This window comes from Bombina bombina, chromosome 9, assembly GCF_027579735.1.
Source record: "Bombina bombina isolate aBomBom1 chromosome 9, aBomBom1.pri, whole genome shotgun sequence".
In the NCBI taxonomy this organism is placed as follows: Eukaryota; Metazoa; Chordata; class Amphibia; order Anura; family Bombinatoridae; genus Bombina; species Bombina bombina.
The window spans coordinates 259,760,494-259,823,548 of NC_069507.1; the positions used below are offsets into that span (position 1 = coordinate 259,760,494).

At 38.1% G+C, this 63,055-nt stretch overlaps 2 protein-coding genes and 1 pseudogene across 2 annotated transcripts; all 3 read left to right on the forward strand.

Moving 5' to 3' along the window:
* Positions 1 to 12,726: 12,726 nt before the first annotated feature.
* On the forward strand, positions 12,727 to 15,842 carry LOC128640551 (trypsin-like). Its single transcript, XM_053693020.1, has 5 exons — positions 12,727 to 12,766; positions 14,372 to 14,525; positions 14,774 to 15,027; positions 15,299 to 15,435; positions 15,693 to 15,842. The coding sequence occupies exons 1-5, from the start codon at positions 12,727 to 12,729 to the stop codon at positions 15,840 to 15,842; spliced, it is 735 nt and encodes a 244-aa protein (XP_053548995.1).
* A 19,348-nt stretch (positions 15,843 to 35,190) lies between these two features.
* LOC128639683 (trypsin-like) lies at positions 35,191 to 38,598 on the forward strand (annotated as a pseudogene).
* A 10,426-nt stretch (positions 38,599 to 49,024) lies between these two features.
* Positions 49,025 to 52,556, forward strand: LOC128639684 (trypsin). The gene is made up of 5 exons (XM_053691806.1): positions 49,025 to 49,077; positions 51,151 to 51,304; positions 51,448 to 51,701; positions 51,796 to 51,932; positions 52,275 to 52,556. The coding sequence occupies exons 1-5, from the start codon at positions 49,038 to 49,040 to the stop codon at positions 52,422 to 52,424; spliced, it is 735 nt and encodes a 244-aa protein (XP_053547781.1). The 5' UTR covers positions 49,025 to 49,037; the 3' UTR covers positions 52,425 to 52,556.
* Positions 52,557 to 63,055: the final 10,499 nt, after the last annotated feature.

Consider the following 63,055-nt stretch of genomic DNA (forward strand, 5'->3'; position numbering starts at 1 on the left):
TAAATATCCCTCCCCTGAAGAGGTACATCACAAATAAGTCCAGGAGCAGCACGGAAGGAGGATTTTGCCCGCCCACCCTCCCCTAAATTAGGGCTTGAAGAGGTTGGTTGTCGCAGCTATGGCGGGGTGCTTGCTATGGTCTATTGAGGCATACGCCTGATGGATAATGGCTGGTATGGTTGTTGGTAACAGGAAGAAAAGTGATGGTGTACGCCCCGCCCCAAAAAGAGGGTGGGAGCTTAGAGAGAGGACAATAAGCAAGCACTGTGTGTATTTTAAGATAAAGAAAGGTTATAAATGTTTATAATAAAAGTTTAACTTGTTGATTGTTTATAAATAAATAAGCTGCTGCCTTTTCTTCCCCATAAACTGGTGGTCTTGTTTTCTTTGGGTTGTCATGGAATGGATGACTTAGAAATGTGGGGTCATGCACTAAAATTAGGTCACAAATTGATTTTACAATTCCATGGTAAAACAAATTTACCAGAGAAGGTTTAGTGCATCCTTTTCTTTCTTTGAAGATTGAGACCACGCTAAATATTGCTGATATTAACAGTTAAAAATTAGGGGTTGCACTAGAGCAAAAGACAAAATAGTGCTGAATTAAAGTGTTAATGTTAAAATAAAGTTTCACAAAAGACATGCAAAACATTTTCAAATAAAGTATTACACTCATATATACACATTTTATAATAAAAATTATCTTTTATATTGATTTTTTTTTTTTTTAAAAAAGGGTTTAACATGGTGTTTCACTGGGAAGGGATCAAAGATGTATATACAGTAAATATATATGTCTTAATATGTGTATGTGTGTATGTATACATGTGTATATATGTGTATATATGTGTATTTATGTGTTTATAAAAGTAAATACATACATACATATATACACAAATATAAACCTATATTGACATGTATACACACATATTTATATATAAATTAAATATATATATATACACAAACTTCCCAAACCTTGAATTATACAATATAATTTTAAATCAATTTTATTATGTTGTTATGTGTTTTTAATACTTGAAATGTCTATGTTTTTAAGATAGGAATTTAAAGTATTTCATTGTCACATAGACACATTTTGTCTAGTGCCGCTTCGGGTTTGCACACGAGCGATAAAGAGAAAAGGCTTTTTCCGCATGCCCCATAGAATTGGAAAGGGAGTCCTGATATAAAAACTCCAGAAGTTAACGTGCCTGAGTCTATCTCTGTCGCTCTACATTTTTTATTTCAACTTGTAATACCAGTTCAGACATGTGCAGTGAGCCCTTAATAGAGAGAACAATCTCTACTTGTCATTTAGCCCTTGGAATATTTCACTTACTGGGTGACTTTCAGTCACTGCAAACATTTAACACATTTTGTATTTATGTATTGATTTATTGAATTCCAAGTTTATGGTATTCCTGTGAATGTTTTATTTAAATGTAGCTTTCCTCCTGGCTATGTTTTTATGCCATGTTTGATTAGATGAGTTTCCCCTGACACCATAGAGTTATTCTTTCTATTTCCCTTTTCATAACCGCTGCTGAAAAACACAGATAACATTTCACATAGATTCACAATTTTTGTGCATTTTTGTGCATTTTTGTGCATTTTTGTGCATTTTAAAACAACTATGTGTAATGTCTTTAACCGTCTCAGTCAATCTCTTGAACATATTTTCTATTTTTGGGAACTTGAATTACATTTTTAACCACAAATCACTCTGTATAATTATTAAAGCAGTCCTTCTGTGTGCCGTAGTCTTTGCTTATGATCTCCCCGAATAGTAGCTTACTATAAAACCATAAATCTATGCTACATGCATGAGATATTGTCACCTGATCCAAACTTTCTTTAGAAATATCTAGGGATCTCCATATAATAATAAAAAAAACCTGTAGTTTCTTCTTTAAAACCTCTTCCCGATGTTGGGTCATTGCATGCCGTCCTATTTGCGCTGGGCTTTAGCGCCGTTAGGACGGCATGCAACGTCCTAGCCATTTGGCTGTACTAAAGCGAACAGCGATTCTTGAATGGGATCGGGTCATGGTGGGCGTGCCAAGTGTTGTAGGCCTGCCCCCTGACCCAATCCCATCATTGAAATCTCCCAATCGCAATCACGATCGCATGATTTCAATTTGTTTACATCAGAACATTGTTTCGATGTAGACAAATTTAACCTAGCATGAAAGGGTTATTGGAGAATATTAAATAAGCAAAATAAACAAGACATACCGGTAGTTTTCCAAATCTCTATTAATCACATTTTCATGGCATAGTTTTTATTGAATCTCTGCACTAAAAGCAAAGTTACATAGGTATTGTAAAGTGATGGTAAACTCTGTGTAACATAAATCTATCAGTCTCATCTGTGTGTTATCCTTAAAATATACTCACATTTCCATCTGACCATATATATAAAAAATATTTACAATGAATGAATTTATATTACATTCTAATGCGATCCCCCTCCTGCCCCCCGCGGTCCTCTAATCAGGCTTTCTGAACATCATCCATTCAGTAAGCATGTCGTTCAACAGGCTTACTTCTATGATGGAGAATACATCATTTAGAGCCGTGCGCATGCGGTATTTAATATTCGTGTTGGTAGCTGGCAAAGGCTTTGTTGTGTTGAGCTGGTGGGATCACAAGGAATGTCATATTGTTTGTAGAAGTGAAGTTATGGGGGTGGAGAGGTGCTAGAGCATTATTATAAACAATATATAAGTATGTACTAAAAATAAAATGTTTACCATCACTTTAAGGTACATCCGCTGTATTGACCTGCAGAATTATTTTGTGAATCTGGACTTAAAAGGGGCCTATTTACCTATTTGGATAACACATTTTTATTTAGTGGATCCTATAAGAAAATAATAATGAAATAAGATAAATACATAAATTCATATAAACACCCTAGCGCCTGCATGCATACATCATTTCTTTTTAATACCATATGTAAATATATAGAACTTAAATTATCATTTTCTACAACAATTATCAACTTGAAGATATCCCACTTTTTATAATTAAAATGTATCAACAGTTTAGGCAGCTCTGAACAGTGGGACATCAGATATATATATTATATCCTATACAAAAATACTATACAATCTTACAATTGTAATATTTTGTTTTTTAATTGGTAGACATGTGCATTCACGTTCGGACAATTGCACATTCGTCACAAAAATCTGAATGAATGCACAAAACAAAAATGAAAGAAAATAAAAAAATACTGATGAAAATCGTCAGTATTTGTTTGTTTACTTTCATATTTTCAAGGGGTTAATACTTACCTTAGCACACTCTCCATATTCTACAGAGAACACTAAGGTGAGTATTGTAGCTGCAGGTGATACTTACATTAGCGCTCTCTCCATGCTCTCCAGAGAACACTAAGGTAAGTTTCATAGTTGTGGCTGGACTGTTATTCGACGGACACTTGTCTGATGGACATTTGTCTGACGGATAATAATCCGAAAGACATTTATCCGGCTGCTGGGTGGGAATGAGGCTTAAAAAACATAATTTATGCTTACCTGATAAATTTATTTCTCTTGTAGTGTGTTCAGTCCACGGGTCATCCATTACTTATGGGATATATTCTCCTTCCCAACAGGAAGTTGCAAGAGGATCACCCAAGCAGAGCTGCTATATAGCCCCTCCCCTCACATGTCATATCCAGTCATTCGACCGAAACAAGACGAGAAAGGAGAAACTATAGGGTGCAGTGGTCACTGGAGTTATAATTTAAAATTTAGAACCTGCCTCAAAAAGACAGGGCGGGCCGTGGACTGAACACACTACAAGAGAAATAAATTTATCAGGTAAGTTATGTTTTCTCTTGTTAAGTGTGTTCAGTCCACGGGTCATCCATTACTTATGGGATACCAATACCAAAGCTAAAGTACACGGATGATGGGAGGGACAAGGCAGGAACATTTAAACAGAAGGAACCACTGCCTGTAGAACCTTTCTCCCAAAAACAGCCTCCGAAGAAGCAAAAGTGTCAAATTTGTCAAATTTGGAAAAAGTATGAAGTGAAGACCAAGTTGCAGCGTTGCAAATCTGTTCAACTGAGGCCTCATTTTTAAAGGCCCAAGAGGAAGCCACAGCTCTAGTGGAATGAGCTGTAATTCTTTCAGGAGGCTGCTGTCCAGCAGTCTCATAGGCTAAACGTATTATGCTACGAAGCCAAAAAGAGAGAGAGGTAGCCGAAGCCTTTTGACCTCTCCTCTGTCCAGAGTAAACGACAAACAGGGAAGAAGTTTGTCAAAAATCTTTAGTTGCCTGTAAGTAGAACTTCAGGGCACGGACCACGTCTAGATTATGCAAAAGACGTTCCTTCTTTGAAGAAAGATTAGGACACAATGATGGAACAACAATCTCTTGATTGATATTCCTGTTAGAAATAACCTTAGGAAAAAACCCAGGTTTAGTACGCAGGACTACCTTGTCTGAATGAAAGATCAGATAAGGAGAATCACAATGTAAGGCAGATAACTCAGAGACTCTTCGAGCCGAGGAAATAGCCATCAAAATCAGAACTTTCCAAGATAAAAGCTTAATATCAATGGAATGAAGGGGTTCAAACGGAACACCCTGAAGAACTTTAAGAACCAAGTTTAAGCTCCACGGAGGAGCAACAGCCTTAAACACAGGCTTAATCCTAGCCAAAGCCTGACAAAAAGCCTGGACGTCTGGATTCCCTGCCAGACGCTTGTGTAAAAGAATAGACAGAGCAGAAATCTGTCCCTTTAGTGAACTAGCGGATAAGCCCTTTTCTAAACCCTCTTGTAGAAAAGCCAATATCTTAGGAATCCTAACCTTACTCCATGAGTAACTCTTGGATTCACACCAATATAAATATTTACGCCATATCTTATGGTAAATTTTTCTGGTAACAGGTTTCCGAGCCTGTATCAATGTATCAATAACCGAATCCGAAAACCCACGCTTTGATAGAATCAAGCGTTCAATCTCCAAGCAGTCAGCCTCAGAGAAATTAGGTTTGGATGGTTGAAAGGACCCTGAATTAGAAGGTCCTGCCTCAGAGGTAGAGACCATGGTGGACAGGACGACATGTCCACTAGGTCTGCATACCAGGTCCTGCGTGGCCACGCAGGCGCTATCAGAATCACCGATGCTCTCTCCTGTTTGATCCTGGCAATCAGTCGAGGTAGCAACGGAAAAGGTGGAAACACATAAGCTATGTTGAAAACCCAAGGGGCTGCAAGTGCATCTACCAGCACCGCTCCTGGGTCCCTGGACCTGGATCCGTAACGAGGAAACTTGGCGTTCTGGCGAGATGCCATAAGATCCAGATCCGGTTTGCCCCAACAACAAATCAGTTGAGCAAATACCTCCGGGTGTAGTTCCCACTCCCCCGGATGAAAAGTCTTGCGACTCAGAAAATCCGCTTCCCAGTTCTCCACACCTGGGATGTAGATCGCTGACAGGTGGCAAGAGTGTGACTCTGCCCAGCGAATTATCTTCGAGACTTCCAACATCGCTAGGGAACTCCTGGTTCCCCCTTGATGATTGATGTAAGCCACAGTCGTGATGTTGTCCGACTGAAACCTGATGAACCTCAGTGTTGCTAACTGAGGCCAAGCTAGAAGAGCATTGAGTATTGCTCTTAATTCTAGAATGTTGATTGGTAGGAGTTTCTCCTCCTGAGTCCACAATCCCTGAGCCTTCAGGGAGTTCCAGACTGCTCCCCAGCCTAGAAGGTTGGTATCTGTTGTTACAATCGTCCAATCTGGTCTGCGAAAGGTCATTCCTTCGGACAGATGAACCCGTGACAACCACCAGAGAAGAGAATCTCTGGTCTCCTGGTCCAGATTTAGCAAAGGGGACAGATCTGAGTAATCCCCGTTCCACTGACTTAGCATGCATAGTTGCAGCGGTCTGAGATGCAGGCGAGCAAATGGCACTATGTCCATTGCCGCGACCATCAAGCCGATTACTTCCATACACTGAGCTACTGATGGGCTTGGAATGGAGTGAAGGGCACGGCAAGCATTGAGAATCTTTGATAACCTGGACTCCGTCAGGTAAATCTTCATCTCTACAGAATCTATAAGAGTCCCTAGAAAAGGAACCCTTGTGAGTGGTAACAGAGAACTCTTTTCCACGTTCACTTTCCACCCATGCGACCTCAGAAATTCTAGAACTATCTCTGTATGAGACTTTGCATTTTGAAAACTTAACGCTTGAATCAGAATGTCATCTAGGTACGGAGCCACCGCTATGCCTCGTGGTCTTAGTACCGCAAGAAGTGAGCCCAGAACTTTTGTAAAAATTCTCGGGGCCGTAGCTAACCCGAAGGGAAGAGCTACAAACTGGTAATGCCTGTCTAGAAAGGCAAATCTTAGGTACTGATAATGATCTTTGTGAATCGGTATGTGAAGGTAGGCATCCTTTAAGTCCACTGTGGTCATATATTGACCCTCTTGGATCATGGGCAGGATGGTCCGAATGGTTTCCATCTTGAACGATGGAACCCTTCGGAATTTGTTTAAGATCTTTAAGTCTAAGATTGGTCTGAAGGTTCCCTCTTTTTTGGGAACCACAAATAGATTTGAGTAAAACCCTTGTCCTCATTCCGTTCGCGGAACTGGGTGGATCACTCCCATCACTAAGAGGTCTTGTACACATTGTAGAAATGCCTCTTTCTTTACTAGGTTTGTTGATAACCTTGACAGATGAAACCTCCCTTGTGGAGGAGAAGTTTTGAAATCCAGAAGGTATCCCTGAGATATAATTTCCAACATCCAGAGATCCTGTACATCTCTTGCCCAGGCCTGGGCGAAGAGAGAAAGTCTGCCCCCCACTAGATCCGTCTCCGGAGAGGGGGCCCTGTCTTCATGCTGTCTTAGGGGCGGAAGTAGGCTTTCTGGCCTGCTTGCCCTTGTTCCATGACTGGTTGCCTTTCCAACCCTGTCTGTAACGAGCAGTAGTTCCTTCCTGTTTTGGAGCGGAGGAAGTTGATGCTGCTCCTGCCTTGAAGTTACGAAAGGCACAAAAATTAGACTGTTTGGCCTTTGATTTGGCCCTGTCCTGAGGAAGGGTGTGGCCCTTACCTCCCGTAATGTCAGCAATAATTTCCTTCAAGCCGGGCCCGAATAAGGTCTGCCCTTTGAAAGGAATGTTAAGTAGTTTAGACTTAGAAGTTACCTCTGCTGACCAGGATTTAAGCCATAGCGCCCTGCGCGCCTGTATGGCGAATCCGGAATTTTTAGCCGTAAGTTTGGTTAAATGCACTACAGCATCCGAAACAAACGCATTAGCCAGTTTAAGCGTTCTAACTTTGCTCAAAGTCTCATCCAATGGTGCTGTGCGAATCGCCTCTTCCAGAGACTCAAACCAGAATGCCGCTGCAGCCGTGACAGGCGCAATGCATGCAAGAGGCTGCAATATAAAACCTTGTTGAACAAACATTTTCTTAAGGTAACCCTCTAATTTTGTATCCATTGGATCTGAGAAAGCACAGCTATCCTCCACCGGGATAGTGGTACGCTTGGCTAAAGTAGAAACTGCTCCCTCCACCTTAGGGACCGTCTGCCATAAGTCTCGTGTGGTGGCGTCTATAGGGAACATTTTTCTAAATATCGGAGGAGGGGAAAAGGGCACACCGGGTCTATCTATGGTATAGGAAAAACGTCAGTACACACCGGTACCGCATAGTATCTATCCAACCTACATAATTTCTCTGGGATTGCCACCGTGTCGCAATCATTCAGAGCCGCTAACACCTCCCCTAGTAACACGCGGAGGTTCTCAAGCTTAAATTTAAAATTTGAAATTTCTGAATCCGGTCTCCCCGGATCAGAACCGTCACCGACAGAATGAAGCTCACCGTCCTCATGTTCTGCAAATTGTGACGCAGTATCGGACATGGCTCTCGTGTCATCAGCGCGCTCTGTCCTTAACCCAGAGCTATCGCGCTTGCCTCTTAATTCGGGCATATTGTATAATACTTCTTTCATAACATTAGCCATATCATGTAAAGTGATTTGTAAGGGCCTTAATGTACTTGGCGCCTCAATCTTACGCACCTCCCGAGCGGGAGACGCAGGTACTGACACGTGAGGAGAGTTAGACGGCATAACTTCCCCCTCATTGTCTGGTGATAATTTCTTTATCGGTACAGATTGACTTTTATTCAAAGTAATATCAATACAATTGGTACACATATTTCTATTGGGCTCCACATCAGCTTTTGAACATAATGAACAAGCAGATTCCTCTGTATCAGACATGTTTAAACAGACTAGCAATGAAGCTAACAAGCTTGGAAATCACTTTCAATAAGTTTACAAGCAATAAAAAAAAAAAAAAAACGCTGCAGCGCTTTTAAAAACACAATTGAATAACAAAGAAAACTAATTCAGTTATAGTGAACAATTCTTAACGAGAAATGTATTAATTAGCAGAGGATTGCACCCATTAGCAAAAGGATGATTAACCCCTCAATACCCAAAAACGGATATCAAATTAAGATTTAACACTTTTATCACAGTCAAACACACTGTCACAGATCTGCTGTGACTGATTACCTCCCTCAAAAACGAATTTTGAAGACCCCTGAGCTCTCTAGAGACGTCCTGGATCAAGGAGGAAGAAACAGGAAGACTGTGCTAGAATTTTAACTGCGCAACAAGGCGCTAAAACAAGGTCCCTCCCACTCATATTACAACAGTGGGAGACCTGATATAACGGTTTCTATGCAGAAAATACGTTAGCCATGTGGAAAAAAATCATGCCCAAAAAGATTTATCACCAAAGTACCTCACAAAACGAATAACATGCCAGTAAACGTTTTAAAAACAACATTTTGAATGTCATGCAAAGTTATCACTAAGCCTGCTACCAGTCGCTTCCACTGCAGATAAGGCTTAAACATTATTTCAGTATTAACAGTATTTTCTCAGTCAAATTCTAGTCCCTAGAAAATAACTCAACTGCGCATACATTTATCAGCCTGATACCAGTCGCTACTACTGCATTTAAGGCTGTACTTACATCATATGGGTAACAGCAGTATTTTCTTAGTCAATTCCATTCCCAGAAAATAATGTACTGCACATACCTCATTTGCGGGGGACCCCGCATGCTATTCCCCTCTTTCTGAAGTTACCCTACTCCTCAGAATGTCGAAAACAGCCAGCGGACCTTAGTTACGTCTGCTAAGATCATAGAAAAACGCAGGCAGATTCTTCTCCAAATACTGCCTGAGATACAAAAAACGTCACACTCCGGTGTCATTTTAAAATAACAAACTTTTGATTGAAGAATAATTAAGTAAAAACTCCAACTCCTCTCGCGACCTCCTTCCTGTTGAGGGTTGCAAGAGAATGACTGGATATGACATGTGAGGGGAGGAGCTATATAGCAGCTCTGCTTGGGTGATCCTCTTGCAACTTCCTGTTGGGAAGGAGAATATATCCCATAAGTAATGGATGACCCGTGGACTGAACACACTTAACAAGAGAAATTATGGTTTTAGCTAAAACATTTTTAATAGTGGACTGGGTATAAAATATTAATAAACTTGATGACATTTATTAAAAATAATGTTTTATTTTATTAACAACAAGAACATAAATATTAAAAGATTGTCCTCTATTGCAATTTTTGGGAATCAAGAAAAGAAAAGACAATTAACCCCTTAATGACCGGACCATTTTTCAATTTTCTTACCCTTAATGACAATGGCTATTTTTACATTTTTGCAGTGTTTGTGTTTAGCTGTAATTTTCCTCTTACTCATTTACTGTACCCACACATATTATATACCGTTTTTCTCGCCGTTAAATGGACTTTCTAAAGATTTCATTATTTTCATCATATCTTATAATTTACTAAAAAAATTTATAAAATATGATGAAAAAATGGAAAAAAACACACTTTTTCTAACTTTGACCCCCAAAATCTGTTACACAACTACACAACTACAATCACCAAAAAACTCCCATGCTAAATAGTTTCTATATTTTGTCCTGAGTTTAGAAATACCCAATGTTTACACGTTCTTTGCTTTTTTTGCAATTTATAGGGCAATAAATACAAGTAGCACTTTTTTTTCAAAATTAGCGCTAGTTACATTGGAACCCTGATATCTGTCAGGAATACCTGAATATCCCTTGACATGTATATATTTTTTTTTTAGAAGACAACCCAAAGTATTGATCTAGGCCCATTTTTGTATATTTCATGCCACCATTTCACCGCCAAATGCGATAAAAAAAAAAGTTCACTTTTTCACAAATTTTGGCACAAACTTTAGGTTTCCCACTGAAATTATTTACAAACAGCTTCTGCAATTATGGCACAAATGGTTGTAAATGCTTCTCTGGGATCCCCTTTTTTCAGAAACAACAGACTTATATGGCTTTGGGGTTGCTTTTTGGTAATTAAAAGGCCGCTAAATGCCGCTGCGCACCACACGTGTTTTATGCCCAGGAGTAAAGGGGTTAAAATAGGGAGCTTGTAGGGTAAATTTTAGCTTTAGTGTAGTGTAGTAGACAACCCCAAGTATTGATCTAGGCCCATTTTGGTATATTTTATGCCACCATTTCACCGCCAAATGCGAGCAAATGAAATTTTTTTTTTACATTTTTCACAATTTTAGGTTTCTCACTGAAATTATTTACAAACAGCTTGTGAAATTATGGCACAAATAGTTGTAAATACTTCTCTGGGATCCAGAACCCAGTTTGCTAAAAAAAATGCCTTGCTTTATAAAACAAAATAAAAAAAAACATTTTTCTGTAGTGTAGCTACCCCCCCACACTCAATACCCTCCCCCTCCCAGATCCCTTTTGCAACATTTATTCCCCCCTCCCTCCTTCCCATACATAGCATTAGCACTTAATGTAGCGTGCGCACTCGTTCCCCCGCCCCCTCATGCAGACTGCAGGAACAGGATCGGGAACTTCACCAGCGATGGGCCGCCCACCCGCCTCCCTCATATCCCTCCCACGCCACCAACGAATCTGCACCATCGCTGGCTCTCTCTGCATCAGTTTGCCTAAAAAAGGGTATTGCACGATGCCTCAATATTGATGCATCACTGCAATGCCCTGAAAGCGTCTGGAAGTGATCGAGATCACTTCCACCGCTTGAGACCCCTGAGGCCGTACCAGGTATGTTCCTTGGTCGTTTATGACCACTTTTTGTAGGACGTGCCTGGTACGTCCTTGGCAGCTAAGGGGTTAAATGGACATGAAACACACAAAAAAAATGAGAGCGTGACATTTTAAACAACTTTCCCATTTACTTCTATTATGAACTTTTCTTTGTTCTAATGTAAGTCTTTGTTGAAGAGATATGCACATGTTTTGAACACTACATGAAGTGCAGTTAAGAAGAAAGATCCCAGTTATTCCATTTGATATTGTTGTAATAACATTTATCTTAAAGGGACAATCAACACCAAATTTGTTATTTTTAAAAAAGAAAGCTAATCCCTTTATTTACCATTCCCCAGTTTTGCATAACCAACACAGTTATAGAAATATACTTTTTACCTCTGTGATTACCTTGTATCTAAGCTTTTGCAGACTGACTCCTCAGATTTTTTGACAGACTTGCATTCCCGTTAGTTAGAGTGACTCTTAAATAACTCCACTAGAATGAGCACAATGTTATCTATAATGCACACATAAACAAACAGTGCATGCTATTAGCTATTCACAGCCCCAGAGTTAGAAATCAGCCTAGAAGCCTACATAGCTTTAGCTTTTAACAAAAAATACCAAGATAAAAGTAAATTGGAATGTTGTTTAATATTACATGCTCTAGTTTAAATGGGACTTTACTGTCCCTTTAATAAACTAATTTAATTAAACTCTCTATGAAATCCACAAAGAACTTGAGTTTCTGTTTTATTTGTTTGTTGGCTAGTTATTAAATATCAGTATTATGATGTATTGCATATTATAATATCTTTATACATCAGGAGAAATAAATAATAGAGATGATGAACGGCATCTTTGAAAATTAACCATTGTAATATTCATAGGTGTTGAGCAAAAGTCCAGCACAGTAAATTGACTTGAAATAATTGCATTGGTTTATAGTATAATTTTCCAATTTCTCTATATTTTATTATTATGGGTTTAGTGCTTTAAAGTTTGTTTGTTTATTTGTTCTTTTATTTCAGAAAATAAATGTCTTTATAGATGAGTGTCTATACTTAAAATTGTCCTGGTGGTCATAAAAGCTGATGAATGTGCGTTAACGTGTAGCTTTCTTCTGTACTTTACTATAGTTATCGGTCTCAAACAGTGGTGTAGAACATGTACTTAGACTATTGGGTGAAAATCTGTGACATATTTGGAGAGACTTGTTATTGAGTTATAAAATAATTTTATGAATTCTTCAAAAGGCGTAATTCTGTACTCAGTGGGTTTTTTTTCTTAGAATAACTGTGAAATGAGTGTCTGTTATATTTATTTACAAATATCTTTAGCTAGCTTATCTCTTCCTTGTGTACCTTCTATAACCTTCTTTGCGTACCTTCTATAACTAAAATAGCAAGTTTGTTGATAAACTTCCTCGTCACCTCTATACATTGTGTATAGATTAACTAGATCATGTTTCCATACTGTGATATGGTAATGGAAAAAAGTATTGGGTGTAGAATGATTAACATTAACAAATAGTATAAATACCAAGCTGGTCTACAACAAAATTATTCCTTAACAAATATCCATGATGAAGATTATTCTGCTCTGTGTGCTCCTGGGAGTAGCTGGTAAGTTTTGAAATAGAAAACATTATTTCCAGAAGAATATAACAGGAACTCAATCCAGGCAGCAACCAATCTCTCTATCAATCAAATTATTATTTACATATAACCCAGTGCAGATTTTTTATATTATTTTGTTTTAAGTAGAATGCAAATTAATTGCACAATACGATTAATAAATAATATGTTAAGCAAAATGAGTAAAAATTTGCATTGGAATATATAGAAAAGCAAAGTAGATGTGGTGTTTCATTTTGGTAAAGGATAATATATCAAATATGAGTTGAAAGACAACAGTACGCATTAAACGTTTGTTGGAATGTAACAAACCATATTTCCTCCAAGCCTCTCTGTGTAATATAGAAATGGGTGATACAACTGAAAAATGTAGCTACATAGTCATTTTTATATTTTGATTTCTGCAAATTGTATAAATAACAAAACAGACACCCCATTATTTTTTCATACAAGCAAATACTCTCACTGAGAAATCTTAATAATAATAATCTTAAGTCAATAAGTCCAAAAATAAAAACAAAACTAATCTGTTTTTTCAATAATATCCGTATTCAATAATTTTCCATTTTATTTTTAAATATTCAATGACTTGTTTCCCTCTCAAATATACCAAATTGTGAGTTTAAAAAGTTTCTCAAAATAAACTAAAACTTTTGTTATTGCCCAAAATTTAAAAGACTTGCTCTACTTTGCAAAATAGTTAAAAAAAATTACATTCAATCAGTAGATAATAAATTAATCCAGGTATTTATCTGATAAGAAGTTAAATGTGTCAATTAAAATAATCAGCTATGTCAATGCCTTTAGCAGAACAATCTGTACTGAAGTTCTGACAACTGGGTAGATATAATCATATTAACTCTTTGTAACTAATACATAAATAAATATATTCATGCCTTTTACTTTCAGATTAGTGGGATATGATATGTGTTGTGTATGAAATTTAAGTTATAAATTGAAAATGTATAATTTATTTTATGTATCTAAAACCTTTCTTTTGAAACACTAAAACCACTTTGTATTTAAAATATTTAAAAATGTCAAGTATTTTATTAGGGATTGTTGAATGTTATTGAAAATTCATTACAAATTACATAAGCTAACCATTTGTCTGTACTAAATGAATATTGAATGAATAAATCAAGTTTACCTGTATTGATGTATTGATTGTATGTCACACATTAAATACATCATACTTTAATTTTTATATTTTTGAATTGTTATTTTTTTAATTAAAACACTTATTCAGCATTAATTTTAATAGACATTTTTTTAATTAAAACTATTAACAATTATTGTAAAGAAACATATAAATAGTAATTTTAGAAATTGTAAATAGCATTGATATACAAACCATATATCAGAAATAAATATGTATAGCATTATTTATGGCACGTTCTCTCAAACATTCAAAATATTTTTCTTAATAAATGAATTAGGAAACTATGTTTAATATTGTTCTGTATAATTTTATTACAATATAATACTGTGATTACATTCCATGCTGGCACCTATTTTAAAACCATCCCTTAGTTAGAAAGCATCCTTTAGTAACTCCTATAAAAATATCTATTTAAATGTCTTACTCTACAGCTGCATTTGATGATGATGATAAGATTGTAGGAGGTTACACCTGTGGCAAAAATGCTCTCCCGTATCAGGTGTCTCTGAACTCCGGTTACCATTTCTGTGGTGGGTCCTTGATTAACAACCTGTGGGTTGTGTCTGCTGCTCACTGCTACCAAAAGTAAGTTACATGAATTGTTTTCGTTATGTTATAAGTTATATTGTTTGTTTTTTGTGTACTTTTCAAAGGTATTTTAATTTCTTTATTTAATTCTAAAGAGTTAACTTTAGTTCATTAGGCTTTACAACTTTTCTCATGACTGGATTCTTTAAATATGCCTTTTATATTTATTGCTTTTATAAAATGCATTTTTATTTAAGACTGTGTTATACATTCCTTTCTGATTTTCCATCTCATTACACCTGCAGGAGCATCCAGGTCAGACTGGGAGAGCACAACATCGTTACCAGTGAGGGCACAGAGCAGTTCATCAACTCTGCCAAGGTCATCAGACATGCCAGCTACAACTCCAGGACCCTGGACAATGACATCATGCTCATCAAGCTCGCCTCTGCCGCCACCCTGAACTCCTATGTGAAGGCTGTAGCTTTGCCCTCTGGATGTGCCGCGGCTGGCACCAGCTGTCTGATCTCTGGCTGGGGAAACACACTCAGCAGTGGCAGTGAGTAACTATTACTAAATATTCAGTGTAACATGTTCTATAAATAAATCTAAGGCTAAAGCCATTGCTTGTTTGAGCTATTCCTTTTTAAAGCACAGCTTAATACGTTTATTTCTCAGAGAATATGCAAACCCACATAAAGGGTACAGTGTTTCTGCTAGAGAATCATTTTGTATATCTAGTATAAAATAATAGCATAGAAGAAAAGCTTATTGCATGGCTACGTAGAATCTGAACTAGTTGCTTAATGATTTAATGGTTTCATTTGTAGCCAACTACCCAGATCTCCTGCAGTGCGTGAGCGCCCCCATCCTGACTACTGCCCAGTGTACCGGTGCCTACCCAGGAGAGATTACCAATAACATGATCTGTGTTGGATATCTGGAAGGTGGCAAGGATTCCTGCCAGGTAACATCGCCTGTCCTCATAGATGGAGCTTTTTTACAGTGCATTATTATTGCAGTTTTTTTCTTCTGCAAATGATAATATTTTATTTCCATATTTATTTTATGTTTGACATTTGTTTATAGATACAGTCTATAAAACACATTTTATTTTAGACTTGACATATATGTGTACACTTTCCTTTAGATGCTCACAACTAATATGATTAAGATTATAATTAAGAGTTGGATTCTCTGTTATAATAATCTTCCTTCTTTCAGGGTGACTCCGGTGGACCTGTGGTGTGTAACGGACAGCTGCAGGGTATTGTCTCATGGGGCTATGGCTGTGCTCTCAGGAACTATCCTGGTGTCTACACCAAGGTCTGCAACTACGTCTCCTGGATCCAGAACACCATCGCTGCCAACTAAAGCTCTTGTATTAAGAGATATATCCTGACTGGATTTAATTTAACATAAGATGATCTTTCTCATGGATATTTTAAATAAATAGGTTATTTATTTTACATGTCTTATGAATTGAGTCTTGTGTATATATAAGTATAATTTTGCACATATTTTAGGACTTTAAAGGGAAGCTTTACACTTAAAAAGGGGCAAAATGATCCAATGCATTATTAAGAGATATAATAATAATAATAATAATAATAAGCAGGGAAAGCCAAGGCAAAGGGTAAAGTATTAAAATGCAGCGTGAAGTAGCAACAGAAAGTTAAAGGGACACTGAACCCAATTTTTTTTATTTTGTGATTCAGATAGAGCATGCAATTTTAAGCAATTTACTCCTATTAATTTTTCTTCGTTCTCTTGCTATCTTTATTTGAAAAAGAAGCCATCTAAGGGGTTTTTTTGGTTCAGAACTCTGGACAGCACTTTTTTATTGTGGTTAAATATATCCACCAATCAGCAAGGACAACCCAGGTTGTTCACCAAAAATGGGCCGGCGTCTAAACTTACATTCTTGCATTTCAAATAAAGATAGCAAGAGAATGAAGAACATTTGATAATAGGAGTAAATTAGAAAGTTGCTTAAAGTTTCATGCTCTATCTGAATCACAAAGAAAAAAATTGGGTTCAGTGTCCCTTTAAATTGAAACACAAATGTTTGTGTTTAAATGTGAAAAGTTGTAAAATTGATGAAGGTTTGGGGTGTGCACTGAACATCTATTTTTGTACATCACTGAAACTTTGGGTTGAATTCAGGAGTACACTTGCATCTGATACCTAATGAAGATGCCCTGGTTTCTCACACATATTGAAAATACATATGTAGGAATGACCAGCTTCTAATTAAGGTGAAATCCTAATTTATAAATGTAAAGCCTTCTGAAAAAAAGGGTCACTATTTGACTATATGCAAGTATTCACAAAGCATTAAATATGGGGAAGTTCCAACTTTATTCACTAAAGCAGGTCTTATGTATCATCACTTACTATAACAAGTTCCTCTCACATAATTACACAAAAAAAACTATTTTCACTTGGTAAGCGATTACCAGCTACTACTGAGCATGCACAGAAGTTTACAGGTTATGCATACACGAGTCTGTAATTGACCAATGGCTGTCACATGATACAGGGTCCGGCAAGTTGAAGTAAATTGTGAATTTTGACAGAAAAAAAATGTACTGCTCATTTAAAATTCAGAATAAGTGCTATTGCATCGTCTTTTTATTATGACCTTGTTTTTTATGCAATTATACTGTATTTAAAGGTACTTTAACTAATCAGGAACTTTTGCTATTTGAGGTTTAATCAGCCCTCTACCAGCAGCATTCCCCAGAAAAGCAGCCATTCACTTGAAGGGATCTGTATCTAAAATTAAGATTAAATGAAATCAAGAATTGCTTAAATATTTGGAAGATGAATACCGAAATAAACTTGCAAATAAGAACATCAACCAAATATGCTCCAGAAAATTAAATATGGCTTTAAAATACAAATATCCTCTGAAATGTGTCAAGGATGTTGTTAAACCTTAGAATAAATAAAAATTCTAAACTATAAGATGCCATATAGCTCTAAACTATAAGATGCCATATAGCTCTAAACTATAAGATGCCATATAGCTCTAAACTATAAGATGCCATATAGCTTTCGATAGTTGTTACATAATATTAATGCAGGTTTTCTCAAATACATAAGCCCTAACAATATCAGTCCTATCTGAAAATAGATGAATCAACACTCCAAGAAATCTGGCCTTCTAGGAATACTTTAGGGCAGGATGGTGTTTATCTTAATGTATTACATTTTGGAACTAAAGCACACTTAGACCCAAATTACAAGTGGAGCTCTAATGCTACTGCTGGATGTGATATCAATATCACTGGAAAGAAAAGCCCGGTTGACAGAAGTGGAATAAGGGCACATTTGACCCCCACTTAATTAAAGGAATGGAAGGTTCTAAGAAATGGGCTGGAGTTTAAGTGAAAGTGTTAAATATCCCTCCCCTGAAGAGGTACATCATAAATAAGCCCAGGAGCAGCACGGAAGGAGGTGTTTGCCCGCCCACCCTCCCCAAATTAGGGCTTGAAGAGGTTGGTTGTCGCAGCTATGGCGGGGTGCTTGTCTATTGAGGCTTACGCCTGATGGATAATGGCTGGTACGGTTGTTGGTAACAGGAAGAAAAGTGATGGTGTACGCTCCGCCCCAAAAAGAGGGTGGGGGCTTAGAGAGAGGACAATAAGCAAGCACTGTGTGCATTTTAAGATAAAGAAAGGTTATAAATGTTTATAATAAAAGTTTAACTTGTTGATTGTTTATAAATAAATAAGCTGCTGCCTTTTCTTCCCCATAAACTGGTGGTCTTGTTTTCTTTGGGTTGTCATGGAATGGATGACTTAGAAATGTGGGGTCATGCACTAAAATTAGGTCACAAATTGATTTTACAATTCCATGGTAAAACAAATTTACCAGAGAAGGTTTAGTGCGTCCTTTTCTTTCTTTGAAGATTGAGACCACACTAAATATTGCTGATATTAGCAGTTGAAAATTAGGGGTTGCACTAGAGCGAAAGACAAAATAGTGCTGAATTAAAGTGTTAATGTTAAAATAAAGTTTCACAAAAGACATGCAAAACATTTTCAAATAAAGTATTACACTCATATATACACATTTTATAATAAAAAGTATCTTTTATATTGATTTTTTTTTTTTAAAAAAGGGTTTAACGGGGCGGAGTCTGGCCAAGCAGGGAGATGGCCGCACACTGAGAGGGCTCCAATCACCCATGTAGGCAAAAACAGCAAAAATCCAGTTTTATTCCCCATAACCCTTTCCCAAAATAGGGGACACAGCGATTAACAACCAGAGTATAAGAATCGACAAGTTAAAGGCACCGGAGAGGTAATTTGCAGCAGTAGAGGAGTGCATTCATATCCTCCGTATACATCAGGCCTCACGTGGCAGCGGGACTACTTAATGAACGACAGAGGCGCATAACAGAGAAAACATCTGGAAACATAACGGATCTTACCAGCTCCTTTCCTAACCCGCCGACCTCCTCATCCTGACCGCAAGGCTACTGATGTGCGGGTAAGCACTAACTAAGGGGGAATCCTTAAAGAAGGAACACTTCTTGCGCGCTTATTGCGCTGTGACACAGGGACATAAGTAGGAGTACACAATTCCCCAAAAGGGTTTTTTTCGGATAACACAAACTGCATAGCTGGCTGAGGAGCCCTTAATACCGGTGCATAAAACACTTCAGCGACCCGGTGAGAACAGAGGCATAAAGGCAGAAACACTGAATAGCAAGCTTTAATACACACGTGGTTATCTGATTCCTCTCACAAGCAAAAGGGCAGACAAATTCTTCCTAAAAGCTCATATACAGACCCTCTATAAGCCTCTTTTTAATACATCATCCAGAAATATAACCATTACCTACAAGACAGTAAAGCTGTTTTCTCCTTAAAAGACACTTTACAAATAACACCAATCCTTGCCCCTCTAAACAACAGTGTTTAATGTAATGCCTTGTAAAAGGCAGAATAAATTAGGGAAAACTACTTCCTCCAATTCTCTCAGCCACTATCTAAAGCCACTAGAAAACAGGACAGAAAACTCTGTAGACAGCATGGCCAGCAAACAAGATGCCACTACAACTCAAGCCTCTCATAATGATGCATCACAGTCTCCTTTCATCACAAAAAATGACATACAACACCTTTCCTCAAAAGAGGATATCCAGGGAGTCTTGCAAGAAATGAGAAATCTTTTTGGGGATCTCAGAAAAGATTTAAGTGCTTTGGATCAAAGAGTAAGAACAGTGGAGGGACAGCAAGGTTCCATTACAGAGAATATAAAGCACAACACTGAGGAGTTAAAGAGTCAAGCTGAACAAGTTTATTACCTAACTGATAAAATGGAGGATCTAGACAACCGTTGCAGACGCAACAATCTCAGATTTAGGGGCATATCAGAAACTGTACATCCTCCTGCAATAGAAGGATATCTCCAGGCCCTTTTTAGGGTGATAAAGGGTACTCCTACAGCTAATGAGGTTCCAATTGAAAGAGCCCACAGGGCACTTCGGCCTAAGCCGCCGCTGAAAGCTCCGCCTAGAGACATTATAGTTAAATTTCTAAGTTTTAAGGACAAGGAGGAGATCCTTCAGAATGCCAGAACCAAACACCCTATTACGCATGTAGGGGAGGAAATACAGATTTTTACAGATCTATCTCCAGTCACACTACAGAAACGTAGAGAACTATCCCACATAACTTCTCACCTTCGCAGGAACAAAGTACAGTACCGATGGGGTTTCCCGGTATCCATTATTGTTAATCATAACAATAGGACAGTCATCTACAGGCCAGGCACCGATCCTCAACTTTTCTACAAGGACTTGGCTCTATCGGACAGTACAGAAAAAACTGTGCAGCCCCCGCCAAGGGGGGAGACAAGCAGACCTGCCGAGACCATGGATGACCACGACTCAGATGAGTAAACAAAAGTTTTGTTAGGGCAATTATATGAAGGACTATGTAAAAGAACACTATGAGACTATCCGTTAAAAGATTTGTAGTTTAGATGGGTTTGGGTTTGACTTTAAAGGGCCCACATCTTCTCATAGTCATAATGATAAAATAGAGAAATGTTTATACAAGATGATAGGTTGATAGCATTTTAATTGACCTGAATGTTAGGTTGTTCATATATTGTTTCTTTATTAGAGAGTTACTTAGATAGAAAATGCTCACGATAATGTTTTATCAAAAGGTACCTATATGATTGCACAATCAGTATATTCTACCTCACTGCTGAATGTCCCCTCCCCTCTTCCCCACTGCCTCTCCCCCTCCCATCCCAACCCCCCACCATCCCTCCCTCCCATCACTCCTCATTCAACGCTGGATTTGTATTATTTGTTAAATTAATGTTTGTTATTTGCCGTACAAGGGTCTACTACCCCTAATTGTTGCATTAGTATTATTTGCTACATTTGATACATTTCCTGTTCACTTACGTCTATATTTCTTGGATAGTGATATCTAGATATTACTATACCTTTGAAACAACTTGTAACTTAACCCACTCTTGGGCTATTCTTCATCTCACTTTTTCTAATATCCTTCTCCCCTTGATCTCTATCTACTTGAATATCCATTCTTTCCTCTTTTTTTTTTTTTTTTTCCCTTGATCCCTCCATCCTCTCCTTCCACATACCAAGATGCAACCCAAAATTAGTAAATTCCAGGATCACACGCTACAAATCACTACAATTAATGCTAAAGGCTTAAATAATCCTGGTAAATGCTCTATAGCGTTTAGAGAACTAAATAAACTTAATAGCCACATCTTAATGTTCCAAGAAACACATTTTCAGAGGGGAAAAAAACCTAAATGCCAAAAAAGCCGGTGTGGGCATACTGTTCCACAGATCCCTACCGGTGAATATACTCCACACGGAAAAAGACCCTGAGGGCAGATATCTTCTGCTTTCTGGTCTACTATATGGCCACCATATCACCTTAATTAATATATACGCCCCAAGTCAGACTCACACCGGGTTTTTCAAAAAAATCTCTAACCTATATCTGGACCATGCCAAGGGAGTAGTATTCTTGGCGGGGGATTTTAATGTCTCTCTGGAGCCCCATTTGGACTCCTCCAGGGGGTCATTGAGTATTCCTCATAAGAAACTAAGAGCCATCAAAAATATCTTCCACAGCCTCACACTTCACGACATTTGGAGGACTTTGCATCCCCTAGACCGAGATTATACATTTTATTCTAACCCTCATAACAGTTACACCAGAATTGACCATATATATACAGACACACAAGGATTATCTATCACAAATGATTGCGACATAGGAACCATAACATGGTCCGACCACGCCCCAGTCACCTGCAAGGTGATCTGGCCTGACGTCCCGATCTCCCACAAAATCTGGAGATTGGATGACTCCCTCCTAAACGACTCAAAACTGTTAGAGACAATTCAAAAACATATTGTCGAATATTTTGACTTGAATACACACACTACTTCCTCCCAACAGGTAGAGTGGGAAGCTCATAAAACTGTACTCAGAGGGATAATAATAAAACACAAATCCAAACTGAACAGACTAGCACGAGAAAAACACACTGAACTCTTACAAAAAGTTAGCTCATTAGAGTCAGCTCACAAACAAAACCCAGCCAACAATAAAATCCTAACAGAACTCTCTGACACAAGGGTAGCATTGAAGCAACACTTGACTGAAATACATCAAAGGACAGCAATATCTCTTAAACAGTATTATTTTGAAGGGGGAAACAAACCAGGTAAGATTTTAGCCAGAACCTTGAGGAGGAAACAATTAAATACCTATGTTCACACACTAGAGACACCTGACGGTAAAATAGTAAAAGATAGCTCTTCAATTGCACATACCTTCAGGAACTATTATAGTAAATTATACAACTTAAAAGACAACAGTACACAGGAAGATGCATTACTTGAAGAAAACTTAAACCAATACTTTAAAGACTTAGAGCTCCCTAAAATAGCCTAAGACACAGTCAACTCATTATCAGCTAATATAACCATAGAGGAACTGCAACAAGCCATTAAAGACACGCCGTCAGGGAAAAGCCCCGGCCCAGATGGTTTTACACCAACATATTACAAAAAATGCGGGGAAGTCTTAGCCCCTCATATGTTACAATTATTTAATAAACTTAGAGAAGAACCAAGATTAGCCAGGAATCTTTTAGAAGCACACATAACGGTTCTTACCAAGCCAGGACGGCCAGCAACATGCCCAGGAAACTTTAGACCTATCTCTCTGATCAATACAGACATGAAAATATTGGCAAAGATTCTAGCGAATAGGTTGAACAGAACATTACCCAACTTAATTGCAAACGACCAGGTGGGGTTTGTCCCAGGAAGAGAGGCGAGGGACAATATAACTAAAGTCATTCAGTTAATAAATCACGCAAAAGTTGCAGGGATCCCTATGGTATTATTCTCGACAGACGCAGAGAAGGCCTTTGACAGGGTGGGGTGGCCTTTTCTGCAAAGAGCGATGAAAGAGATGGGAATTCCAAAGGCTTTTCTCAACATGACAATGGCGCTTTATTCCACCCCAAATGCGAGGGTCCGAGTCAATGGGACGCTCTCCAATTCATTCAGCATTAGTAACGGGACGAGGCAGGGATGCCCACTCTCACCATTACTGTTTGCCATATCTATTGAGGTGTTAGCACATAAGATTCGATTAAATTATAAAATTAAAGGCATCGTGGTAGGAGATAAGGAACATAAGCAATCGTATATGCAGACGATGTCCTTTTCACATTAACCGAAGCAGAATCCTCAATACCCGAGCTATTGAAAGAACTAGATTCGTATGGGGCAGTCTCTAATTTCCTCCTAAATTTAAATAAGTCTGAATTAATGAACATCAACACACAGGCCCAACATATACACAACTTGAAGGAGAAATACCATGTACAGATAGCACACCATAAACTTAAATATCTAGGAGTATTCCTGACCCCCTGTATACAAGACCTTTTCAGATATAATTACATCCCCTTAAAAAACAACATTGTCAGGGACCTATCTAGTTGGAAAAACAAACCCCTGTCATGGCTGGGGAGGATAGGCGTATTCAAAATGAATATCCTCCCTAGAATCCTATATGTTCTTCAGGCCCTCCCAATCCCTCTACAAAGAGGTTATATAAAGGAATTACAAGCTATAATAGAACAGTATATATGGGCAAACATTAGGCCCAGGGTTCCAAAAAAGACCATGTACATGCCAAGAGATAGGGGAGGATTAGGCCTGCCAAATCTAGAAGCGTATAGGAAAGCAATACTACTACAACGAATAATCGAGTGGTCCCACAATAGAACAGATAAAGCTTGGCTACAACTAGATAGACAAATATTCTCAATAAATAACATGGGCACACTAGCATGGACCTCCCCTTTACATAGACCAAAGCTGGTAAACAAATACACCATAACGAAGGAAATTCTCACTGAATGGGATAAAACACTAGCCACAAGCACCCATATCTCATCCATCCAGACACTCTCCCCTCACACCGATCATAGAAAACGTGGAGCTCCCGTTCCATGGCATAGGCTTCCGTAATAAACCACCGTACAGCCTTAAAACAGGATCCATGCAATTCCTTAAGGAACACAACAAGATTAAAACCCATGCCCAAATAGCTGAGGAACATGGAGAGATTTTCTCTTCATGGCTAAATTTCCATCAGTTACTTCACTTCATATCTCACCACAAATACCGGAACGAACTAGGCCGAGAAATGACTCCATTTGAAAAACTATGCATTCTCTCGAATACACCGAGACACCTCATATCACTAGTATATAAAATAACCTCAACTACAGACCAGACTACTCTGCCTTCTTACACAATGGGTTGGCATAAAGAATTATCCCAGGACATCGATCCTGACTCATGGGCTAGGGTTTTTGAGCTAACAAAACGCTCATCGGTGTCTTCCACTATTCAGGAAATTCATATAAAGTTACTGAGTCGATGGTACCTTACCCCATCTAGACTCCACAAAATGTTTCCATCCCTAAGTAGCACCTGTTGGAGAGGCTGTGGAGAAGAGGGCACACTGACACATGTTTGGTGGTCCTGCCCCAGACTGCAAACTTTCTGGGAGAATGTTTTTCTCATTATGTCACAAATACTGAACACTCACATACCAAATACACTAGAAAGCATCTTGTTTTGCTCGCTACCCAAAATTGCCGAACCAGCAAAGCTTGCACTTCTGTCGATAATGATCACAGGAGCAAAAAAACTCATTCCCAAGAGGTGGAAGACGCAGAGCGTTCCATCTGTTGAGGAGTGGAGGAGACAAGTACTGGAACTCATCACGCTAGAAAGATACCATTATCTTAAAATAGATAAACTTGATACCCATGAGATGATCCTGGCAGTCTGGAATTGCACCATATAAGATTCCCTCTCCCCACCGTCCCCCTTTCATTCCTCTTCCCCCCCCCCCCCCCCCCGTTTTTTTTTTTTTTTTTTTTTCCTCTCTCTCTTTATTCTTTCTTCTCACTCTTGGAGAATCTTCTTACACATGCCTCATTTGGACTGAGGTTACTTTAGATGTAGTTATGATACTCCAACTACAAGGAACAGAACACATATCTCATATGCAAGAACTCTTTGGAAAACTGAAAATGAAAAAGAGCTAAATGCACATATGATCACTATGTAAATTTTATATTTGTTATGGAATGTTTTTGATTACAGATATTGTATGTTTGACTTATTTTCAATAAAGCTCTTTGAAAAAAAAAAAAAAAGGGTTTAACATGGTGTTTCACTGGGAAGGGATCAAAGGTGTATATACAGTAAATATATATGTCTAAATATGTGTATGTGTGTATGTATACATGTGTATTTATGTGCATTTATGTGTTTATAAAAGTAAATACATACATATATACACAAATATACACCTATATTGACATGTATACACACATATTTATATATAAATTAAATATATATATACACAAACTTCCCAGTCAAATACCTTGAATTATACAATATAATTTAAATCAATTTTATTATGTTGTTATGTGTTTTTAATACTTGAAATGTCTATGTTTTTAAGATAGGAATTTAAAGTATTTCATTGTCACATAGACACATTTTGTCTAGTGCTGCTTCGGGTTTGCACACGAGCGATAAAGAGAAAAGGCTTTTTCCGCACGCCCCATAGAAGTGGAAAGGGAGTCGTGATATAAAACTCCAGTAGTTAACGCGCCTGAGTCTATCTCTGTCGCTCTACATTTTTTATTTCAACTTGTAATACCAGTTCAGACATGGGCAGTGAGCCCTTAATAGAGAGAACAATCTCTACTTGTCATTTAGCCCTTGGATTATTTCACTTACTGGGTGACTTTCAGTCACTGCAAACATTTAACACATTTTGTATTTATGTATTGATTTATTGAATTCCAAGTTTATGGTATTCCTGTGAACTTTTTATTTAAATGTAGCTTTTCTCCTGGCTATGTTTTTATGCCATGTTTGATTAGATGAGTTTCCCCTGACACCATAGAGTTATTCTTTCTATTTACTCTTTCATAACCCCTGCTGAAAAACACAGATAACATTTCACATAGATTCACAATTTTCGTGCATTTTGTGCATTTTTAAACAACTATGTGTAATGTCTTTAACCTCCTCAGTCAATCTCTTGAACTTATTTTCTATTTTTGGGAACTTGAATTACATTTTTAACCCACAAAACACTCTGTATAATTATTAAAGCAGTTCTTCTGTGTACTGTAGTCTTTGCTTATGATCTCCCCGAATAGTAGCTTACTATAAAACCATAAATCTATGCTACATGCATGAGATATTGTCACCTGATCCAAACACTCTTTAGAAATATCTAGGGATCTCCATATAATAATAAAAAAAACTGTAGTTTCTTCTTTAAAACCTCTTCCCGATGTTGGGTCATTGCATGCCGTCCTATTTGCGCTGGGCTTTAGCGCCGTTAGGACGGCATGCAACGTCCTAGCCATTTGGCTGTACTAAAGCTTACAGTGATTCTTGAATGGGATCGGGTCATGGTGGGCGTGCCAAGTGTTGTAGGCCTGCCCCCTGACCCAATCCCATCATTGAAATCTCCCAATCGCAATCACGATCGCGTGATTTCAATTTGTTTACATCAGAACATTGTTTCGATGTAGACAAATTTAACCTAGCATGAAAGGGTTATTGGAGAATATTAAATAAGCAAAATAAACAAGACGTACCGGTAGTTTTCCAAATCTCTATTAATCACATTTTCATGGCATAGTTTTTATTGAATCTCTGCACTAAAAACAAAGTTACATAGGTATTGTAAAGTGATGGTAAACTCTGTGTAACATAAATCTATCAGTCTCATCTGTGTGTTATCCTTAAAATATACTCACATTTCCATCTGACCATGTAAATTAAAAATATTTACAATGAATGAATTTATATTACATTCTAATGTGATCCCCCTCCTGCCCCCCGCGGTCCTCTAATCAGGCTTTCTGAACATCATCCATTCAGTAAGCATGTCGTTCAACAGGCTTACTTCTATGATGGAGAATACATCATTTAGAGCCGTGCGCATGCGGTATTTAATACTCGTGTTGGTAGCTAGCAAAGGCTTTGTTGTGTTAAGCTGGTGGGATCACAAGGAATGTCATATTGTTTGTAGAAGTGAAGTTATGGGGTGGAGCTAAGAGGTGCTAGAGCATTATTATAAACAATATATAAGTATGTACTAAAAATAAAATGTTTACCATCACTTTAAGGTACATCCGCTGTATTGACCTGCAGAATTATTTTGTGAATCTGGACTTAAAAGGGGCCTATTTACCTATTTGTATAACACATTTTTATTTAGTGGATCCTATAAGAAAATAATAATGAAATAAGATAAATACATAAATTCATATAAACACCCTAGCGCCTGCATGCATACATCATTTCTTTTTAATACCATATGTAAATATATAGAACTTACATTATCATTTTCTACAACAATTATCAACTTGAAGATATCCCACTTTTTATAATTAAAATGTATCAACAGTTTAGGCAGCTCTGAACAGTGGGACATCAGATATATATATTATATCCTATACAAAAATACTATACAATCTTACAATTATAATATTTTGTTTTTTAAATTGGTAGACATGTGCATTCACGTTCGGACAATTGCACATTCGTCACAAAAATCTGAATGAATGCACAAAACAAAATAGAAAGAAAATAAAAAAATACTGATGAAAATCATCAGTATTTGTTTGTTTACTTTCATATTTTTAAGGGGTTAATACTTACCTTAGCACACTCTCCATTCTCTACAGAGAACACTAAGGTGAGTATTGTAGCTACAGGTGATACTTATATTAGCACGCTCTCCATGCTCTCCAGAGAACACTAAGGTACGTATTGTAGCTACAGGTGATACTTATATTAGCACTCTCTCCATGATCTCCAGAGAACACTAAGGTACGTATTGTAGCTACAGGTGATACTTACATTAGCGCTCTCTCCATGATCTCCAGAGAACACTAAGGTGAGTATTGTAGCTGCAGGTGATACTTATATTAGCACTCTCTCCATGATCTCCAGAGAACACTAAGGTACGTATTGTAGCTACAGGTGATACTTACATTAGCGCTCTCTCCATGATCTCCAGAGAACACTAAGGTGAGTATTGTAGCTGCAGGTGATACTTATATTAGCACTCTCTCCATTCTCTACAGAGAACACTAAGGTGAGTATTGTAGCTGCAGGTGATACTTACATTAGCGCTCTCTCCATGATCTCCAGAGAACACTAAGGTGAGTATTGTAGCTGCAGGTGATACTTATATTAGCACTCTCTCCATGCTCTCCAGAGAACACTAAGGTACGTATTGTAGCTACAGGTGATACTTATATTAGCGCTCTCTCCATGCTCTTCAGAGAACACTAAGGTACGTATTGTAGCTACAGGAGATACTTATATTAGCACTCTCTCCATGCTCTACAGAGAACACTAAGGTGAGTATTGTAGCTGCAGGTGATACTTATATTAGCACTCTCTCCATGATCTCCAGAGCACAATAAGGTACGTATTGTAGCTACAGGTGATACTTATATTAGCACGCTCTCCATGCTCTCCAGAGAACACTAAGGTGAGTATTGTAGCTGCAGGTGATACTTACATTAGTGCGCTCTCCATGATCTCCAGAGCACAGTAAGGTACGTATTGTAGCTGCAGGTGATACTTATATTAGCGCTCTCTCCATGATCTCCAGAGAACACTAAGGTACGTATTGTAGCTGCAGGTGATACTTACATTAGCGCTCTCTCCATGATCTCCAGAGAACACTAAGGTACGAATTGTAGCTACAGGTGATACTTATATTAGCACTCTCTCCATTCTCTACAGAGAACACTAAGGTGAGTATTGTAGCTGCAGGTGATACTTACATTAGTGCGCTCTCCATGATCTCCAGAGCACAGTAAGGTACGTATTGTAGCTGCAGGTGATACTTATATTAGCGCTCTCTCCATGATCTCCAGAGAACACTAAGGTACGTATTGTAGCTGCAGGTGATACTTACATTAGCGCTCTCTCCATGATCTCCAGAGAACACTAAGGTACGAATTGTAGCTACAGGTGATACTTATATTAGCACGCTCTCCATGCTCTCCAGAGAACACTAAGGTAAGTTTCATAGTTGTGGCTGGACTGTTATTCGACGGACACTTGTCTGACGGACATTTGTCTGACGGATAATAATCCGAAAGACATTTATCCGGCTGCTGGGTGGGAATAAGGCTTAAAAATCATGGTTTTAGCTAAAACATTTTTAATAGTGGACTGGGTATAAAATATTAATAAACTTGATGACATTTATTAAAAATAATGTTTTATTTTATTAACAACAAGAACATAAATATTAAAAGATTGTCCTCTATTGCAATTTTTGGGAATCAAGAAAAGAAAAGACAATTAACCCCTTAATGACCGGACCATTTTTAAATTTTCTTACCCTTAATGACAATGGCTATTTTTAAATTTCTGCAGTGTTTGTGTTTAGCTGTAATTTTCCTCTTACTCATTTACTGTACCCACACATATTATATACCGTTTTTCTAGCCATTAAATAGACTTTCTAAAGATACCGTTATTTTCATCATATCTTATAATTTAGTAAAAAATTTTTTATAAAATATGATGAAAAAATGGAAAAATACATACTTTTTCTAACTTTGACTCCCAAAATCTGTCACACAACTACAATCATCAAAAAACTCCCATGCTAAATAGTTTCTATATTTTGTCCTGAGTTTAGAAGTACCCAATGTTTATATGTTCTTTGCTTTTTTTGCAAGTTATAGGGCAATAAATACAAGTAGCACTTTGCTATTTCCAAACCACTTTTTTTCAAAATTAGCGCTAGTTACATTAGAACCCTGATATCTGTCAGGAATACCTGAATATCCCTTGACATGTATATATTTTGTTTTAGAAGACATCCCAAAGTATTGATCTAGGCCCATTTTGGTATATTTCATGCTATCATTTCACCGCCAAATGCGATAAAAAAAAAAAAAGTTCACTTTTTCACACACATTTTGTTACAAACTTTAGGTTTCCCACTGAAATTATTTACAAACAGCTTCTGCAATTATGGCACAAATGGTTGTCAATGCTTCTCTGGGATCCCCTTTTTTCATAAATAACAGACTATGGATTTGGGGTTGCTTTTTGGTAATTAGAAGGCCGCTAAATGCCGCTGCGCACCACACGTGTTTTATGCCCAGGAGTGAAGGGGTTAATTAGGGAGCTTGTAGGGAGCTTGTAGGGTTAATTTTAGCTTTAGTGTAGTGTAGTAGACAACCCCAAGTATTGATCTAGGCCCATTTTGGTATATTTTATGCCACCATTTCACCGCCAAATGCGAGCAAATGAAAAAAAAACTTAACATTTTTCATAATTTTAGGTTTCTCACTGAAATTATTTACAAACAGCTTGTGCTATTATGGCAGAAATTGTTGTAAAAGCTTCTCTGGGCTCCCCTTTGTTCAGAAATAGCAGACTTATATGGCTTTTGGCATTGCTTTTTGGTAATTAGAAGGCCGCTAAATGCTGCTGCGCACCACACGTGAATTATACCCAGCAGTGAAGGGGTTACATTAGGTAGCTTGTAGGGAGCTTGCAGGGTTAATTTTAGAGATCAGCCTCCCACCTGACACATCCCACCCCCTGATCCCTCCCAAACAGCTCTCTTCCCTCCCCCACCCCACAATTGTTCCCACCATCTTAAGTACTGGCAGAAAGTCTGCCAGTACTAAATAAAAGAGTTTTTTTTTTTTTTTTAAATAAAAATAATAAAATATTTTAGCTATGATGGACCCCTGCCTTAGCCCCAACCTCCCTGCCCCCCCCCCCTCCAGCTCTCTAACCCTCTCCCCTACCTAATTACCGCCATCTTGGGTACTGGCAGCTGTCTGCCAGTACCCAGTTTGGCCCCAAAAACCAAAGTTTTTATTTTATTTTTAACTTTACAACTCTTTCTGTAGTGTAGCAGCCCCCCCACAATACCCCCACCCCCTCCCCCTCCCAGATCCTTTTAAATTAATTTTTTTTTTTTTACTTTTTTCTCCCTTTCTGCCCTCATTGGTGTCAGTGTGGCTAATGTGCGCGCGTGCTTGTGCACGTGCACGCGTGCCCCATGCACGCGCATGCCCGATGTGCACGCGCCCCATGCACATGTACACATGCGCGCTCCCACCCGGGCAACGGCACCATCGCTACCAGTGCAGAGAGGGCCACAGAGTGGCTCTCTCTGCATCGGAGGCTTGTAAAGGGGTATTGCAGGATGCCTCCATATCGAGGCATCACTGCAATACCCTCAGAGCTGCTGGAAGCAATTACGATCGCTTCCAGCACTCTGTTAGACAACTGACGTACCAGGTACGTCTATTGTCATTAACTGTTAGTTTTTGCATGACGTACCTGGTAAGTCAGTTGTCATTAAGGGGTTAAATTAACTTATATATAACATAAATATATATAAACTGCTTTGCTATATATACATACATACTATATATATATTTATATATATATATATATATATATATATATATATATAAACATACATATATATTATATATTAACGTGTATATATATATATATATATATATATAAAAACATACATATATATTATATAACGTACATATACATATTATAATATATTAACTTAGAATTATATTATGTGTTAAAAGTACATCGTGAGGGTAGGGACCCATGGATAGGTTCCCAGAGGCAGTTGCAGCACCCGAGTCACTGATTGTAACAGAAAACTATGGATCGTATGTGCCCTCGGCCGAATGTCTAGCGATTTATTTAAGTAAATCTTATATATTATGTGCTATTGACTTTAAAAAGTCTTATCTTGAGTATTCACTGTATTTTTCTGAAATTTTCTTTATCCTGTTTATGATTTCATATTTTGTTTTTTCTCAGTTCAACTCCAGAATAAATTTTTTCAATTCTTAACTCCCATTCTACTTGTTCCTTTCTTATTTTTGAAACTAGTCTGTAAATGCTTGGGTGGGTTACAGACATTCGTTGGTCAAATGCTCTGTGCCATCCTTCTAGAGAGTTGTTTGTTCTAGGTAACCCTAGTTTTGTTCTTTCAAAAGTGTTCCACATCGTAATATCGAACGTAGGTTTTCTTCTTGTACCTTGTTGTAGTTCGCCAATCCAGGTTTTTTCAAAATAATTTAAAAATTCAGATAAAATATTACTGTTTTGTTTTTCTATTGATTTTACAAAGTTATTAAATGTTTCAACTACGAGGCCTATTTAACAAATGTCTGTCGGACCTGATCTGACAGTGTGCATCAGGTCCAACAGACATCACTGAATGCGGAGAGCAATACGCTCTCCGTATTCAGCATTGCACCAGCAGCTCACAAGAGCTGCTGGTGCAACTCCGCCCCCTGCAGACTTGCGGCGAATCGGTCGCCAGCAGGGGGTGTCAATCAATCTGATCGTACTCGATCGGGTTGAATTGCTGCGATTCCTGTCTGCCTCATCAGAGCAGGCGGACAGGGTTATGGAGCAGCAGTCTTTAGACCGCTGCTTCATTATTGGTGTTTCTGACGAGAGGCTCGACAGAGGCACGGGCCCTTAAGCTCCCTACGGAGCTTTATAGATGGGCCCCTACATCTTCCACTGGCACAAATGCTAATGCTTCTAAGCATTTTATGATCAGAGCATTTTTTCATTATTATACCGTATTTTTAAGCCCAAAGATTGTATTTTTCTCCACAGGCATTGGGAAAAAAAGGAAAAAGCATCCGTAAATTATTGTATTTTGTAAAAAATGTGTCAAGCAATTTATTGCTGCTCTTTCAAAATCTACAGTAATTGATATAGGATTAATATCTGGATTTTTTTCTTTTATAATACTAAAAATTAAATTATAAGTTTCCTGATGTCCGAGCACCATTGTAGTTACAGGTGATACTTACATTAGCACGCTCTCTATGCTCTCCAGAGCACACTAAGGTAAGTATTGTAGCTACAGGGGATATTTACCTCAGTGCGCTCTCCATGCTCTCCAGAGCACACTAAGATACGTTTTGTAGCTACAGGGAATACTTACCTTAGCTCACTCTCCATGCTCTCCAGAGCACACTAAGGTGAGTATTGTAGCTACAGGTGATACTTACCTTAGCTCGCTCTCCATGCTCTCCAGAGCACAATAAGGTGAGTATTGTAGCTACAGGGGATACTTACCTTAGCTCGCTCTCCATGCTCTCCAGAGCACACTAAGGTGAGTATTGTAGCTACAGGTGATACTTATCTTAGCTCGCTCTCCATGCTCTCCAGAGCACACTAAGGTGAGTATTGTAGCTACAGGTGATACTTACCTTAGCTCGCTCTCCATGCTCTCCAGAGCACACTAAGGTGAGTATTGTAGCTACAGGGGATACTTACCTTAGCTCGCTCTCCATGCTCTCCAGAGCACACTAAGGTGAGTATTGTAGCTACAGGTGATACTTACCTTAGCTCGCTCTCCATGCTCTCCAGAGCACACTAAGGTGAGTATTGTAGCTACAGGGAATACTTACCTTAGCTCGCTCTCCATGCTCTCCAGAGCACACTAAGGTGAGTATTGTAGCTACAGGTGATACTTACCTTAGCTCGCTCTCCATGCTCTCCAGAGCACACTAAGGTAAGTATTGTAGCTACAGGTGATACTTACATTAGCGCTCTCTCCATGCTCTCCAGAGCACACTAAGGTGAGTATTGTAGCTACAGGTGATACTTACATTAGAGAGCATTCTCCATGCTCTCCAGAGCACACTAAGGTATTGTAGCTAAAGGACAGAACAGAACAAAGAGCATCTCAGAGAAAATTTTACAAACATTTGTGCCATGATTGCACAAGCAGTATGTAAATAATTTCTGTGAGAAACCCAAAGTACCAATTTTTTCATGAAATATACCAACTTTGGCCTAGATCAATACCTTGGGTTGTCTACAAAAAAAAATATATATAGATTTGATAGGTAAATAAAAAGTGAGTGATAGCAAAAATGCTAAAAATGCTCTGGTATTTTGGGCAAGTGTTTGTCTGGATGTCCTGGTAGTCAAAGGGTTAAGGTAAGTATTGTAGCTACAGGTGATACTTAACTTAGCACACTCTCCATGATCTGCAGAGAACACTAAGGTAAGTATTGTAGCTACAAGTGATACTTACCTTAGCGCACTCTCCATGATCTGCAGAGAACACTAAGGTAAGTATTGTAGCTACAGGTGATACTTACCTTAGCACACTCTCCATGATCTGCAGAGAACACTAAGGTAAGTATTGTAGCTACAGGTGATACTTACCTTAGCACACTCTCCATGATCTGCAGAGAACACTAAGGTAAGTTTTGTAGCTACAGGTGATACTTACCTTAGCGCACTCTCCATGATCTGCAGAGAACACTAAGGTAAGTATTGTAGCTACAGGTGATACTTACCTTAGCACACTCTCCATGATCTGCAGAGAACACTAAGGTAAGTTTTGTAGCTGCAGGTGATACTTACCTTAGCGCACTCTCCATGATCTGCAGAGAACACCAAGGTAAGTTTTGTAGCTACAGGTGATACTTACCTTAGCGCGCTCTCCATGATCTGCAGCGAACACTAAGTTAAGTATTGTAGCTACAGGTGATACTTACCTTAGCACACTCTCCATGATCTGCAGAGAATACTAAGGTAAGTTTTGTAGCTACAGGTGAACTTTCCATTTGTAGCTTTGAAACAATTACATTAATTTTAAGGAAAACTAATGTAAATATTTAATGAAAATTCACTATTCGTTTAGTTTTAAACTAAACGAATACCAAATAGTGCAGCCACTAAATATTCAGGGAAATTAATTTCCCTGAATACCAATATAAAAAAAATTATCCAAATCAATTTTACTTGGCTACACATCTCCATTAATTGGTTAACATAAAAGGGGATACCGAGTACGTGTACGTACAGTGGAATTACTTATTATATGGGAATATTTTAACACATGAAGAAAAGGGAACATCTGGGGGTTGGGCACAGTTTCATCCAGATATATGCCAGTTCTTTATCTGCAGCTATTTATCCCTAATGAGGCTGATGTCCTTGAGTCGGGCATCTGAAGCAATATATAAATGTGCTATCCAGCACAGTAATATCTGTACAATACAGAGAGCAGACATGAAGTTCTTACTCATTGCCGTTTTGCTTGGAGCAGCTGGTAAGTTGTTGTTGTTCTCTTTTTACCTCTATAACATTTTATTGATCAAATATGAATAAATAGTTTATAAAACTGAAAGTTTGTGCAAAGTTAGTAATTCACATTTAGTAACAGTAACATAGTGGGATGGATTACAAAGTAAACGGTGTGCTCAAGCTCATAAGAAATTTGCGTTCTGCAGGTTAGAGTGATTGAAGACCTTGCGTAAAGTGTAAGGGTTACAAAAAATTGCACCAAACACAACAAAAATACATTAAAATAAAGTGCTACACTCATATTTACACTTTCTGTTGATATTTTTTATAAATATAATAAAAAATGTTTAGGTATGTGATATATGACAAGGTATTTGACTGAAAAGGGCTATTATGTATTTCATAGCACAAACTTTTACTTTCAACTTTTAATACATGGGCTAACCCGCCCTTGGTTAAAGTTTACTTCGAGCTAAGTTTGCGTGCCACTTGTAATCTAGCCCATTGGGGCCTATCTATCAACTCCGAACGGAGCTTGACGGCCCGTGTTTCTGGCGAGTCTTCAGCGGGCTCCATAACCCTGTCCGTCTGCTCTGAGGAGGCGGACAGGAATCGCCGGAATTGAACCCAATCGAGTACAATCGGGTTGATTGACACCCCTTGTTGGCGGCCCATTGGCCCCGAGTCTGCAGGGGGCGGCGTTGCACCAGCAGCTCTTGTGAGCTGCTGGTGCAATGCTGAATACGGAGAGCGTATTGCTCTCCGCATTCAGCGATGTCTTGCAGACCTGATGCGCACTGTCAGATCAGGTCCGCAAGACTTTTGATAAATAGGCCCCATTGTGTGTTGTCTCTTAGATTAACTGTAGCTTAATTCCAACCAGTTATCTAGATTAGATCATTTAGGACCCTATTATTTAAAGCTTTATGGTCTTGTGAGATTTTGTAAAAGTCCGGTCAGTACTGCAAGCTTCCTCAAAGAATTTTAGATAGGCAGATTTTAGCTTCAGAGCTTTTTGACTTGCTATGCAATGCTAGTAGATATATTTATATACATAGACCTATATCTGATATAAAATATGCATGTCTGTGTGTATGTGTAACAAAAGTTTATATTCTAAGCAAAGATGTAATCAACACTGGTCGTAGGACAAATAGGAAACAATAAACGAACAACAAAGAAATATGCAAAGGAAGTAATTTACTCCTCCAAACAATGTCAGCTTGTCTAAAAAATATCTCAGGTGACAATAGAGCCAGCTGAGAGGGATATAGAAGAGTTAGGATCAATTTTGATAGGTATACACACACACTGATGAGTTATAAAACACACGTGCACTCACATACACCAACAGACATACCAGAAGGGTAGAATGGGGTTTTGTGCACACACACCAGATATATAGGATACATTTAGTGGATGTGTTAGAGTTAAACCCTTTTTGTAAAGCTATAATTTTGTAAAATGGAATACGATCGGGTTGATTGAAACCCCTGCTAGCGGCCGATTGGCCGCGAATCTGCAGGGGGTGGAATTGCACCAGCAGTTCACTAGATAAATGCAGAGAGTGTATGCTGTCAGCATTTATCGATGTGCAGCAGGCATGATCCACAATATCGGATCATGTCCGCTAGCACCATAATAAATAGGCGCCTATATCTCTAGAACTTTTCCTAAGTAGCGCTGCACATAAAATCTATACTTGGAAATGGTGTTAATGATTTAATTGTGAGCAAGTATGAGTGGAGGTGACACAGAGATTATTACATCCATTACACAATGCAGAGGATATTATTACTAGCATATCCAAAGTGGATTTATTGTAAGTGTTTCTGGTAGAATAGAAGAATAGTTGTGCAACATGCAAGGTTACAGATGTGAAGGAATTACACTTACATTACAATATAATACTAAAGAAAGGGTTTGTGTGATTGCTCTCAATGCCAGCAAGTTTTTGATAGTTAGTAACTTAGAGAGAATTTATACTTTATTAACCCCTAAAAATATCTATTTAAATGTCTTCCTCTACAGCTGCTTTTGATGATGATGATAAGATTGTAGGAGGTTACACCTGCAGCAAGAACTCTGTCCCATATCAGGTGTCTCTGAACTCCGGTTACCATTTCTGTGGGGGGTCCCTGATAGCCAGCCAGTGGGTTGTGTCTGCTGCTCACTGCTACAAATCGTAAGTTATAAAAAAAAAGACGTTTTTTGAAGTGGAACTATTTTTTTAGCGCAGTGGCTTGTAATATGCTTCTCTTTTATTGTAATGTCTCTATACTTTGAACATTCCTTTCTGATAATACTCATATATTGTAGGAGCATTCAAGTTAGACTTGGAGAACACAATATTTTTAACAATGAGGGCACAGAGCAGTTCATCAACTCTGCCAAGGTCATCAGACATGCCAGCTACAACTAAAGGACCCTGGACAATGACATCATGCTCATCAAGCTCGCCTCTCCTGCTACTCTCAACTCCTATGTGAAGGCTGTAGCTTTGCCCTCTGGATGTGCCGCCGCTGGCACCAGCTGTCTGATCTCTGGCTGGGGAAACACTCTCAGCAGTGGCAGTGAGTAAACACTTTAGTAACTTTTAAATTAACACTATTATTCCATCTCTAATTAAGGTTCACAATAACTGTTTTTTCCTGGTTGTCTCTCTAGCTAATTACCCAGATCTCCTGCAATGTCTGAGTGCTCCTATTTTAAGTGACAGTCAGTGCAGTGGCTCCTATCCTGGAGAGATTACCAAAAACATGTTCTGCGCTGGGTACTTGGCTGGAGGCAAAGATTCTTGCCAGGTAACTTCTTAATATTTATTAGTTAAATATTCTCTTTTAGTTCTTCATATATTATTTTCAATATCAAATGATGTGCCCACCGGAAGCTGTAGTGAGAAAATAAAAGACCTCCCTATAATTGCTATAACTTCCATTTTCTCACAATATTATTAAAACATCATTAAATATATTATCCAAAAGAAAACTATAACTGCTATTGTCAATGTGTGCACTAAATTGTTTTCTTATCATATATAACAATTTGAAACTTTGCACATATATGTATAATTTTTCTATATATTAGCAAATATAATATGATTTATGTGCTAATAAAGAGTTTGGTTCTCTGTTATAATAATCTTCCAAATTTTAGGGTGACTCTGGAGGACCTGTAGTATGTAATGGCCAGCTGCAGGGTGTTGTCTCGTGGGGTTACGGATGTGCCCAACGAAACTATCCTGGTGTCTACACAAAAGTCTGCAATTACAACTCCTGGATCAAGAACACCATGGCTGCCAACTAAAGTGTTATTCTTCTCTCTAATCTACAGAATTATTTAAATCAAGCTCCCATTATTTACAAACACTTAATTATCTTGGCTCCTTTTAGTGATCTGTGTTTCTGATACTCTAATAAATTGCTAAAGTCAATTCAACCCTTCTGTGTTTTCTTTGAAATGGGCAGGTCAGATGGGGACAGTAAAGCTACTAATCAATAGATTTTAAACGATAATAATATTTATTATATATATTATATTGATTAAAATATATTGAATAATATATTGATAAATAGATAGATAGATAGATAGATAGATAGATAGATAGATAGATAGATAGATAGATAGATGATAGATATATAGATAGATGATAGATAGATAGATAGATAGATAGATAGATAGATAGATAGATAGATAGATAGATGATAGATAGATAGATGATAGATAGATAGATAGATAGATAGATAGATAGATAGATAGATAGATAGATAGATGATAGATAGATGATAGATATAGATAGATAGATAGATAGATAGATAGATAGATAGATAGATAGATAGATAGATAGATAGATAGATAGATAGATAGATAGATAGATAGATAGATAGATGATAGATAGATAGATGATAGCTAAATAGAGATATATAGAGAAAGATAGATATTCTACACCATACACGCAGGTTATTCTACACCATACACGCAGGTTATTCTACACCATACATGCAGGTTATTCTACACCATACACACAGGTTATTCTACACCATACATGCAGGTTATTCTATACCATACACACAGGTTATTCTACACCATACACACAGGTTATTCTAGCCCATACACGCAGGTTATTCTACACCATACACACAGGTTATTCTACAGCATACACGCAGGTTATTCTACACCATACACGCAGGTTATTCTACACCATACACACAGGTTATTCTACACCATACATGCAGGTTATTCTACACCATACACACATGTTATTCTACACTATACATGCAGGTTATTCTACACCATACATGCAGGTTATTCTACACCATACATGCAGGTTATTCTACACCATACACGCAGGTTATTCTACACCATACACACAGGTTATTCTACACCATACACACAGGTTATTCTACACCATACATGCAGGTTATTCTACACCATACACACAGGTTATTCTACACCATGCACACAGGTTATTCTACACCATACACACAGGTTATTCTACACCATACACACAGGTTATTCTACACCATACACACAGGTTAATCTACACCATACAGGCAGGTTATTCTACACCATACATGCAGGTTATTCTACACCATACGCGCAGGTTATTCTACACCATACACACAGGTTATTCTACACCATACACGCAGGTTATTCTACACCATACACGCAGGTTATTCTACACCATACACACAGTACACACAGGTTATTCTACACCATACACACAGGTTATTCTACACTATACATGCAGGTTATTCTACACCATACACACAGGTTTTTCTACTTTATACATGAAGGTTATTCTACACCATACACACAGGTTATTCACTAAAGAGCTCAACTTAAAAAAATGACTAAATACTGGAAAATAAAATGTTCCAATTTCAAAATGTAAATATTTTGCTTCACTCTATAATTAATGCTCCATGCTCTTCTTATATCCTTACAACATTGCCTGCAGCACGTCTGATCCAACATCCAGTCACACCCGCTTCACATATGTACTTATGTAGTTAATAGCTACTAGAAAATTAGAATTGCATAATCAACATTTGAATGATAAAAGGAGAATGAAGAAGCAGTTAGGGCTCCTTTTGTCAAGGTGTGTATGCAGCTTTGGAGGCTATTTGCTGCAGGCTGGCATGAGCAAGCCTGCAGCCTAAAGTTAAAGGGACAGTATACAATAATTTTTATTTAACTGCATGTTATAGACACTACTATAAAGAAGTTTATGCACAGATACTAATATAAAAATAAAGAATAAAACCTTTTAAAAACTTACTTTGAAGCTCCCAGTTTAGCACTGTTGATGAGGTTAGGCTGGGACACCCAGTGAAAGGGGCTGGGAAGCAGAAACAGAGAGACACTCCCCCCTTTCCTGCATATGAAAAGACCCATTACAAAAACAGGGGTCTGTAAACATCAGTATACATCTAAAACTTTGGGGCTTGGTTAGTAGTCTGAAAATTAGCACAATGTTATTTAAAAATAAGCAACATTATACATTAAATTCCATAGAACACCAGCGAGTCAAGGCACAAGCGCTTTAAATAAAAAGTTATTTATTTTATGGATACACACAAGCAAAATAAAATCCTCAAAAATTGCAAAAAGGATCTCAGCTAATCCATATATGTCCTACGCATTTCGGCCCCCCTGGTCTTATTCATAGACATAGTAAGAAACCATAGCTGCCTTCTTTAAATACACTATTGCCTAATTGGCTACAGAAAAAGCTGGGTTACTATTTGCTACTCCTTAATTTACACTAATTGGAACTGTGTTAGAAGTTTAACTTTTAGCTGACCAGCAATAAGTGATTAGCATGAAAATGGGTCTTGCTAATACTATACATTACATTTACCAAACAACCATAACAGAAACCCAATTGTATTTTATTGTATCATTAACCAGTCAAAAATGAACAGACTATATAAATTATTTGCTACAAAGGGTTTAAGGGTGAAGAAGGAAAACAATAGCCTAATCACCTTCTGGACTTTTATCCTTAAATGTAATGATAGAATATCTCTACTCTTTACTATATGCTTTGTATACTGTTTCAGTTATAGCCATTATTGCACATATATTGCTAAAAAAAAACCATAATAAGCATATAACAGGTTATATTCAATGTATAAGAGGGTGTGCCCCAAATCCGGGGGAAGGAAAAGCTATATATATAGTAAAGTCACATAGGGACCAAGATAAGGGGGCTCATTATTAATTTAATTACGTTTCCAAAAATGTATTATATCCCCCTCAATATTTAGTCCCTGTGGCCTTCTTGTTTGCAACTGGAAAATCCAGAATGCTTCTAAATATAGAAGTCAACTGTTTCTATCACCTCCTCTTTGCTTGGGGTGCACTATCTCTATAACCTTCCAGCTGAAAAAATAAACATCTTGGTTATGATAATGAATAAAATGACGTGCTAGATCAGGACACTTAATATTGTTTTTAATATCGTTTAGGTGTTCCCTAATACGTGTCCTAGCCTCCCTAGTAGTGCAACCGGTATATTGAAGCTTGCAGCTTACACATTCTATTAAATAGACTACATAGGTATTATGGCAGGTACTACAACTCTCGTGTTGATATACTCTATTTGTGGTTCTGGACTGAAAAGTAGAACCAATACCTGCATGAGAGCAGGCAATACAATTGCTAAAATTACATTTGAAATGTCCCTTCACTGTTAGCCAACTCCTTGTATGTGTTTCTACTTTTTTCAATTGACTAGGGGACAAAATGTTGCCTAGGGTACACCCCCTTTTTGATACAAAATTGCATCCGCCATCAATGTAGTCCTTTAGACTATCCTCAGCCGTGACTATTGGCAAATGCTTTTTAATTATGCTGCAGATTTGGTCAAATTGAGGACTGAAAGTGGTCAAGAAGACTGGTCTGGCTGAATCGAATCTGTTACATTTACCTGGGATTTTATCACAAATCAGGGATGCCCTGTCCATACGAGTTACTTCCAAAAGGGCTCGATTAATGGTTTTAGACCGATACCCTATCTGTAATAAAAATTGTCTAAACTTTTCACTCTCTATCAGAAAATCAGAGTTGTCAGTACAGTTGCGTTTAATACATATAAACTGCCCTTTTGCCACACCAAACCCAGTATGTTTTGGGTGGCTACTTCTGGCATGGAGAATTGTATTTGACATAATCAGTTTTCTGTAGAGAGTAGTTTTAATCACATGTGTTTCAGGGACCCCTTTCAAAACTATATCCAAATAGGGAAATTTAGATTTATCAAATTGATAGGTAAACTGTAGACCTACTTAATTTATATTGATGGCATCAACATATTGGACAGCCTCCTCCTCAGTAACTGTCCAAATGAGGAGGAGGTCATCAATGAAACGTTTATACATTTTAATCTTTTCCCTAAATGGGCCCAAATCTCCAAAGACGTAGGGCCGCTCCCACCATCCCATATATATGTTGGAATATGCTGGTGCGAATTTCGCACCCATCATGATCCCACATCTTTGGAGATAAAAATCACTTTCAAAACAGAAAACATTTGTGTGTCAGAAGAAAATCCAAGGTTCTACATATGAACATCCTGAGTGAAAGATCATAATTATGTGGGATAGCTGAATAAAGGCCACCACATCCATTGTGATCCATGAGCTGGAGTTATCCCATCTTAACTTATCTAAGTTAGACACCAAATGTTTGGTGTCGCGTAGATAAGAGGGGAGCTGAAAAACCAAAGGTTGTAGTAGTGATTCGACCCAACTAGAGAGGTGTTCAAATAGGGAACCAATGCTCAACACAATAGGTCTCCCCCTCACCTCCTCACCTCCTCCAAGAATTTATGAACCTTGGGGAAGTGGTGAAAAATCAGGAGTACTGGATTGGATACCAATAGATAATTATATGTGTCAAGGATTCCCTCCTGAACACCATCATCTAGTAAATCTAAAAGCTCCTTTCTGAAGCTTTCAGTTGGATTTCGTAATAGTCTGACATACACTTCTCTTTCATTTAATTGTCTCATTGCCTCATGTATGCTGGTCTATCAAGTGTCACAATACTGCCCCCCTTATCTGCCTGTTTTATGACTATATCATCATATGTTTGTAATTTGGCCAAAGCTTGTCGTAATTCAGGTCGCAAGTTAGGTTGGCTTCTAATATGACTTTTTGAGAGTTTGATCAAGTCTTCCTTGGTAGCACACTAGTGACATCAACACTTATATCTGTAGTCACCTCTGTACTGGGAGTGGTATTAGTATCTTTGTCCAAAATAATTTACGACAGTGAGGTCCCTCACCAATCTATTAACATCTGTTAAAGTATCAAAGAGATTAAAGGATCTGGTAGGGACAAAGCCCATGCACATACTTAAGATCTCTAATTCCAAGGGTGTTAAGACCCTACCAGATAAATTAATTATCTTTTTGTCTGATATTTGTTGTGGTATGTGCAACCCCTTTGACCCCTTGTGTTGCAACCTCTTCCTAGGGCGCCTCCCCCTTCTCTTTGATGTAGGTCCTGATGAAAAACCTGCTTTCCAGAGATCTGTGTGTCTGTGGACATAATAGTGCTATTAGATCTAAAGTCACCCTCATTGTCACTTAAGAATCAGCTTTACGTGAGTTAGACGAGAGGATTTGTGTATTACTTTTGGTACCTCGACTCTGCTGCCTGGTCATAATAGAGTTAGATCTAGGGGTCCCTCTACTTCTTGCGGGTCTATTGCTGTAATTCTGAATAATACCCTTAGGGATCGGTGTAAACTCTTCCTCTCCACTAGAATCGCTTCTAGTTGACTATATGACTGCCTCATCATCTGTACCCTCAGTATCTGAAAATGTAACTTTCTTTTTATTCTCTGAGGAAGACGTTTTGTTAATGAGCTTAGACTTATACCTTCTGGACCTATACCCTTTCTGGCTTCTAAACTGCCATGTGTATACTCTATTATTGCTATAATCATCATTATCTCTATTAAAGCTACAGGGGATATTTACCTCAGCACGCTCTCCATGCTCTTCAGAGAACACTAAGGTGAGTATTGTAGCTACAGGTGATACTTACCTTAGCGAGCTCTCCATGCTCTTCAGAGCACACTAAGGTAAGTATTGTAGTTACATGTGATACTTACATTAGCGCTCTCTCCATGCTCTCCAGAGCACACTAAGGTGAGTATTGTAGCATGAAGGTGATACTTACCTTAGTGCGCTCTCCATGCTCTCCAGAGCACACTAAGGTAAGTATTATAGCTATAGGTGATACTTACCATAACACGCTCTCCATGCTCTCCAGAGCACACTAAGGTAAGTATTGTAGCTACAGGTGATACTTACCTTAGCTTGCTCTATATGCTCTCCAGAGCACTCTAAGCTGAGTATTGTAGCTACAGGTGATACTTACCTTAGCTTGCTCTTCATGCTCTCCAGAGCACACTAAGGTGAGTATTGTAGCTACAGGGGATACTTAGCTTAGTGCGCTCTCCATGCTCTTCAGAGCACACTAAGGTAAGTATTGTAGTTACATGTGATACTTACATTAGTGCTCTCTCCATGCTCTCCAGAGCACACTAAGGTGAGTATTGTAGCTGCAGGTGATACGTACCTTAGCGCACTCTCCATGCTCTCCAGAGCACACTAAGGTAAGTATTATATCTATAGGTGATACTTACCATAACACACTCTCCATGCTCTCCAGAGCACACTAAGGTATTGCAGCTACAGGTGATACTTACCTTAGCTTGCTCTCCATGCTCTCCAGAGCACACTGAGGTAAGTATTGTAGCTACAGGTGATACTTACCTTAGCTCGCTCTCCATGCTCTCCAGAGCACACTAAGGTAAGTATTGTAGTTACATGTGATACTTACATTAGCACACTCTCCATGCTCTCCAGAGCACACTTAGGTAAGTATTGTAGTTACATGTGATACTTACATTAGCACGCTCTCCATTCTCTTCAGAGCACACTAAGGTAAGTATTGTAACTACATGTGAAACTTACCTTAGCTAGCTCTCCATGCGCTCCAGATCACAGGTAAAAAAAATAAAAAATCATTTCATGATTCAGGTGTATGATACAATTTTAAACAACATTCCGATTTACTTCTGATTTCTAATATGCTTCATTCTTAAGATATCCTTTGCTGAAGAAATAGCAAAGCACATGGGTGAGCCAATCACACAATGCATCTTTGTGCAGCCACCAATCAGCAGCTACAAATCCTATCTAGATATGCTTTCCCGTAAAGGATATCAAGAGCATGAAGCAAAATAGATAATAGAAGTAAATTGGAGTTTTTTTTAAATTGCATGCTCTTTCTAAATCACACATATATATATTCAAAGTTGCAGGGAAGGCACTCTCCGTTTCAAATAACTTTTATTAGGGTAAACGTTTTCAGGGTCTCCCCCGTCCTCAGAAGTGGTCTGAGGACGGGGGAGACCCCGAAAATATCTACCCTAATAAAAGTTATTTGAAACGGAGAGTGCCTTCCCTGCAACTTTGAATATGATTTTTATTAGAAGTGCACCCCGGAGGCTGTTGTGTATGGAGGGCTGGTTCCCCTTCTTTACTATTTATATATATATACACATCGTCGCATACAGGATGCTCCAGCACTCTTTTTAGCTGTTAAGTTACAGCCGAGATCTAGAGCTCCTGAAGCTTGAGGCATCTCCCGCATATGGAGCCAGAGCACGATCGGTGCTTCGCCTCCATATGACGGCAGATGTCTGATTGTTACAGACAGTGACACTGTGTGTGTCACAGTCTGTAACAATCATCTGCTGGAGCTGGCAGGAGGTGTGGGCGGGAGGCGGGTGCGTGGCCCAACAGGGGAGGTGGGAGGGAGTGGGAGGAAGTGGGAGAGGCCCTAAGCTAGGATTTTTTTTAAAGTGACAGGGAGGGATGGGCAACTACACTAAGGAAAAGGGTGTATGGGGGACCCTATAAAATAAAGATCGTGGGTGGGGGGGGGGGGAGGTGGAGGGGACACTACCTTATGGAACAGTAAAAATAAAAAATATTACTGCCAGTACCTAAGATGGGGTCTATAGTTAGGGCAGGGGAGGTTTAGATAGTTTTTTTAGGGAGGATCAGGGAGGTTTGAGGGTTGGGACAATCCTACACTGCAGAAACAAAATAAAAAAATAAAAATGTATTAATAAAAAAAAGTTTTCATTTTTTTGTATTGGCAGACTGTCTGCCAGTACTTAAGATGAGGGTGATCAGTGGGGTGTGGGGAGGGAAGAGAGCTGTTAGGGGGGATCAGGGGGTGGGGAGTGTCTGGTAGTTAAGCTAATCTCTACACTTAAGCTAACCTTAACCTTTTAAGATACCTGATTAACCCCTTCACTGCTGGGAATATAAGAAGTTTGGTGCACAGCTGCAATTAGTGGCCTTCTAATTACCAAAAAGCAATGGCAAAGCCATATATGTCTGTTATTTCAGAACAAAGACCATCTCAGAGAAACTTTTACAAACATTTGTGCCATGATTGCACAAGCAGTATGTAAATAATTTATGTGAGAAACCCAAAGTACCAATTTATTGTATTTGATGGCATTTGGCGGTTAAATGGTGGCATGAAATATACCAACTTTGGCCTAGATCAATACCTTGGGTTGTCTACTAAAAAAATATATATAGATTTGATAGGTAAATAAAAAGTGAGTGATAGCAAAAATGCTAAAAATGCTCTGGTATTTTGGGCAAGTGTTTGTCTGGATGTCCTGGTAGTCAAAGGGTTAAGGAAAGTATTGTAGCTACAGGCGATACTTACCTTAGCACGCTCTCCATGATCTGCAGAGAACACTAAGGTAAGTATTGTAGCTACAGGTGATACTTACCTTAGCGCACTCTCCATGATCTGCAGCGAACACTAAGGTAAGTATTGTAGCTACAGGTGATACTTACCTTAGCGCACTCTCCATGATCTGAAGAGAACACTAAGGTAAGTATTGTAGCTACAGGTGATTTTTACCTTAGCGCACTCTCCATGATCTGCAGAGAGCACTAAGGTAAGTATTGTAGCTACAGGTGATACTTACCTTAGCGCGCTCTCCATGATCTGCAGAGAACACTAAGGTAAGTATTGTAGCTACAGGTGATTTTTACCTTAGCACACTCTCCATGATCTGCAGAGAACACTAAGGTAAGTATTGTAGCTACAGGTGATTTTTACCTTAGCGCACTCTCCATGATCTGCAGAAAACACTAAGGTAAGTTTTGTAGCTACAGGTGATACTTACCTTAGCGCACTCTCCATGATCTGCAGAGAACACTAAGGTAAGTATTGTAGCTACAGGTGATACTTACCTTAGCACGCTCTCCATGATCTGCAGAGAACACTAAGGTAAGTATTGTAGCTACAGGTGATTCTTACCTTAGCGCACTCTCCATGATCTGCAGAGAGCACTAAGGTAAGTATTGTAGCTACAGGTGATACTTACCTTAGCGCACTCTCCATGATCTGCAGAGAACACTAAGGTAAGTTTTGTAGCTACAGGTGATACTTACCTTAGCGCGCTCTCCATGATCTGCAGAAAACACTAAGGTAAGTTTTGTAGCTACAGGTGTTACTTACCTTAGCGCACTCTCCATGATCTGCAGAGAACACTAAGGTAAGTATTGTAGCTACAGGTGATACTTACCTTAGCGCGCTCTCCATGATCTGCAGAAAACACTAAGGTAAGTTTTGTAGCTACAGGTGATACTTACCTTAGCGCACTCTCCATGATCTGCAGAGAACACTAAGGTAAGTTTTGTAGCTACAGGTGATACTTACCTTAGCGCACTCTCCATGATCTGCAGAGAGCACTAAGGTAAGTATTGTAGCTACAGGTGATACTTACCTTAGCGCACTCTCCATGATCTGCAGAGAACACTAAGGTAAGTTTTGTAGCTACAGGTGATACTTACCTTAGCACACTCTCCATGATCTGCAGAGAATACTAAGGTAAGTATTGTAGCTACAGGTGATTCTTACCTTAGCGCACTCTCCATGATCTGCAGAGAGCACTAAGGTAAGTATTGTAGCTACAGGTGATACTTACCTTAGCGCGCTCTCCATGATCTGCAGAAAACACTAAGGTAAGTTTTGTAGCTACAGGTGGTACTTACCTTAGCACACTCTCCATGATCTGCAGAGAATACTAAGGTAAGTATTGTAGCTACAGGTGATTCTTACCTTAGCGCACTCTCCATGATCTGCAGAGAGCACTAAGGTAAGTATTGTAGCTACAGGTTATACTTACCTTAGCGCGCTCTCCATGATCTGCAGAAAACACTAAGGTAAGTTTTGTAGCTACAGGTGATACTTACCTTAGCGCGCTCTCCTTGATCTGCAGAAAACACTAAGGTAAGTTTTGTAGCTACAGGTGAACTTTCCATTTGTAGCTTTGAAACAATTACATTAATTTTAAGGAAAACTAATGTAAATATTTAATGAAAATTCACTATTCGTTTAGTTTTAAACTAAACGAATACCAATAGTGCAGCCACTAAATATTCAGGGAAATTAATTTCCCTGAATACCAATACAAAAAAAATTTATCCAAATCAATTTTACTTGGCTACACATCTCCATTAATTGGTTAACATAAAAGGGGATACCGAGTACGTGTACTTACAGTGGAATTACTTATTATATGGGAATATTTTAACACATGAAGAAAAGGGAATATCTGGGGGTTGGGCACAGTTTCATCCAGATATATGCCAGTTCTTTATCTGCAGCTATTTATCCCTAATGAGGCTGATGTCCTTGAGTTGGGCATCTGAAGCAATATATAAATGTGCTATCCAGCACAGTAATACCTGTACAATACAGAGAGCAGACATGAAGTTCTTACTCATTGCCGTTTTGCTTGGAGCAGCTGGTAAGTTGTTGTTGTTCTCTTTTTACCTCTATAACATTTTATTGATCAAATATGAATAAATAGTTTATAAAACTGAAAGTTTGTGCAAAGTTAGTAATTCACATTTAGTAACAGTAACATAGTGGGATAGATTACAAAGGGTATTAGTGCAGGACGCGAAAAACAACATTGCAACTTGCATATTGCATAGTATAAGTTGAAAGTAAACAGTGTGCTCAAGCGCATAAGAAATTTGCGCTCTACAGGTTAGAGTGATTGAAGACCTTGCGTAAAGTGTAAGGGTTAAAAAAAATTGCACCAAACACAACAAAAATACATTAAAATAAAGTGCTACACTCATATTTACACTTTTTGTTAAGATATTTTTTATAAATATAATAAAAAATGTTTAGGTATGTGATATATGACAAGGTATTTGACTGAAAAGGGCTATTATGTATTTCATAGCACAAACTTTTACTTTCAACTTTTAATACATGGGCTAACCCGCCCTTGGTAAAAGTTTACTTCTAGATAAGTTTGCGTGCCACTTGTAATCTAGCCCATTGGGGCCTATCTATCAACTCCGAACGGAGCTTGACGATCCGTGTTTCTGGCGAGTCTTCAGCGGGCTCCATAACCTGTCCGTCTGCTCTGAGGAGGCGGACAGGAATCGCCGGAATTCAACCCGATCGAGTACAATCAGGTTGATTGACACCCCCTGTTGGCGGCCCATTGGCCCCGAGTCTGCAGGTGGCGGCGTTGCACCAGCAGCTCTTGTGAGCTGCTGGTGCAATGCTGAATACAGAGAGCGTATTGCACTCCGCATTCAGCGATGTCTTGCAGACCTGATCCGCACTGTCAGATCAGGTCCGCAAGACTTTTGATAAATAGGCCCCATTGTGCGTTGTTTCTTAGATTAACTGTAGCTTAATTCCAACCAGTTATCTAGATTAGATCATTTCGGACCCTATTATTTAAAGCTTTATGGTCTTGTGAGATTTTGTAAAAAGTCTGGTCAGTACTGCAAGCTCCCTCAAAGAATTTTAGATAGGCAGATTTTAGCTTCAGAGCTTTTTGACTTGCTATGCAATGCTAGTAGATATATTTATATACATAGACCTATATCTGATATAAAATATGCATGTCTGTGTGTATGTGTAAGAAAAGTTTATATTCTAAGCAAAGGTGTAATCAACACTGGTCGTAGGACAAATAGGAAGCAATAAACGAACAACAAAGAAATATGCAAAGGAAGTAATTTACTCCTCCAAACAATGTCAGCTTGTCTAAAAAATATCTCAGGTGACAATAGAGCCAGCTGAGAGGGATATAGAAGAGTTAGGATCAATTTTGATAGGTATACACACACACTGATGAGTTATAAAACACACGTGCACTCACATACACCAACAGACATACCAGAAGAGTAGAATGGGGTTTAGTGCACACACACCAGAGATATAGGATACATTTAGTGGATGTGTTAGAGTTAAACCCTTTTTGTAAAGCTATAATTTTGTAATGTGGAATACGATCGGGTTGATTGAAACCCCCTGCTAGCGGCCGATTGGCCGCAAATCTGCATGGGGTGGAATTCCACCAGCAGTTCACTAGATAAATGCCGAGAGTGTATGCTGTCAGCATTTATCGATGTGCAGCAGGCATGATCCACAATATCGGATCATGTCCGCTAGCACCATAATAAATAGGCGCCTATATCTCTAGAACTTTTCCTAAGTAGCGCTGCACATAAAATCTATACTTGGAAATGGTGTTAATGATTTAATTGTGAGCAAGTATGAGTGGAGGTGACACAGAGATTATTACATCCATTACACAATGCAGAGGATATTATTACTAGCATATCCAAAGTGGATTTATTGTAAGTGTTTCTGGTAGAATAGAAGAATAGTTGTGCAACATGCAAGGTTACAGATGTGAAGGAATTACACTTACATTACAATATAATACTAAAGAAAGGGTTTGTGTGATTGCTCTCAATGCCAGCAAGTTTTTGATAGTTAGTAACTTAGTGAGAATTTATACTTTATTAACCCCTAAAAATATCTATTTAAATGTCTTCCTCTACAGCTGCATTTGATGATGATGATAAGATTGTAGGAGGTTACACCTGCAGCAAGAACTCTGTCCCATATCAGGTGTCTCTGAACTCCGGTTACCATTTCTGTGGGGGGTCCCTGATAGCCAGCCAGTGGGTTGTGTCTGCTGCTCACTGCTACAAATCGTAAGTTATAAAAAAAAAGATGTTTTTTGAAGTGGAACTATTTTTTTTATTTTTTTAGCGCAGTGGCTTGTAATATGCTTCTCTTTTATTGTAATGTCTCTATACTTTGAACATTCCTTTCTGATAATACTCATATATTGTAGGAGCATTCAAGTTAGACTTGGAGAACACAATATTTTTAACAATGAGGGCACAGAGCAGTTCATCAACTCTGCCAAGGTCATCAGACATGCCAGCTACAACTCCAGGACCCTGGACAATGACATCATGCTCATCAAGCTCGCCTCTCCTGCTACTCTCAACTCCTATGTGAAGGCTGTAGCTTTGCCCTCTGGATGTGCCGCCGCTGGCACCAGCTGTCTGATCTCTGGCTGGGGAAACACACTCAGCAGTGGCAGTGAGTAAACACTTTAGTAACTTTTAAATTAACACTATTATTCCATCTCTAATTAAGGTTCACAATAACTGTTTTTTCCTGGTTGTCTGTCTAGCTAATTCCCCAGATCTCCTGCAATGTCTGAGTGCTCCTATTTTAAGTGACAGTCAGTGCAGTGGCTCCTATCCTGGAGAGATTACCAAAAACATGTTCTGCGCTGGGTACTTGGCTGGAGGAAAAGATTCTTGCCAGGTAACTTCTTAATATTTATTAGTTAAATATTCTCTTTTAGTTCTTCCATATATTATTTTCAATATCAAATGATGTGCCCACCGGAAGCTGTAATGAGAAAATAAAAGACCTCCCTATAATTGCTATAACTTCAATTTTCTCACAATATTATTAAAACATCATTAAATATATTATCCAAAAGAAAACTATAACTGCTATTGTCAATGTGTGCACTAAATTGTTTTCTTATCATATATAACAATTTGAAACTTTGCACATATATGTATATATTAGCAAATATAATATGATTTATGTGCTAATTAAGAGTTTGGTTCTCTGTTATAATAATCTTCCAAATTTTAGGGTGACTCTGGAGGACCTGTAGTATGTAATGGCCAGCTGCAGGGTGTTGTCTCGTGGGGTTACGGATGTGCCCAACGAAACTATCCTGGTGTCTACACAAAAGTCTGCAATTACAACTCCTGGATCAAGAACACCATGGCTGCCAACTAAAGTGTTATTCTTCTCTCTAATCTACAGAATTATTTAAATCAAGCTCCCATTATGAACAAACACTTAATTATCTTGGCTCCTTTTAGTGATCTGTGTTTCTGATACTCTAATAAATTGCTAAAGTCAATTCAACCCTTCTGTGTTTTCTTTGAAATAGGCAGGTCAGATGGGGACGGTAAAGCTACTAATCAATAGATTTTAAACGATAATAATATTGATTATATATATTATATTGATTATAATATATTGAATAATATATTGATAAATAGATAGATAGATAGATAGATAGATAGATGATAGATAGATAGATGATAGATAGATATATAGATAGATAGATAGATGATAGATAGATAGATAGATAGATGATAGATAGATAGATAGATAGATAGATAGATAGATAGATAGATAGATAGATGATAGATAGATGATAGATATAGATAGATAGATGATAGATAGATAGATAGATAGATAGATAGATAGATAGATAGATAGATAGATGATAGCTAAATAGAGAGATATAGAGAAAGATAGATGATAAATATATATATATATATATATATATAGATGATAGATAGATAGATAGATAGATAGATAGATAGATAGATAGATTATAGATAGATAGATAGATAAATAGATATAGTTTATTTTTCTTAGGAAATTCTATAATTATTCTGATCTCTGGACAAGACCAAAGACCATGGGCTTGAAGTTTTTCAACAAGAGAGAAATAGACTTGCTTGATAAAGCAGATAAACAGAATTCTTGTTAACGTGGAATCTGAAATTAATTAATAAATATATTTCATTAATCAACTAATAGGTAAACAGACATGCAGTTAGATACAGTAGATGATAGATAGCTTAATTTATTTAATTGTACCCTTAATCTAAAACATACAATAATAATTTACCCAATTATATAAATTCACTGTCCCATGCCAGATAAGGGGCTGGAAAAGGCTCAACTGCAGTGCCCCTTCTAAGGCCAGTTTTATGTGCGGCCCAGCAGTAAAACAGTTAATTAGGTAACTGCACCCTGCAATTAGCAAACACTGCATAATGCAGACTGCAAGGTGTGGTTCTCTTATTAACTGTTTCTCTGCTGGGCCACATACAAAACTTGCCTTAGAGGGAACACTGCCTAACTGGTACACTAGTTCTCATTCAAACCACATCCAACAGAAATTATTTTATGCTAATTGTGAGTAAAATAATATGACTGTAATGATGTAAATAAATTTCCCACATTCCACCAATAGAAAATCAGTAAACCCTGTATGCTGTAGTGTGCAGACTTTATCAAAGGTAAAAATAGAGCTGTACAGAGTTTTTAGGGGCTTCTTTCTTCTCGAATTGTACTTCTTGTAAGTGTGTTTCTATGTATTGTGTTTGAATATCTGTATTAATTGCTACTCTGAATCATATTTGGGTTTTTATTATTTTTACTAGTTGAAACCTCAATCAGAGGTTATTCTACACCATACATGCAGGTTATTCTACACCATACACACAGGTTATTCTACACCATACACACAAGTTTTTCTACACCATACACACAGGTTATTCTACACCATAGACGCAGGTTATTCTACACCATACACACAGGTTATTCTACACCATACACACAGGTTATTCTACACCATACACACAGGTTATTCTACACCATACACACAGGTTATTCTACACCATACACGCAGGTTATTCTACACCATACACGCAGGTTATTCTACACCATACAGGCAGGTTATTCTACACCACCATACACACAGGTTATTCTACATCTACACCATACACGCAGGTTATTCTCCACCATACACACAGGTTATTCTACACCATACACACAGGTTATTCTACACCATACACGCAGGTTATTCTACACCATACAAGCAGGTTATTCTACACCATACACGCAGGTTATTCTACACCATACACACAGGTTATTCTACACCATACATGCAGGTTATTCTACACCATACACACAGGATATTCTACACTATACATGCAGGTTATTCTACACCATACACACAGGTTATTCTACACCATACACGCAGGTTATTCTACACCATACACACAGGTTATTCTACACCATACACACAAGTTTTTCTACACCATACACACAGGTTATTCTACACCATACACGCAGGTTATTCTACACCATACACGCAGGTTATTCTACACCATACACACAGGTTATTCTACACCATACACGCAGGTTATTCTACACCATACAGGCAGGTTATTTTACACCACCATACACACAGGTTATTCTACATCTACACCATACACGCAGGTTATTCTCCACCATACACACAGGTTATTCTACACCATACACACAGGTTATTCTACACCATACACGCAGGTTATTCTACACCATACACGCAGGTTATTCTACACCATACACACAGGTTATTCTACACCATACATGCAGGTTATTCTACACCATACACACAGGTTATTCTACACTATACATGCAGGTTATTCTACACCATACACACAGGTTATTCTACACCATACATGCAGGTTATTCTACACCATACACACAGGTTATTCTACACTATACATGCAGGTTATTCTACACCATACACACAGGTTATTCTACACCATACACACAGGTTATTCTACACCATACACGCAGGTTATTCTACACCATACACACAGGTTATTCTACAACATACACGCAGGTTATTCTACACCATACACGCAGGTTATTCTACACCATACACACAGGTTATTCTACACCATACATGCAGGTTATTCTACACCATACACACAGGTTATTCTACACTATACATGCAGGTTATTCTACACCATACACACAGGTTATTCTACACCATACACACAGGTTATTCTATACCATACACGCAGGTTATTCTACACCATACACGCAGGTTATCCTACAACATACACGCAGGTTATTCTACACCATACACGCAGGTTATTCTACACCATACACACAGGTTATTCTACACCATACATGCAGGTTATTCTACACCATACACACAGGATATTCTACACTATACATGCAGGTTATTCTACACCATACACACAGGTTATTCTACACCATACACGCAGGTTATTCTACACCATACACACAGGTTATTCTACACCATACACACAAGTTTTTCTACACCATACACACAGGTTATTCTACACCATACACGCAGGTTATTCTACACCATACACGCAGGTTATTCTACACCATACACACAGGTTATTCTACACCATACACGCAGGTTATTCTACACCATACAGGCAGGTTATTTTACACCACCATACACACAGGTTATTCTACATCTACACCATACACGCAGGTTATTCTCCACCATACACACAGGTTATTCTACACCATACACACAGGTTATTCTACACCATACACGCAGGTTATTCTACACCATACACGCAGGTTATTCTACACCATACACACAGGTTATTCTACACCATACATGCAGGTTATTCTACACCATACACACAGGTTATTCTACACTATACATGCAGGTTATTCTACACCATACACACAGGTTATTCTACACCATACATGCAGGTTATTCTACACCATACACACAGGTTATTCTACACTATACATGCAGGTTATTCTACACCATACACACAGGTTATTCTACACCATACACACAGGTTATTCTACACCATACACGCAGGTTATTCTACACCATACACACAGGTTATTCTACAACATACACGCAGGTTATTCTACACCATACACGCAGGTTATTCTACACCATACACACAGGTTATTCTACACCATACATGCAGGTTATTCTACACCATACACACAGGTTATTCTACACTATACAGGCAGGGTATTCTACACCATACATGCAGGTTATTCTACACCATACATGCAGGTTATTCTACACCATACACGCAGGTTATTCTACACCATACACACAGGTTATTCTACACCATACACACAGGTTATTCTACACCATACATGCAGGTTATTCTACACCATACACACAGGTTATTCTACACCATGCACACAGGTTATTCTACACCATACACACAGGTTATTCTACACCATACACACAGGTTATTCTACACCATACACGCAGGTTATTCTACACCATACACACAGGTTATTCTACACCATACACGCAGGTTATTCTACACCATACATGCAGGTTATTCTACACCATACACACAGGTTATTCTACACCATACACATAGGTTATTCTACACCATACACACAGGTTATTCTACACCATACACGCAGGTTATTCTACACCATACACACAGGTTATTCTACACCATACACACAGGTTATTCTACACCATACACACAGGTTATTCTACACCATACACACAGGTTATTCTACACCATACACGCAGGTTATTCTACACCATACACACAGGTTATTCTACACCATACACGCAGGTTATTCTACACCATACATGCAGGTTATTCTACACCATACACACAGGTTATTCTACACCATACACACAGGTTATTCTACACCATACACGCAGGTTATTCTACACCATACACACAGGTTATTCTACACCATACACGCAGGTTATTCTACACCATACATGCAGGTTATTCTACACCATACACACAGGTTATTCTACACCATACACATAGGTTATTCTACACCATACACGCAGGTTATTCTACACCATACACACAGGTTATTCTACACCATACACACAGGTTATTCTACACCATACACGCAGGTTATTCTACACCATACACACAGGTTATTCTACACCATACACACAGGTTATTCTACACTATACATGCAGGTTATTCTACACCATACACACAGGTTTTTCTACTTTATACATGAAGGTTATTCTACACCATACACACAGGTTATTCACTAAAGAGCTCAACTTAAAAAATGACTAAATACTGGAAAATAAAATGTTCCAATTTCAAAATGTAAATATTTTTTTTATATATATTTTGCTTCACTATAATTAATGCTCCATGCTCTTCTTATATCCTTACAACATTGCCTGCAGCACGTCTGATCCAACATCCAGTCACACCCGCTTCACATATGTACTTATGTAGTTAATAGCTACTAGAAAATTAGAATTGCATAATCAACATTTGAATGATAAAAGGAGAATGAAGAAGCAGTTAGGGCTCCTTTTGTCAAGGTGTGTATGCAGCTTTGGAGGCTATTTGCTGCAGGCTGGCATGAGCAAGCCTGCAGCCTAAAGTTAAAGGGACAGTATACAATAATTTCTATTTAACTGCATGTTATAGACACTACTATAAAGAAGTATATGCACAGATACTGATATAAAAATAAAGAATACAACCTTTTAAAAACTTACTTTGAAGCTCCCAGTTTAGCACTGTTGATGAGGTTAGGCTGGGACACCCAGTGAAAGGGGCTGGGAAGCAGAAACAGAGAGACACTCCCCCCTTTCCTGCATATGAAAAGACCCATTACAAAAACAGGGGTCTGTAAACATCAGTATACATCTAAAACTTTGGGGCTTGGTTAGTAGTCTGAAAATCAGCACAATGTTATTTAAAAATAAGCAACATTATACATTAAATTCCATAGAACACCAGCGAGTCAAGGCATAAGCGCTTTAAATAAAAAGTTATTTATTTTATGGATACACACAAGCAAAATAAAATCCTCAAAAATTGCAAAAAGGATCTCAGCTAATCCATATATGTCCTACGCGTTTCGGCCCCCCCTGGCCTTATTCATAGACATAGTAAGAAACCATAGCTGCCTTCTTTAAATACACTATTGCCTAATTGGCTATGGAAAAAGCTGGGTTACTATTTGCTGCTCCTTAATTTACACTAATTGGAACTCTGTTAGAAGTTTAACTTTTAGCTGACCAGCAATAAGTGATTAGCATGAAAATGGGTCTTGCTAATACTATACATTACATTTACCAAACAACCATAACAGAAACCCAATTGTATTTTATTGAATCATTAACCATTCAAAAATGAGCAGACTATATAAATTATTTGCTACAAAGGGTTTAAGGGTGAAGAAAGAAAACAATAGCCTAATCACCTTCTGGACTTTTATCCTTAAATGTAATGATAGAATATCTCTACTCTTTACAATATGCTTTGTATACTGTTTCAGTTATAGCCATTATTGCACATATATTGCTAAAAAAAAAACATAATAAGCATATAACAGGTTATATTCAATGTATAAGAGGGTGTGCCCCAAATCCGGGGGAAGGAAAAGCTATATATACAGTAAAGTCACATAGGGACCAAGATAAGGGGGCTCATTATTAATTTAATTACGTTTCCAAAAATGTATTATATCCCCCTCAATATTTAGTCCCTGTGGCCTTCTTGTTTGCAACTGGAAAATCCAGAATGCTTCTAAATATAGAAGTCAACTGTTTCTATCACCTCCTCTTTGCTTGGGGTGCACTATCTCTATAACCTTCCAGCTCAAAAAATAAACATCTTGGTTATGATAATGAATAAAATGACGTGCTAGATCAGGACACTTAATATTGTTTTTAATATCGTTTAGGTGTTCCCTAATACGTGTCCTAGCCTCCCTAGTAGTGCAAGCAGTATATTGAAGCTTGCAGCTTACACATTATATTAAATAGACTACATAGGTATTATGGCAGGTACTACAACTCTCGTGTTGATATACTCTATTTGTGGTTCTGGACTGAAAAGTAGAACCAATACCTGCATGAGAGCAGGCAATATGATTTCTAAAATTACATTTGAAATGTCCCTTCACTGTTAGCCAACTCCTTGTATGTGTTTCTACTTTTTTCAATTGATTAGGGGACAAAATATTGCCTAGGGTACACCCCCTTTTTGATACAAAATTGCATCCGCCATCAATGTAGTCCTTTAGACTATTCTCAGCCGTGACTATTGGCAAATGCTATTTAATTATGCTGCAGATTTGGTTAAATTCAGGACTGAAAGTGGTCAAGAAGACTGGTCTGGCTGAATCGAATCTGTTACATTTACCTGGGATTTTATCACAAATCAGGGATGCCCTGTCCATACGAGTTACTTCCAAAAGGGCTCAATTAATGGTTTTAAACCGATACCCTATCTGTAATAAAAATTGTCTAAACTTTTCACTCTCTATCAGAAAATCAGAGTTGTCAGTACAGTTGCGTTTAATACATATAAACTGCCCTTTTGCCACACCAAACCCAGTATGTTTTGGGTGGCTACTTCTGGCATGGAGAATCGTATTTGACATAATCAGTTTTCTGTAGAGAGTAGTTTTAATCACATGTGTTTCAGGGACCCCTTTCAAAACTATATCCAAATAGGGAAATTTAGATTTATCAAATTGATAGGTAAACTGTAGACCTACTTAATTTATATTGATGGCATCAACATATTGGACATATGAATAAGACCCCCTGGTCTTATTCATAGACATAGTAAGAAACCATAGCTGCCTTCTTTAAATACACTATTGCCTAATTGGCTACGGAAAAAGCTGGGTTACTATTTGCTGCTCCTTAATTTACACTAATTGGAACTGTGTTAGAAGTTTAACTTTTAGCTGACCAGCAATAAGTGATTAGCATGAAAATGGGTCTTGCTAATACTATACATTACATTTACCAAACAACCATAACAGAAACCCAATTGTATTTTATTGTATCATTAACCATTCAAAAATGAGCAGACTATATAAATTATTTGCTACAAAGGGTTTAAGGGTGAAGAAAGAAAACAATAGCCTAATCACCTTCTGGACTTTTATCCTTAAATGTAATGATAGAATATCTCTACTCTTTACAATATGCTTTGTATACTGTTTCAGTTATAGCCATTATTGCACATATATTGCTAAAAAAAAAACCATAATAAGCATATAACAGGTTATATTCAATGTATAAGAGGGTGTGCCCCAAATCCGGGGGAAGGAAAAGCTATATATACAGTAAAGTCACATAGGGACCAAGATAAGGGGGCTCATTATTAATTTAATTACGTTTCCAAAAATGTATTATATCCCCCTCAATATTTAGTCCCTGTGGCCTTGTTTGCAACTGGAAAATCCAGAATGCTTCTAAATATAGAAGTCAACTGTTTCTATCACCTCCTCTTTGCTTGGGGTGCACTATCTCTATAACCTTCCAGCTCAAAAAATAAACATCTTGGTTATGATAATGAATAAAATGACGTGCTATTTCAGGACACTTAATATTGTTTTTAATATTGTTTAGGTGTTCCCTAATACGTGTCCTAGCCTCCCTAGTAGTGCAAGCGGTATATTGAAGCTTGCAGCTTACACATTATATTAAATAGACTACATAGGTATTATGGCAGGTACTACAACTCTCGTGTTGATATACTCTATTTGTGGTTCTGGACTGAAAAGTAGAACCAATACCTGCATGAGAGCAGGCAATATGATTGCTAAAATTACATTTGAAATGTCCCTTCACTGTTAGCCAACTCCTTGTATGTGTTTCTACTTTTTTCAATTGATTAGGGGACAAAATGTTGCCCAGGGTACACCCCCTTTTTGATACAAAATTGCATCCGCCATCAATGTAGTCCTTTAGACTATTCTCAGCCATGACTATTGGCAAATGCTATTTAATTATGCTGCAGATTTGGTCAAATTGAATCGAATCTGTTACATTTACCTGGGATTTTATCACAAATCAGGGATGCCCTGTCCATACGAGTTACTTCCAAAAGGGCTCAATTAATGGTTTTGGACCGATACCCTATCTGTAATAAAAATTGTCTAAACTTTTCACTCTCTATCAGAAAATCAGAGTTGTCAGTACAGTTGCGTTTAATACATATAAACTGCCCTTTTGCCACACCAAACCCAGTATGTTTTGGGTGGCTACTTCTGGCATGGAGAATCGTATTTGACATAATCAGTTTTCTGTAGAGAGTAGTTTTAATCACATGTGTTTCAGGGACCCCTTTCAAAACTATATCCAAATAGGGAAATTTAGATTTATCAAATTGATAGGTAAACTGTAGACCTACTTAATTTATATTGATGGCATCAACATATTGGACAGCCTCCTCCTCAGTAACTGTCCAAATGAGGAGGAGGTCATCAATGAAACGTTTATACATTTTAATCTTTTCCCTAAATGGGCCCAAATCTCCAAAGACGTAGGGCCGCTCCCACCATCCCATATATATGTTGGCATATGCTGGTGCGAATTTCGCACCCATCATGATCCCACATCTTTGGAGATAAAAATCACTTTCAAAACAGAAAATATTTGTGTGTCAGAAGAAAATCCAAGGTTCTACATATGAACATCCTGAGTGAAAGATCATAATTATGTGGGATAGCTGAATAAAGGCCCACCACATCCATTGTGATCCATGAGCTGGAGTTATCCCATCTTAACTTATCTAAGTTAGACACCAAATGTTTGGTGTCGCGTAGATAAGAGGGGAGCTGAAAAACCAAAGGTTGTAGTAGTGATTCGACCCAACTAGAGAGGTGTTCAAATAGGGAACCAATGCTCAACACAATAGGTCTCCCCCTCACCTCCTCACCTCCTCCAAGAATTTATGAACCTTGGGGAAGTGGTGAAAAATCAGGAGTACTGGATTGGATACCAATAGATAATTATATGTGCCAAGGATTCCCTCCTGAACACCATCATCTAGTAAATCTAAAAGCTCCTTTCTGAAGCTTTCAGTTGGATTTCGTATTAGTCTGACATACACTTCTCTTTCATTTAATTGTCTCATTGCCTCATGTATGCTGGTCTATCAAGTGTCACAATACTGCCCCCTTATCTGCCTGTTTTATGACTATATCATCATATGTTTTGTAATTTGGCCAAAGCTTGTCGTAATTCAGGTCGCAAGTTAGGTTGGCTTCTAATATGACTTTTTGAGAGTTTGATCAAGTCTTCCTCAACCCTGTGGTTAAAGGCCTCCAAAAGGAGACTCTCTCCCTCACAGGGTAGAAGATAGACTTCAGTTTAAACTGTCCGTGGGAACTTTTTAAATATGCAGGATCCCTCAAAGATTGAGCTCCTAGATTCTGCAAAGTGTAAAAGTCACTTCCTTCTTCAAAATCAAAGATATTGGAAATACTTGGTAGCACACTAGTGACATCAACACTTATATCTGTAGTCACCTCTGTACTGGGAGTGGTATTAGTATCTTTGTCCAAAATAATTTCTTAACAGTGAGGTCCCTCACCAATCTATTAACATCTGTTAAAGTATCAAAGAGATTAAAGGATCTGGTAGGGACAAAGCCCAGGCACATCCTTAAGATCTCTAATTCCAAGGGTGTTAAGACCCTACCAGATAAATTAATTATCTTTATGTCTGATATTTGTTGCGGTATGTGCAACCCCTTTGACCCCTTGTGTTGCAACCTCTTCCTAGGGCGCCTCCCCCTTCTCTTTGATGTAGGTCCTGATGAAAAACCTGCTTTCCAGAGATCTGTGTGTCTGTGGACATAATAGTGCTATTAGATCTAAAGTCACCCTCATTGTCACTTAAGAATCAGCTTTACGTGAGTTAGACGAGAGGATTTGTGTATTACTTTTGGTACCTCGACTCTGCTGCCTGGTCATAATAGAGTTAGATCTAGGGGTCCCTCTACTTCTTGCGGGTCTATTGCTGTAATTCTGAATAATACCCTTAGGGATCGGTGTAAACTCTTCCTCTCCACTAG

Excerpts from the sequence above, each read along its gene's own strand:
- LOC128640551 (XM_053693020.1), top strand. The coding sequence starts at position 12,727 with ATGAAGATTATTCTGCTCTGTGTGCTCCTGGGAGTAGCTG. Across the intron at positions 12,767-14,371 it reads TGTGCTCCTGGGAGTAGCTG|CTGCATTTGATGATGATGAT; the intron begins GTAAGTTTTGAA and ends CTTACTCTACAG. Across the intron at positions 15,028-15,298 it reads AAACACACTCAGCAGTGGCA|CCAACTACCCAGATCTCCTG; the intron begins GTGAGTAACTAT and ends TTTCATTTGTAG.
- LOC128639684 (XM_053691806.1), top strand. The coding sequence starts at position 49,038 with ATGAAGTTCTTACTCATTGCCGTTTTGCTTGGAGCAGCTG. Across the intron at positions 51,702-51,795 it reads AAACACACTCAGCAGTGGCA|CTAATTCCCCAGATCTCCTG; the intron begins GTGAGTAAACAC and ends TTGTCTGTCTAG. Across the intron at positions 51,933-52,274 it reads GAGGAAAAGATTCTTGCCAG|GGTGACTCTGGAGGACCTGT; the intron begins GTAACTTCTTAA and ends TCCAAATTTTAG.